The sequence below is a fragment of the Cryptomeria japonica genome, chromosome 9, assembly GCF_030272615.1.
Source record: "Cryptomeria japonica chromosome 9, Sugi_1.0, whole genome shotgun sequence".
NCBI classification, from domain to species: Eukaryota; Viridiplantae; Streptophyta; class Pinopsida; order Cupressales; family Cupressaceae; genus Cryptomeria; species Cryptomeria japonica.
Window position 1 is genome coordinate 3887443 of NC_081413.1, and position 72089 is coordinate 3959531.

Sequence of the window (72089 nt, forward strand, 5' to 3'; positions counted from 1 at the left end):
ATGTATGTGTGTGTGTGTGATGTTGGGAGATATCGATCTTGGATTTGTCACGCATTACATTAATTAATGAATTAATTACCTTTTCTTGTAAATTACCATTGATTGGTGATAGATAGCCAAAATCTAGCTGCACAAATCATTTAGGCTGAAAAAATCTTCACAATAAAAAAATGGCTCCAAAATCAACTATTTACCAAAGATATAACAATTTTTTCATCTCCTTCAAACAAGAAGAAAACTCTCATGTGACAATCAAATGAATGTCAAATTTCAGGTCAAATTTCTTTTGACAATCAAATCGACATACAATCCAAATTCAATCATTTTATTGAAATCTCAGCTTGGCTAACCTTCAGCATAATTACATGGCAACAGAACCACTTAGCCCACAAGCACTTTTAAGCATTTGTTAGTTGGAGGGAGGACAATAAATGTAGTCAATCACTTACCCTGTTGTCACTTTCCTAAATGGAAAGTCTTTTAGTGCATGTATACACTACACTTGTCTCACAATTATTATCAATTTGGAATAAAAACACTGACCCAATTTAGACCTACCTAGTCATTTATAATTAGAGGTGGATCCTATTACTGACATGTGCTTGAAGGTGTCTATATTTTCTATGGGTCTCCTTGCCTTGTTATTATTACCAACATAAATGCAAGAAAGATCACTAAAGTAACTACTCAAAGAAATTGGTCATCAAATAGATGACTCAATTATAAAGGGATCAAAATCCAACAATAAATAAACTTGTTAAATATCATTGCAGGAGTTCCAACTACTCAACAAAATAATTGGTATCATGAAGATTGGGTTGATCCTAAAATGATAATAATTGTAAGACAAGGACAGCTCATAAGGCATTACATGCACTCAAAAATTTAATAATTAGGAAACGGTCTAGAGAGTGAAAAGCCCAAAGCACTGAATTTTTTTATTATAATCACTACTTGTCACTCATACTGATAAATGCTCAAAAGAGTTTGTCTTTTGTAGGTTCCCTTGCCTTAAAATTATTGCCAACTTAAATCAATAAGAGTTCATTAAAATAGCTACTTACAAAAGTTGGTCATATAAGAAATGACTCAAATTGTCATAATCCCACATTTTTGTAATAAAACATTTCCACCCTCCATTATTATTGTAACCTAATTGGAGATGACTCCTTGTTTTATTTTAATATAATGATCATATTTTAATTATTAATGTTAACTGTTAAATGAGCTTTATCATAATATATTGATACATAATATAGTATAATATTATATTTATCATATAATGCATTATTCAATAAACATAAAATATAATATTGATATGCAATATAAATCATCAAAAAAATACTTTATAATTGTTACTATGGAATAATACCCTATCACCATACGATATTATTAGAACTAATATGAAATCTATCACATACAATATAAAGTATTTATACTAACAAATATTATGATTAACGCATACCTTAAAGGGCGTATTACTTTTAGTAGACTCATTGTATGAAATGCGGTGACTATTAACTAAGGCGCCAAGAGGTAGTGCGGCTGGAATAGGGAGCGGTGACTCCAACAGTCACCACCGCTCACCTTCTCCCGCAGCGGCCACATCCCCTGGATGTATCCGCTCCAACACTCCCCCCGCCGGTATTAAAGTGCAAGCCATGAGGAGGGAAGGGACACGAAGGGTACGAAGGGAGCATCAAGGAAAAAATAGCAAAGGACGCAAGTAAGAACACTTACCCACTGTTGTTTATTTTGCAATAGGGTTTACGTAAATCAAAGGAAACTTATGCATAGAGATACATATAGTTAGACATTAAATCAATGCATGGGTACATAAACATATAGATGTTAATTCAATACGTTTGCATATGTGGTTAAAATACAATTGTATATAAATTGAGATCAATACAATAGAAATTAATATGATTACATTAATAACAATATATATATATATAAGGGTATACAAAGTGTATGAATGAACCTCCATATACGCAATTAGCTAATCAATGAATTACAACTACAAGAAATTTAGAATATATGGCATTGTTCAAATTAAGGACTAGTAGAGACATTACCAAGATGATGAATAAGGCAGTTGCATATCCAAACCCAGTGAGATAGATGAGGAATAGAGCAACAGGGATAGTAGGAACTAGGCCTCTGTCAAGTAGGCCACCCACTGCGGATGACTTGAGGTCTGCCGTCAGTTGGGCCAAGGGGGAGTGTATCGCTCTTGGGCCTAACAAGCGCTACGGGTATCCCATTGCATCTGGCCCTCTTGATGTCATTAGGAACTAAATATGAAATTGACTGGTTGATCACCAAATAACCTTAAAGAATTGGCTAAAATATACTCTAGATCAATCATTCATATCACAAACAAATGTTGAATCGCATTTTTTTTAATGTTTTATAGATTACGGATTTTTGGGACATTACAATTGGTATCAGAGCCTGATTCTGCCATCTCGTTAAGGGTTGTTAATGCAAAATTATCAAAGGAGAACCAGGGGAAATAGTAACCACATGGGTGAGCCATTGGAAAATGAACTTAAAACATTCATGGAAAACAATGATAGAAAAACTCAAGCTTTGATAGAGAAAAATGAAAAAACAAGCCAGGCTTTGCTGCAAGCCTTACAAGATATGAATACCACCATGAATAATCTTAGGAATCATTCCAATGGTAGAGAAGAAAACTCAAATCATTCTAAAAACACTCATAATACATCTTCTAGCTCAAGGATCCAAAAACCCAATTTCCTACCTAGAGAGGGAAACGATATGGAAGAAACAATCACTTCCATGAATAACACAGAAGAAATGGCTGTAGCCTACGCTAGATTAGAGCCAGCAGTAAGAGAGCTTGTATCTTTTAGGGAGTTTTGTGAAGCAAAGAGAAATGAAACCCCTAAGAGGAAACCAACCAGCAGGGATCTAAAACATAAAGTTAATAAACTATCACTACCTAACTTTGATGGCTCAGGGAAAATATCAACTCAAGCATGGATCCAAAAACTTAATACATATTTAAATCTCAACCCCATGACAGAAGATGATGCAGTCCAATTTGCCATTTTACACCTAGAAGGTTTAGCCCATGAATGGTGGTATCATGGCACCCTCACACAAGGTGATGATGGTATAACAACATACGATGAGTTCACTCAAAAGTTCATTAAGAGATTTGAGAGGAAACATCCACAGAAAGATTTCAAAGAATTAACTCTTTTAAGACAAAGGGGGACAGTGGAAGAATACATTACTGAATTTCAAAAAATTTCTGTAAGAGTCTCAGGAGTGGATGAGGACAGGCTCACCTATCTTTTCATGGAGGGACTTAAAGACTCCATTAAAGGATTGATGAGAGCATTGAAACCCCCTACCCTGGATGATGCTATAGATAAAGCTTTGGGCTTAGAAGACACTTCAACTTGGGAGAAACCATCCAAAACATTCACTAAAAATACACATACAAAAGAATGGCCTAGAAAGGGAAACACCTCAAAAGAAAAAGAAGAACTTAAGAGAAAGAACTTATGTTACCATTGTCATGAGAAGTGGGAACGTGGCCACATTTGCAAAGAGGGTAATGAAAGAGATATGCTTAGAAAAAAAAATCTGTGTTTTAAATGCAAAGAAAAGTGGCAACCGGGTCACATATGTGGGAGGAAGAGACAAGCACACAACTTGGAAGCCTTATCTAGCGATGAAGAAGAAGAACCCAATGAGCCCCCAAGCAAAAAGAAAAAACTTGCCGAAGACGTGCAAGTATCATTAGCAGCAATTTCCGTCACCTCAAAACACCATCCCTTTAGAATCAAAGGTGTGATCAAAGGGCAAAGAGTAATTGCACTACTAGATAGCGGAGCTACCCACAACTTTATTGATAAAAGTTTGGTTAAGAGATTGAAATTGGCAACACAAGAGTTTAAAGGGTTCCAAGTGGCCCTTGCCGATGGATCCACTTCCTCATGTAACAAAAAAATACTTCAATTAAACATAACATTAGGGAAACATCCCACCAAAGAAGATTTCTATGTGGTCGATTTAGGGGATTCAGATGTAATCCTAGGAATCCCTTGGATACATTCCTTGGGAAGATTCTACCTCGATCACCCCAAATTGGAATTATGTTTCACTCAAAATGGGCAGGAAGTACTAATCAAAGGGTTGCATGATGGCACAACCAGAATGGTAACATCCAAAAGAATGGAAAGGATTTTTAGACGTAGTCAAGGAGAGTAGGTTGCCCAATGCATGGTATTAGACAAGAATTCAACCCAAGGGGAAGCCATTCATATTGATATTAAGCCCATTATTAGAAAGCATAAAAAGGTGTTTGAAGACATTCCAAAGGGACTACCACCCAAAAGAGGTTTTGAACACACTATTGAACTTGAAGAAGGTTCAAAACCAGTAATTTCCACCCTGTACTGCCATCCAAGGGGCTATAAGGAAGAAATTGAGAAAGCTATCAAAGAGCTTCTAGAAATGGGGCACATTCAACCTAGCTCCAGCCCTTTCACCTCCTCCGTGGTATTGGTAAAAAAGAAAGATGAAACCATGAGGATGTACATTGATTATAGGGCACTCAATAAGAAGACTATTAAAAACCGATACCCCATCCCTAGGGTGGATGAACTTATAGATGAATTACATGGAGTAGTATACTTCTCAAAAATAGATTTAAGGTCAGGGTACCATCAAATAAGATTGAGGAAGGAAGATGTTCCCAAAATAGCTTTCCGATGCCATTATGGCCACTTTGAGTTCTTGGTCCTTCCATTTGGCCTTACAAATGCCCCAGCCACTTTCCAGCCATGCATGAACCACATTTTCAAGGAATAGTTAAGGAAGTTCCTATTGGTATTTTTTGATGATATATTGATTTACAACAAGACTTGGGAAGCACACTTGAATCATATAGATGAAATATTGGGCCTACTTGAACAACACTCTCTTTTTCCCAAAATGTCAAAATGTGAATTTGGGATGGAAGAAATTTTGTACCTCGGTCATAAGATCAGTACCCATGGAGTTAAGGTAGATGAAGAAAAGATTGAAGCCATCAAAAACTAGCCAAAACCCCGAACCCTCACTCATCTTAGAGGTTTCCTAGGTCTATGCAGTTATTATAGAAGATTTGTTAAAGGATTTTCGAAGTTAACTTCTCCCTTAACCGATTTAACTAAGAAAGGAGCATTTTCATGGTTAGATGAAGCCCAATCAGCATTTGAAAAACTTAAAGAGGTGATGAGTTCTTGCCCCGTCTTAGCAATACCAGAATTTTCAGCACCTTTTGAGCTTTATTGTGATGCCTCAGGAGAAGGCATTGGGGCTGTGTTAATGTAAAGGAAGCATCCCATAGATTTTGAAAGAAGGAAACTTAGAGAAATAGAAAGGACCTATTCAATTTACGACAAGGAAATGCTAGCGATTATGCATGCATTAGAGAAACTTAGACAATACCTGATTTGTGGGAAGTTTACAGTTAAGACTGATCATAACAGCTTGAAGTTCTTTCTCAATCAAAAAGATTTGAATGATAGACAACAGAAATGGGTGAGTAAACTTGAGGCATACAACTTCGACATAGAATATATGAAAAGAAAGTATAATGTTGTAGCAGATTCCCTCTCAAGAAGGCCCTACTTGGGGTTTTTATCAACCCTATCTACAGATTGGAAGGCAACTCTAAGTACTGAATATGCCAAAGACAAATTCTCTAGCAACATTCTAGATGGGAAAGAAACAGATGAAAATTACCGAGTAATTGATAACCTCATCCTCTACAAAAACAGAATCTATATCCCATCAGAATCAAACATGAAAGTAGACATTATGAAGACTTATCATGACCTTCCTTTAGCAGGTCATCAAGGATATTATAAGACCTACAAGCAGATCAGAGAAAGATTCTCATGGAAGGGGTTGAAGGAAGATGTACTGAGACACACTCAAGAGTCCATGGTGTGTTAGAGAAATAAAGAAGAACACACTTTTCCTTCAGGATTACTTCAACCACTACCCATCCCAAATCAAAAATGGGAGAGTATATCGATGGACTTCATAACAGGACTTCCAAAGGTACAGAATAAAGACTGCATTTTTGTAGTAGTGGACAGATTAACGAAACATGCACATTTCATGGCCATTCCTTCAAGTTTCGGAGCCTCGCAAGTAGCCGACGTCTTCTTTAAGGAAGTCTTCAAGCTACATGGCTTACCCAAGAATATTGTGAGTGACAAAGACAGACAATTTCTTAGCATATTTTGGCAAGAACTATTCAAATTAGCAGGGACAAAGTTAACACCAAGTACCAGTTATCATCCACAGACCGACAGGCAAACTGAAATTGTCAATAAATGGATAGAAGGTTATCTAAGAAATTATGTTTCTGGACAGCAGAATGCTTGGATAAAATGGCTTCATCTTGGAGAGTATTGTTACAACACAACCCATCATATGTCAATTAGGATGAGTCCCTTCAAAGCTCTCTACGAGTATGAAGCAACATCCTTTGGGGATCTCATCCGCTCAGAATGTCATGTACCCAGTGCAAAAGATTTCCTCCAGCAAAACACGGATATCATGAATGCCCTTAAAGATAATCTTCACCAAGCACAGAATCAGCAGAAACTGTATGCGGACAAAAAAAGAATTGAAAGATCTTTTGAAGTAGGAGACTTGGTATTTTTAAGACTTCAACCTTATAAGCAGTCATCCATTAAAATCAGTTAGGTTGAGAAATTGAAACCGCGATTCTATGGTCCTTATAAAATTTTGAGAAGGACAGGTGAAGTGGCCTATGAATTGGATCTACCTGATCATAGTAAAATACACAATGTATTTCATGTATCCCGGCTTAAAAAATTTTTGGGCCTGCACACTTCCCTTTGTACCGAGCTACCTCCAATTGATAATGAAGGAAAGTTGATTTTGGAACCTGAGCTTATCCTTGACAAGCGAGAAAGAGAATTAAGAAGGAGAACTATAATAGAGTACTTAGTCAAGTGGAAGAACCTTCCTAGGGAAGATACCACATGGGAGGGGAATGAGACCATTAATCATCTTAATCCCAGATTGCTTGAGGACAAGCAATTTTGAGTGGGGAGGACTGTCATAATCCCACATTTTTGTAATAAAACATTTCCACCCTCCATTATTATTGTAACCTAATCGGAGATGACTCCTTGTTTTATTTTAATATAATGATCATATTTTAATTATTAATGTTAACTGTTAAATGAGCTTTATCATAATATATTGATACATAATATAATATAATATTATATTTATCATATAATGCATTACTCAATAAACATAAAATATAATATTGATATACAATATAAATCATCAAAAAAATACTTTATAATTGTTACTATGGAATAATACCCTATCACTATACGATATTATTAGAACTAATATGAAATCTATCACATACAATATAAAGTATTTATACTAACAAATATTATGATTAACGCATACCTTAAAGGGCGTATTACTTTCAGTAGATGCATTGTATGAAATGCGGTGACTATTAACTAAGGTGCCAAGAGGTAGTGTGGCTAGAACAGAGAGCAGTGACTCCAACAGTCACCACCGCTCACCTCCTCCTGCAACGGCCACGTCCCCTGGATGTATCTGCTCCAACACTCCCCCCGCCAGTATTAAAGTGCAAGCCGTGAGGAGGGAAGGGACATGAAGGGTACGAAGGGAGCATCAAGGAAAAAGCAGCAAAGGACACAGGTAAGAACACTTACCCACTGTTGTTTATTCTGCAATAGGGTTTACGTAAATCAAGGGAAACTTATGCGTAGAGATACATATAGTTAGACATTAAATCAATGCATGGGTACATAAACATATAGATGTTAATTCAATACGTTTGCATATGTGGTTAAAATACAATTGTATATAAATTGAGATCAATACAATAGAAATTAATATGATTACATTAATAACAATATATATATATATAAGGGTATACAAAGTGTATGAATGAACCTCCATATACGCAATTAGCTAATCAATGAATTACAACTACAAGAAATTCAGAATAAATGGCATTGTTCAAATTAAGGACTAGTAGAGACATTACCAAGATGATGAATAAGGCAATTGCATATCCAAACCCAGTGAGATAGATGAGGAATAGAGCAACAAGGATAGTAGGAACTAGGCCTCTATCAGGTAGGCCACCCACTACGAATGACTTGAGGTCTGTCATCAGTTGGGCCAAGGGGGAGTGTACTGCTCTTGTGCCTGACAAGCTCTACGGGCATCCCATTGCATCTGGCCCTCTTGATCTCATTAGGAACTAAATATGAAATTGACTGGTTGATCACCAAATAACCTTAAAGAATTGGCTAAACTATACTCTAGATCAATCATTCATATCACAAACAAATGTTGAATCGCATTTTTTTTTATGTTTTATAGATTGCGGATTTTTGGGACATTACACAAATATACACAGATCAAAATCCCACTACAACCAAACATCTAATAAAAAGAAACCATTTATCTATTATCTTTTATCTAATCTATCGATCTGGCTATCTGTGGAGGTGGAAACACCAAAGTGGCGGTTTGACTGAGGTAGACCCCTATACAACCGCAACATTTTTTCACGTCTTTGTGTGTAGGTGACAAACAGGTTATGTGCAGCTGCAGAGAGTAGTTGTGTGTCTTTCATTAAATTTTGTGTTCTTTGGTTGTATGGACAATAGTGCGCCGCATTGGTGTCTGCACAATGGGTAAGTGCACAAAGATGGTGGGCAAAAAGGGGTATAAGTGGACACTTTTTTTCTGAAATCAGGTGAATGTGAACTTGGAGGCAAAACTTGAAAGTCATCCACTCAAGATATGAAGATAATAAAAGAACAAATATTGTAGTACTTTGAATCTAGTTTCCAAACTACTTAACTTTTTCAAAATTGGATAAGATTAAGGGGGTCAAATCCTTCATGCACGAAAAACAGACCCTGATTTTTTCTAAATAACATAACATAGTGTCTGATGTGTGCATCAAAAAAGTCATAGTTAGATTTAGTATTTTGAAAAATCCTTTGGTAGAAAGATAGTTAAGAGTGAGCACTAGAAGATGTGTATTTTTTTGTAATTTTTTGTTGAGTATTTTTTTTTAATGATTTTTCCAATCGAGCACATCCTGAAAATTAGGTACCTGTTCGTGCGCGAAGCATAAGTTGCACTAAACAAATCAAAAAATATAATTCTTTTTTTGTTAGATTGTAAAGAATCAAGTGCACCACAATAATATATAAAGTTTTTTAAATTTGGATAAATATATCAAAAGTTTAAAAAAAAATGGTGCACCTATGTCTGTGAGAACTATGGAGACACTGGTAAAAGAAATTCAATAACAATATGTTATTGTTGTTCAAATTGAAAAAAAAATATGCTTAGAAAGCTGAGAAGATGGGTGAAAATATGGTGGAAATTTTAGAGATACCCACTTGATGAAGTGTAAACCTAATGATGACAAAGTCAATAAACCAAGTTGATAAAATAAAACATGTCAAAAATGAGAGAAATGGAGGGAAATCAAACTTCCAAACCGTAGCTTTGTCATCCAGGCCTATTTCCAAGCCTAAACAGTCAAAAGTGTGTACGGGGTACTTATGGTGTAAGAAGCGCATATGCGCTCTTTTTACTATAAACAATGCTTACGAAGTACTTATGATGTAAGAAGCATGTACGCGCTCTTTTTACTATAAACAACATGTACGTGCTATTGTATAATATGATATTGTATATATAATATGTGTATATACATATAATATATAATATTTATATATATACATATATAATATATATATGTATATATATACATATATAATCTATTAAGTATATATATACACATATAAGTTTATTGTCTCCCCCTCTCAAATGCATACAAGGTGCCCCTCTCTCTCTCCCTCTCTCCCCTTCTCCCTTCCTCCATACCCCATCCCTCTTTATGTTCTTCTCTCCCTCCCTCCCTCCATACACCACTACAACTGTGTCTGCACTTCTATAGAAGTAAGTGAATTTATTTCTTGTCTGCAACTTCCTCTTTGATTTTTATCATGTATTCTCTCCTAAGAAAATTGACTGATGGATTTGTGTGTATATTGAATAGGAGGAATAGGGTTTGAAATTGAACCACGGGTGCATTACTGTGACAAACAAGGAAACCTGCAGCAATATTCTTCTCAAATGTGTTTTTAATGAACATAGCAGATGTGGAAAATAGCATCAACAAAGCAACATGATGAGTCAGAGTACCTACAAGATGTTTTTCAGAAGGTAACAACCAGTAGGAAGAGAAAGAGGGAGAGTAACATAGATGATGTCCTGGAGAATTATAGTAGTGGGTATGTGAGAGTTCCCATGTTATTACACAATGCCTGTCACCTAAAGAAATGAAAGTTTGTTGTATGCATGGAAGTGGTAGTATATGATGATCATCACTTGTCAAATGGCTTGGAACGGTACATACCCATGAAAGAAATCAAGTGTGTAATTCCTATAGCCACAATCGAGATCAATCCTATAACCTTGTAAATTTAATAGCATCATATGTTTTAGAGCTTAGGCAATACTCTTAGGGTTAGGTCAAGCTCTTACACTTTCTTTTTAGCGAAGCCTCATTGTTTGTTCTCTTGGAGTCTCTCTTATGCTGACAATGGTCTAACCTAGCTATATCAAAACTAAACTACTGATGTTCTATTGTATGATGTTCTATTCATAACTTTAAATTTAATATATCATTTTATTAGCCCACCATATGACCCCTTAGGTGTCATGAGAGGTTGTATTGTTTCCTAAGAGATCATATGGTATCCTGTGACCCCTTAGGACACCATATGACCCCTTAAGACACCATACGACCCATAACAACACCATATGGTGTCCTAAGGGGTCATAGGATGCCATATGACCCCTCGGGACACCAATAACCCATAACAACACCATATGGTGTTCTAAAGGGTCATATGGTGTTCTATGACCCCTTAGGACACTATTTGGTGGCGTTATAGGTCCTATGGTGTGCTAAGGGATAATATAGTGTCATATGACCCCTTAGGACACCCTATGACCCCTTAGATGTTGTTAGGGGTCATATTGTATTCTAAGGGTCATATTGTGTCCTGGATTCGATCTCTCTTCCTCTCCCTCCCCCCTCTCTCTCTCTCTCTCCCTTCCTCCATACCCCATCCCTCTCTCTCTCACTCTCTCCCCTTCTCCCTTCCTCCATACCCCATCCCTCTCTCTCTCGCTCTCTCCCCTTCTCCCTTCCTCCATACCCCAACCCTCTTTCTCTTCTTCTCTCCCTCCCTCTTTCTCTTCTTCTATAATTCCTATATTCACAATTGAGATCAATCCCATAACCTTGGAAATTTAATAGCATCATATGTTTTAGAACTTAGGCAGTACTCTTAGGGTTAGGTCAAGCTCTTACACTTGCTTTTTAGCGAAGCCTCATTGTTTGTTTACTTGGAGTCTCTCTTATACTAAAAATGGCCTAACTTAACTATATAAAAACTAAACTACTGATGTTCTATTATATGATGTTCTATTCATAACTTTAAATTTAATATATCATTTAATTAGCCCACCATATGACCCCTTAAGTGTCATTAGAGGTTGTATTATTTCCTAAGAGGTCATATGGTGTCCTGTGACCCCTTAGGACACTATATGACCCCTTAAGACACCATACGACACATAACAACACCATATGGTGTTCTAAGGGGTCATATGGTGTTCTATGACCCCTTAGGACACTATTTGGTGTCGTTATAGGTCCTATGGTGTGCTATTTGGTGTCGTTATAGGTCCCTCCCCCCTCTTCTCTCCCTCCCTCCCCCCTCTTCTCTCCCTCTCACCCTCCCTCTACCTCTATCCCTCTCTCTACCTTCCCTCCCCCTCTCTCTCTCCCTCTCCCTCCTTCCCTCTCTATCTCTCTTCATCTCCCTCCTCCCCTCCTTTCTCTCTCCCTCTCCCTCCTTCCCTCTCTCTCTCCCTCCCACTCTCTCTCTCCCTCCCTCCCTCCCTCTCCCTCCTTCCCTCCTCCTCTCTCTCTCTCTCTCTCTCTCTCTCTCTCTCTCTCTCTCTCTCTCTCTCTCTCTCTCTCTCTCTCTCCCTCCCTCTTCCTCCCCTCCTTCCCTCCTTCTCTCTCCCTCCCCCCTACTCTCCTTCTCCCTTCCTCCATACCCCTTCTTCTCTCCCACCCTCCCCCCTCTTCTCTCCCTCTCTCCCTCCCTCTACCTCTCTCCCTCTCTCTACCTTCCCTCTCCCCTCTCTCTCTCCCCCTCTCTCCCTCTCCCTCCTTCCCCCTCTCTCTCTCTCTCTTCCTCTCCCTCCTCCCCTCCTTTCTCTCTCCCTCTCCCTCCTCCCCTCCTCCTCCCCCTCCCCTCCCCCCTCTCCTCTCCATCCCTCCCCCCTCTCCTCTCCCTCTCTCCCTCCTTCCCTTCCACCCCCCCTCCTCTCTCCCTCCCCCCTACTCTCCCCCCTCCCCCTCTCTCTCTCTCCCTCCCTCCCTTTTCATTCACATTTTTTCTACTACCAATAGCGCGTATAGGGTACTGAACCTATTAGTTCACTGCTTTGCCATAACTTTTTTAAGGCATAGGAGCGCATATGCGGTACTTATTACTTGTAAGCACGTACAGGGTACTAAGCCCATTATTTGCTACCCTGCGATGAAATTTTTTAGGCTTAGGAGTGCGTACGTGTTGCTTATTAGTACAAAATGGGAAAAAATATATTGTTGGGCTTGCCAACATTTTATGGACTAATAGCATGTACGCAGTTATTAATGTAGCGCATACACAATACATAGACATAGTTTTAGTTGCCCAAGAGCCTCAATGGCCTCAAAAGAAGTTTTTGAGGTCGTTGAAGGCCCCACTAGAACTGTGTCTGCACTTCTATCACTATTTTATACATAGAAGTAAGTGAATTTTTTGTTTTTGCATGATTTCAAATAATTGAATTGTTGTTCTTATTAGTTTTGTCAATAGTATTATGATTGTTTAATAGTTTGATTCCAAAAACCAGTGATAAGATGCATATTTATGGTTATTTGTTTGTTTATGAACTTTTGTTTACATATATATGTAATATGATTCTATTTAGAACAACCGATATCAACCATGGGAAAGAACAAGTGAGGAACGATGGAACAAGGAGAGGTTGAAAAGGAAAGACAAAGGCAGTGTCTGAAGAAATCATGTGACATAAGAACGATGGGAGAAGAAGGTATGTCATCCTCAACATCTCAATTCAATTTACCAAATGAACATAATGCACCTAATGCAATTGGAGAAGAGATATTTGATTTACCGTATGAACCTAATGCAATTGAAGAAGATACCACATTGAATAATCAATTAAATGATGAACATACACCTTCTCTATTTGATGAATTGAATGTACATAATGCACTAATGTTAACACCTCCTAGAATCATTCATAGGAAACCAAAGTATCTAATTGACATTGATGAGAATATATTGAAGCCAATGCCCAATAAAATGAATGAACGAACTTGTAGGAAAATGGTTAAAAGAATATGGCAAAACTATTTTGAAAACTTAAATCAAACCACAAGATGTCAATTAATTGTTCAAATGATTAAAAAATTGAATTTTAGAGAGACAATGAAAATTCTAGGCCTAAGATCATCTGAAAGTAATAGTGAAATAACTATTGTGAGAAATTTATTTGATGCATATCAAGCTATTGGTTCAAAATCATGTACTAAAGATTCTAATGCTACTCAACGTGTCATTACATCAACCATAATGAGCAAGAAAATAAAAAAAGATTGTTTGATAAGCAAAATAAGTAAGTCATTAAACGTTAGTAGAACAACATTAAGTAAAGCATTAAAGACGCGGGAAAAAATAGAGGAACCTAACAATAATTCTCTTTGGGCATTCTTGGGTATACTACCATGCAAAGACATGGTTGTTGTTGATGCACTAAGAACATTAATTGAAATTTTTTGGCATGACAACATAAGAGTTTCGCCCAACCAAAGAGATGTTGTTAGAAGGCGAATTGGGTCTAAAAATCGTGAGCCACATGCCAAACACTATTTGGATATGACTCAAACTAAATTTTATGAAAGATTCCTTCAAAAGTTTCCTCAAATAAGAATTTCTTAAAGATTTTTTGAAATGACAAAACCTTTTTATATTAAGATTAATCATGTACGCACCACATGTTGTTGTAGGATGCATATTGAATTTTCCATGCACTAAGATATTTTTTCATCATATTTGTTCTACTTTGCACACTAACAATGTTTTGCAAGAATGCAATATATAGGCACCTCCTAAGTCGGTAAGAGAATTTATTTCAAGTGTGCTATGTAATAGACAAGATGGTTGCATTTATTATAAGATTCCTTATTTGGAAGGTTCTTGTGCTATATATGGTGGTTTGCAATGTTTACCAAGATGCGTACATTTGGAGAGCACACATGAAATTGGTACATAACTAGTTTCTTTCAGAAAATACAAGACAGTCACATATGGAGTTAAAGATGGAAAAGATTTGAAGAGATGTGAGCTAGTGAAAAATGATATATGTGTAGCTGAATTTATGAAAATGATTCAAGAGAAACTAGTTTATGAGTGCATAATGCATACACATAGAGCTCGATGGTTAGATGAGCAATTCAAGTTATGTAAGGACACATTTCCTCTTGGCACCATTGTCTCTATCATTGATTTCACTGAAAATTATACACTACAACCTCAAAATGAAGTGCAATCTATGTATTATCACTCTACACAAGTTTCTATTTTTGTACACATAGAATTCATGCATACAGATGATAGAACAAAGGAGGATAGAAAGGTTGTAAGAGAGTGTCACTTCTACATAAGTGAAGATCGTACTCGTTCATCGGAGTTTGTACAAGGATGCTTTAAAGTTTTTTATGATAGTTTAAGGGAAAGGTAGACATGGTAAGGGAGAGCACGATGGTGCAGTAACATGTGTGAAAAGAGCCCTAGCTAGAGAATAATTGAAGTACAAAGGTGGTGCCGAGTTGATAGATGCAGAAACAATTGTGTGATGGTGTAAGTCTACGATGGGTCTAGGTAATCCAAGTACATCAATGGTTCATAGATATTTTTGGTTGATCACTGAATCTAACATTGAAAACTATCTAGATTGTTGTACAGTTGCAGGATCGAGTGACATGCACTCATTTATGAGTTCAAATTCAAGTTCACTGGTAATTTATATGAGATAGATGGTATGTTTTTTCTCTTCATGCATGTATTGTTTGTGGGAATAATGTGAATCACCAGAGTGGGTTGACAAATGGTCTTGTAGACTGTTGGTTCCCATTGATTCATATCAAATTCCCAAAGTACTACAATTGAGCTAGATGGAGACATCAGTGGATTTTGATCATGTATCCGACCTAGTGAATTCAAGTGATTTTTTGAGTTAATTTTTTTACAAGTATTCTTTTTGGTTCATTTTGTTGTACATCATACTTAATTTTTGGTATTAATTAACACTTTATAAAATGCAAGTCATGTGTATGCAGTTGTTGCAGAAGAGAACAATGAAGAAGGAACATATTACTATTTGTGTCATTGTGTTGAGCCAAAAAGAAAATTGACAACCACAATCATTGATAGAGAGGGTATTGAGTACCCAATAGGGTCTGTTGTCATGATAGGAACATGGCATCGGAGATACCTTATCAAGAATTTTGATGTTTTGTTGTTCAAGGACTTTGAAACACACAGATATATTCTTCATTTCTCTAACCTTGTTGTTGCAACAAATATTCATTTGATGAAGTATCATTGTAGACCTCATAACAAGATTTTATGGAAAGTTCATGAATCTGATCACGAGGCAATACTTGACACAATACGGGTTAGAGTCGATCCTGAAGGATCACTTGATTGATTCTATAGTTCAAAATAGAATGATTTTGAGAATTTTGTATAAATCATCGATGAATTGTTCTATATTCATTTTTTGTATAAATAAATGCCCATGAGCTGATTTTTACATGTTTAGGGGCATAATTTTGTATATTTAAATGGCAATGAGCTGATTTGTACATATGTACATGCCAAATTTTGTATATTAAAATGGCGATGAGCTGAATTGCACATATTGTAATGCCAAATTTTGTATAAAATCCCATGAGATGATTTGTAAGACATTATTTTGTATAATCAAATAGCCAAGAGCTGATTTGACCATATTTAGAGGCAATTTTTTTAATAATATGTGACAATGTTTTGTGACTATGTTTTGAGTATATGTGATGTGTCCTTGGTCAATCATGAGAATTCTTGATTCTTGTACAATCATGGAGAGTTATTTGAGTCATTATCGGGTCATAGGGGTCATAGATTGAGGCTAGATACAATTTGAGCAAAAATTGTCATTGTTATCAAAAAAATTGTCAAAAACGTTGTCAAGCAACTTCTACATTGCGTCGATAGGGTATGACTCTCGATGTTCCGATGCTTTGGGATGCACAACAAGGGCATGGCTAGCGTAAAACTTCCCACCCAGATGCACTCATGATGTCAGTTTGTGCACACGATGAACTGAATCAATTCTAGCCAATCCTGCAACTTTGCAATGCATGCAACTGATGAGTTTTGCAGCAGGCAAAAAAATACTACCAATTGAAAATGGCTCTGATTCATCAAAAATGAGATAGGCCATTGTAGAGGAGCCTCACATGACCCCATGGGTTGAAACAAATTGACCATGTGTGTCCTGGATTGGAAGAAACAATCCGTCAAATTTTGACAATTTTTGGACTCATGACACTTGAGAGATCGCCCCGGTACAGTATGACTCTTGAAGTTACGATGCTTTGGGATGCATGATAGGGAAATTCCTAGCATAAAAATTCCCACTCAGACATGCTCGTGACATCGGTTTGTGCACACGACAAACCGAATCAATTCTAGCCAATCTTGCAACTTTGCATTGCATGCAACTAACGATTTTTGCAGCAGGCAAAAAAATGTTACCAATTGAAAATGGCTCCAAGTCGTCAAAAACTGAGATAGGCCATTGTAGAGGAGCTTCACACAACCCCATGGGTTCAAATGGATCAACCATATGTGTCCTGGATTTGAAGAAACAATCCGTCAAATTTTGACAATTTTTTGGACTCAAGGCACTTAAGAGATCGCACCGGTATGGTATGACTCTCGATGTTCTGGTGCTTTGGGATGCATGATAGGGGCATGCCTAGTGCAAACCTACCCACCCAGATGTGCTTGCAATGTTAGTTTGTGCACATGATGAACTAAATCAATTCTAGCCAATCTTGCAACTTTGCATTGTATGTAAGTGACATTTTTTGCAGTAGGCAAAAAAATGCTACCAATTGAAAATGGCTCCGAGCCATCAAAAAATGAGATAGGCCATTATAGAGGAGCCTCACATGACCCCACAGGTTCAAATGGATATACCATATGTGTCTTGGATTTGAAGAAATAACCTATCAATTTTTGACAATTTTTTGGACTCAGGGCACTTGAGAGATCACATTGGTATGGTATGACTCTCGGCGTTCTAATTCTTTGGGATGCATGACAGGGGCATGCCTAGCATAAACCTACCCACTCAGATGCACTTGTAATGTCGGTTTATGCACATGATGAACAAAATTTGACAATTGCAAGCATGAGGGTGCTCTCGCACCAAACACATATTGTTGTTTATATTCATATTGTCGATTTTTGTTGTTTATATTCATATTGTTGATTACATATGCAAATATTCATTTAAATTTATAAAAGGGAAGCCACCAAATATAGCGAATACACAATAATGAACTGAATACAAGGATTTTTATAGGGTTAATTCAACATTTTAGAAATTTTATCAAATCATATTCCATGATTGCAATGTTTTATATCATATATTTTTGTTGTTCATATTCATATTGTTGATTACATAGGCAAATGATCAATTAAATGTATAAAAGGACAACCACAAAATACAAAGAATACAAAATAATGAACTCAGTACACATTTATTGGATCGAATGTCGACATTTATATATATAAAAGAAAGGCATGTCTGCCAAGTCAATACAAGTATTACAGAAATGTGGCATATGCCATGTCCAAATCAATATACAATAAAAATGTAGAATATATCTACATGTATTGGTCATTCTATGATGAAAACTAACACTATATGATCCTAAACTTGTGGTGGATCATCAAAATCAAGCCTCTTCGATGCAGTACGCGGATTTGTAGATGGCTGCAAAACACAATTCAAAAGCCAAGTTAGAATTATTTTGTAGAAAATATTTCACAATTAACAACATAACTATGCATTTAACTATAATTCCTTTGCAATTGAAATGTAGATTACTTCATTGGCTGATTTAGGAGCTAATGTCTTTGCTCTCCTCTCCTTGTCACTCTTAGGAGTTTTCTTGATGACATACTTAAATGGATCCACGTTATGGCCGTACCGCGAAGGGGTCTATTGTAGATTAAATGTACAATTAATACAATGTACTAACATAAATATATCAAAAACACTTAAAAGCTATAATATAGAGAACAATGGCATACTTGTGCCTGAGATGCTTCTCCAATGGACTGAGGATGGCTCCCCATCGATGGAGAAATTATCGCTATTACCTATACAAAAAATGTTCAAAGATTAAATACAATTAATATAATGATAATTATTGTAGGTTAAAAACAATTAATTTTACATATCAAACAAAAGTGTACCAGATCTTGAGATGCTTCTCTAGTGCACGGAGGAGGGTTCGCCATTGATGAAATAGGTATGGATATTTCCTATATGAAAAAATTATAAGATTATAATATATCACAAGTTCACATGTACACGTGCATATAATCATGAAATCAAGAAAATAAAGTAGAGATACATACCTCCGCCCTCTCTTGATCCACGGGTGAATCAGGTGCATTCAACAAATCCACATAGCTCAATGGCCATCATACATGTAAAATAGACAAAAAACACTAATCAATCTACAAACCCCAACTAATACTTGATTTCAACATTTTCAAACAATTGTACAACTAAAAATGTGCTCAATTACCTTCTTCCCATGTTTTGGTGTCTTCGAAGAATTCTTTTTCTTAGGACGAGTCCTAGACATAGAGGGGGTACCCTAAAAAAACAAAATTAACATGAGATATTAGTACAGATAATAAATTAGACATAATTTTTAAAATCTAAAATGAAATGACTTGCATATTCCATCAAAACAAAACATAAAAAGGGTTGTACAAAATATGATACCGTATAGCCTTGTAGGCCAAAATTGATTGCTGAGAGCATGATGTCATCAATCTCGGACATTTGGTCCCCTGTCAACACCTACAAACCAAAAATTGGACCAAGCATTAAATATAGTTAGTATATCTTGTGCTTTTTTGAATTCAAAGTGTACTATTCTATTTTAACATGTTACAAAATTTATACCTCAGGCATCGAAGTTGCAGCTATAGTAACTAGGGGAGGAGTATGGGATACCACTGCTGCATCTTGAAATGCATATTATTTGTCTCAATTTAAATTGATGTAAAAATGAAAATTCATTTATGTAATTACAAATTTAAAGTGAGTGATAAATAAAATGCTATGAATTCAAATCAACACACCTATGTCTGTCGCTCATGGGCAAACACCATGTCCATCAACTCGTCTGTCAGCATGAAATCCTCAGTCATGCAGGCCTGACATCTACTCCCGTAAATCATGCATAGATGAGATGAGGATCCATCTACATCGACTGCATCATCTATCCCCGAGCAATTGACACGCACATGTTGGATGGGCTCTCTGTCACCACTTAATGGCTCATCATCCAATACAATAGGGTATGCTAATGACATCCCCTACTAGATGATGGCACCAGTCAACATTGTGGCCACCTGAAGAGTCTAAAGCTCCATCGACTCTTTTAGCTCTATTGGGACAACCTAATGCACCTTGGGTTTGGGTGCTAGGGGGCTATGACTCTAAGGGTAATTTCCTACGAGCTTGTTGGTAAATAGATTTGTCTCTCACAATTAATTTAACTTTTATACTCTTTAGCCCAAGAAACAAAAGACAAATTTCACCATACAGTTGGAAAATCATCATATTGATTAACCTCTGAATTAAGGTACAACTCCTTTTAATAGATATTCAATCAGCTCCAAATTACACACAACCAATATTATAATTTTCACCAGAAAGTACAAAAAGGTAATTGCATTCACCAATCAATACCAAATGAACACAAGCATTGATTCATATATAATTCTTTGTGTAAAGCCAACATACTTCACATGTACGCTAAAACAAAATGAAAACCTTAAAAGATGAATCTCACTGATATTTTCTGCATATATAGAAAGCTATGATAGATTCTTTCTTGAAATAGATTCTCACAGAAAATTTCAAATACCAAACACACAGATTTGAAGCCAAAGATAAATTGTCATTTGATTTTCATTCATAAATAATCATCAACTTCCAACACATACATTAAGTATTCAGCCAAAATTAAAGAAATAGTTTTTCAAAAACTTAGCGACCCATGTAAAGTCATTACAAAGCTTATAAATAGGTCACCAAACCAATAGTTTAACCAAAGTTAAAATTAACTCGAAATGAGTTAATGAGAAACTATCCTAACTGCATACTGAAAATAAAAAGAAAGCTAGACACGCTAGCATAAAACTGCCAGCAGTGCTAGTCATGCTATCGATTCTGTTTCGGTCGGATTGCTCGGGTTGCTATTATGGGTAGACGCCATAACCGCTTTCACTGTAATCCACTCACGATGAACCCTTGAGAATTCTTGGATTACTGCTACATGTGGCAGGCTGATATGAATTACCCTTTGCTTCCAGAGTTCCATCTTTCTTTTCACCAGCTGTACTTTATCTCTGTCAAAGTCCAAGTGATCTAGACATACTGAAAGCATTGACTCAACTTTAGCAATCTTCGTAAAATCTTCCACGGCTAAGGACCTTTCTACTTTTATCTATTTAATGTGACTGCTAAATTGATTGATCATTTTTGTTGTATCTTCCAAAGTCTGGCCATCCTCTTTAAGCAACTAAACATCCACACAATGTAGATCTTTTTGCATGGTTGTTCTTAGGGTTGTTAATTCACTCCACAGACTGGTAGACTCACTATGACCTTGCTCAATGATTTGGTTACGCCACTCTATGCTTTCTTTACATATGAACATTATATCTTCATCTAATCCTAACACTTTTCTTTCAACAAGAAAATTCATCAAAACATAGCACTGAATATCGCACATTTGCTTTGAAATCCTGCCCATTTAGTATTTTCTTTCTGCCATGCAATTAAGCCAACAACCAATTCCTTGGTAACATCATTGGCATCTTTGAAAATTTGAACTAAATTCGATATATAATTAGTTCCTTGATGTGTAATTGATGTAAGCCACTCGGAGAAAATCTTTGCGATCATCTTGCTCTTTTGAACCTCATCCAAGAACTTTTGATTATTAGGGGATTTTGAATTAAAGGGAATAAAGCTTTGGGACAATGGAAATGAACTATTCTGCAGAGCGTGGATGTATTGAGCCATTTGAATTAAACTCTGTTTCAACTCTACTTTATCCTTTTCATCCTTCCAACTACGGGAGATAATCCTTTTGGTTGAAGTCTCTAAATGCTTCACATCAACCACTCTGGTTCCTACCCCCAAATCAACTTGCTCAATAGTATAATCAGCCTCTGAAGTAGTGGCAACATGCTTATCAGATGTAGGCCTAGCAATATCTGCAGTCCAATGTTTTGTGCCCTCATCAAAACTGATCATGGTTTCCACTTTTAGCCACTTAGGCTTTGTGGCTCTTCCTAGACATTTACTCATGACATCTTCCATTGACACAAAAATAGGCACAACATTCCTTTTCTTGGTAATTGAATCACTCAACCATTTAGGAGCCACAATTAGATCCTTGGATTGAATGGGTGAAGACCCTCCTGAAGTCAGTAGCATAGCATTATATGTATTAGACAGAACATCAAGGACCTGTGAATCCTAGACATTAGCATCAGCACTAGTCAAGACCTTGTCAGTATCAGAAATAGGTGTTGTCATATTTCCTTGTACTTCCTCAGCGTCCAAATCAAGAATGAGATGAGTGGTAGGTGCCTAAAAATTCTTCTTGGATCTTGATTTGGTACCTCAGCCACCAATGGAATGTGCAGCTTCAGAGTCAAGTTTTTCCTCTTTAATCTTAGCTTGCTTCCTTCCTGCAACAGAAATAGGAATATTAGTTAAAACAGTAGTTTTTCTTACAATCTCCCTTTTTCCACCCTTATTTCTTGAACTGGTTGCCTTTCTCAGATGAAATCTCCAGTTCCTTACCCAATTCTCTATTCTATGAATTATATTGAAGATGCATGCCTATACATTATCCTCCATCCTTGTACTCCAATCAACCTCTGGAAGAGGTCCATTGTGTACCCACTTCATAAATTCTGGATCCAATACATCTTCTTTGTCAATAGTCACACCAGAGGTATCCATTTACAACTTCATGTCGAGAATCTGCTTCAGAGCTAACCTGGACCAATTTATTTTTCTCACTTCAAATTCATCTAAGCAGTCTTCCCTGTAATCTTCCAACTATGGCACATGTTGACCAGGCATTGTCTTTTTCACATAATGAGCAATAAAACCTTTGCTGTCAAAATTATTTCTCTTCATGAAAGTTTTCAAATGAAACCTTTTAAATTCCATTTCAAGATTCAGTGCATCAGAAATAGACTTGCAACTATAATGGCCTCAATCAATAGGAAAAAATCCACTTGTGCCACAATCTTCACCATAGTCTTTTACAACATAGGTTAATTGCCTAGAAACTTCAATCAAAACATAGCAGTCTGAAACATATCTAGGTAACCTAAAGAGTTAACCTTTAAATCCTCCAACCCTTATATAAGTGAAGTGATTAAATTGAGTAAAGAAGCTACTGATGTCATGGAAATGGGGACAAGGAAACAACAAAGTTCAGTGTTAATAAGTTAGTTTCAACCATAAAACCAAAACAAAGAACTAAAAACCATTCCAAACATATCAAAAAAGATTTCAAAATGCATGAAAAACATTTAACAAAACAAAAGAAAGGAGAAGAGCCTCCCTAAGATGCTTCAAAGATGCTTTTTGATTCTCCTCCCTTGTTTCTCCCCTCTCCAAGTCCCAAATGAGTGTATCTCTTAGCTTTTAGCACTAGCCATGGATGCCATATGGAGATTCAAGATGATTGAATATGATAAACAAATGCTATGCAAGTGTAGATAGTGATGCTATGAAAAAGCTCTATGCTAATACCAGTATAACAACAATACTCTAATGCTTCCTTCTTTGCTTGAGGAGAAGGGTTCTATTTATAGAAGAAATGGGGAAATGAAGGGTTAAGATTGAGCAATCTTAACAAGGGTTAGGATTGAAAGATATTCAATCCATGTGAGACTTTCAACCCAATCCCATGTTGACAAGTGTCACCATGAGGAGGCTTGAGAGGAGAGATAAGGAGCATTAAATGCTTGAGGGGACATGATGGTTACCCTAGGGGGCTGGGTTAGGGTTAGGTTAATGGATATTCCTTTTATCCAAGGGATAAATGAATGTGCAAGGGTTAAATGGTTACCTTAGTCAAAGAAATAAATGCTTTGAAGAGACCCATGAGTCAAAAGGATGGTTAAGTTAGAGGAAAGTCTCTAACCAAAGGTAAAAGGTGAGTTAACCATAAATGGTTATGTAAGAGCCTTTAATGGTTTGGAAGATTTTAGAGGTTAACCACTTGAATACATAAAGCCTTTAATGGTTATTGAAGACTTTGGAGGTTTTTGAGAAGTGACTTCCTTTTATTTAGGAATGTGACAATGATTAGGATAGGGTTAGGCTAATTAGAAGGAGTTAGAAGAATCTAGAAGGGATTTAGGCATGCAAGTGGATTTTGTAGGAGAATGCAAGTGGGAGGAATTTTGGGATTTTCAATTAAAATAAAATCATTTATTTCAATTAAATGGTGCAATTTGCATTTGGATAGATATTTAAATAAATATTAATTTATTTAAATGTGAATATGATTTTTGGATTTTATTTAAATAAATTTTAATTTATTTACATGAGAAAAAGGAAGATAAAGCATTAAATGCTTGAAGACTTTGAGGGAAACCATTAAAGGCTTAAGAAGACTCTAGAAAGAAGCCATTAAGTTTGAAGACTTTAAGGGAAACCATTAAAGGCTTAAGAAGACTTTAGAAGGAAGCCATTGAGTTTGAAGACTTTAAGGGAAACCATTAAAGGCTTGTGAAGACTCTAGAAGGAAGCCATTAAGTTTGAAGACTTTAAGGGAAACCATTAAAGGTTTCAAGTGGGTGAGGATAAATAGGATTTTAAATAAATAATTTATTTATTTAAAATAGTTGTGCAACTTGCATTTGTAGGAAAATGCAAGTGGGTGGAGGATAAAGGTGATTTAAATAAATGTTAATTTATTTAAATGTGAGAGATGGGATTTTGGGGTTAATTTATTTAAATGTGAGAGAAGATTTAATTAAACAAATATGATTTATTTATTTATTTAATGGTCTGAATTTGGTTAAGTGAATTAAATCAAATAAATTGAATAATTTATTTAATTAATAGGAGAAGAGGGTTAAGATGAATTAATTTAATTAATTATTGATTGATGGTCAAATAATCAAATAAATACTAAATATTCATTTAATTAAGTGGACAGATTTATGTGTCTATAGCTACCATAGATGCTAATTAGTTCAACAACTTCAACCAACATTCTCCTATCCAAATTACTTTGTAACTCAAAAGTTAACCTCCCAGCAAATATATCATTCCAGCAAAGTTAATTGTCAACATGTCCTTTTTGGGTCAAATGGGGGTGATATTCGTAGATTTTTATACCCTAGACCCATTTTGTATGAAACATTCTAGGCCACTCCCTCACATAGGCTAACATGTAGAACATATACAGAGACATGTAAAAATTAGAGCTCCCAGGGTAATTGTTCAATCCCTCATGCAACCTTTTTTCAATTACAGTGCTCCAGTCAATGAACCGGTTTTTGTCGAGAGTGACTTGGATGAAGAAATACATCTAGTCCGCCCAAAAAAAGGAGTGTGAATTTCCCCTAATTCTACTCAACATTATTACCAAATCTCTGATTCCAGGAATAAAATGCTCTCGGGTTAATGGCCTTGGCAGCTGTGAACCACCCTTTTGAAACCTCAAAAGCCAATTTCATGCAATAATGGTTTTGTAATACTGCTTCTTCTCAGAATAAAACCCATAAGACTTTCCAATAGTCCAATCCTCATAGGGTTCTTGATGTGGGATACCCATGACCGCCATTACTGTCTCTCTATCAATAGACAACAAAACCTCACCATTATTTCTCCTAATGCACTTGTCAACTTTGTCATAGTGATTCGTGCACTCTAAAACCAACTCAAGACAAGGGGTAGTTGTGGGAAATGTCGCCACTTCTAATAAACCACTTTGTGCAATATCTTTCAACATGGAATCAGCAACTGGGTTCCTCACTCTTTCTAAGAAAACATCTAAATCTAATTGAACTAGAGCCATATCAGCTAGCTCTGGTAAGGAACTCACAAGGGAAGAAGAGTTCACTAATTTAGGTAAAGTCATCCTCATGCTTAACCCATAATCTTTTCCCAATCAACTCAGACAAAGTAGAAAATAGGTAAAACAGAAACAAGCAGCTAAGCAATATACCTAGATCTTTTAAAAATTGTAGCAATTAGGAAAGTCGTTGAACACACCTTCCTCTGTCATCTACAAAACCCCTGTCATAGTCTATTTTTCTTTCACTCCAAATACTCTCCTTAAAACTTATTCACAAATGACAATCTCAATAAGACAACTACTCAATTTAAACTAGCTGATAAAATCTTACCCATGATCTCCATAAGTTACTATCATTACTCTTCACTCATCCAACATCACTCTGAAATGATCGCAAATGAGCATGAATTTAATAACAAGTCACTTCATATCTAAAAACATGGATTCCCACGCCATACTTGCTATAAATGACAATTTTTGAATCATTAAGAAAGAATATTCCCTTTTTCTGCCATCGTCAGCCGTATCTTAAAATTCGTGCTGCCACCTCATGAAAAGTCATATGATTTCCAAGAAATCTAATATTAAACTTTTGGGTTCAAGTTCAAGGTTCAACCAATGCTAAACATAGATAAACACTGAAAAAGACTTATAAAGTCGCATGAGGAAATAAACTTTAACATGACGCCCACTCAACTTTGAACCTTGGACCCAAAAGGTTCAAGTTCAGCATAGTGAAACTTAAATAAAGAAAACTGTGAAGACTAAATTGCACAGGAAATTCAAGAAACGCAACCTAACCAAAGGACCAGTTAGGGACATAACTCCATAAGGTGATATTAAAAATGGAAATTTTTATGTACCGCCAACATTGGCTCTACATGGGGACTGGAACTGTAAAGTACCAAGGAATGAATCCCAGAATCTCTAGTTTCGCAAATGACTTAAGGCCCGACTCACCGCAAAACTCACACACCTAAGCTAAACACAACAAAAATGTATGCACAAACTGGCAGGGGACTTGTGCTTACAATTGATACAATTTTAAGTCCTGTCTATTATAGGACAAGGGTAGTTCAAAACCATCCTGATAAGCAAGTTTAAAAGAATTGGGACCTTTTACCTCATGAATTACATAAGGTCCTTTCCACAGTGACTTGAATTTTCCATGGGCACCTTTCGGCTCCCTCCTTTTATCCCATAATAACACCAGATCACCTTTCATGAACTTCCTGGGTCTTGCCTTCTGATAAAAAATATTTTTCACCCTCATCTGATATTTTGTAATCCTGTCGACCAAATTTTCCCTTTCTTCCTCGATCTTAGTTAAATACATAATTCTCTTCTCAAAAGAGCTTTGAAAGAATGCGTCTTCTACTACAATATGCAATTTAGAAGCCGCTAATTCTAAAGGAAGAGAGATTTGGGCACCAACGCCATATACCAACTCAAAAGGAGACATCCCTATGGCTCACTTAGGTGAGGTTTGATCTGCCCACAATGCTAAATGCAACTTCTTATGCCAATCTCTGAAACTTTTGCTAACCAATTTCCTCATGATGTTAATCAAGTTTTTGTTACTTGATTTTGCTTGGTCGTTACCCTATGGATAATAATCAAAAGTATGCACCAAATAAATTCCATGGTCATAGCAAAATAAAACTAATTCAGATGAAGAGAAATTCGATGCATTATCTATGACTATTTTCTGAGGAACCCCAAATCTGACAAGAATATTGTCCTTAAGGAATGCACACACAACCTCTGAAGTGGTCTTTTTCATAGGGATAGCTTCCACCCACTTAGTGAAATAATCCATTGCTGTTAATATGTGAGTGTGTCCTGCACTAGAGGTTGGGTTCAAAGGACCAATGAAATCTAATCCCCATTGTTTAAAGGGTTCCTCAATCACTACAGGTCTTAATGGCAAGGCAACCAACTAGGGTTTAGCTGTAAACAATTTGCACTTTTGACACTTTGCCACCCAAGCATACGCATCTCTAAACATTCCTGGCCAATAGTAACAGTTCCTCAAGATTTTATATGTAGTAATCGTAGAAGAGAAATGACCATCGCACACCTCATCAAGAAAATTTTTTAGTAAAGCTTCTTGATGTGGCTTATCTACACACCAGAGAAAGGTGCCATCCAAACCCTTCTTGTACAATATATCATCAAAGATAACGTACTTTGTATCTTTTAGCTTCAAATTTCATTTCTCCCTAGGAGAAAGATGATCTGGATAGTCTCCATAAGTGAGATAATAGGCAACATCGATGAACTAGGAATCCTGATGACTAACAAATAAATTTAAGGGAAGATTCTCCTCCTCTTCAAACTTGCTTTCTGCCATTAGTTTACAAAGGCCTTGTCCTTTGACCATCTTAGTGGGCTTAATGTCTAAATTGAACTCTTGAATCTTAGAGACCCAAGATGCTCTATTATTGATACCAACATCCTATTGGGCTAAAATACTTTTCACTATAGAGTTCAGAATAAAGACAATTGCATGTGAATGAAGTATGTAGTACTTGAAGTGTTTTATGACTTTCACTACTGCATAAGCTTGCTTTTCTATTTGCAAGTATTTTAACTCATGCTTCTTCAGAGGCACACTCATGAAGGAGATTGGAACTTCCTCATTATCTTCACTTTTCTACACTAAAATTCCAAACATAGTATGCTCTGATGCATAACAATAAATAATAAAATCTTTACTAAAATCTAGATTAACCAGAGTAGGTGCATGCGCAATTTCTCTTTTTATTTCTTCAAAAGCCCTTTTACCTTCCTCATTCCACTTAAAAACTACTTTCTCACTCATCATATTTACAATATATTTAGTAGTCTTGACAAAATCGGGAATAAAACATCTTAGAAAGTTCACTTGTCCAAAGAAGGACCTCACTCCATTTCTATTGGAAGGAAGGTTGAGTTGTTGTATTGCTTTTACCCTCTCTGGATCCACCTTTACTCCCTCCTTCGAAATAATATGTCCAACAAGTTTTCCTTCTGTAACACCAAAAACAAACTTTTTAGGATTTAATGACACTCCATGCTCTCTGCATCTCATCAGAACCTTCTTCAAATCTTGCAGATGATATTTTCTCTTCCTAGAGAACACAGTCAAATCATCTAAATATATTACAATTATCTTATCCCTCAAATTCCCAAAGGAAAGATCCATCGCCCTCTAAAATGTTGCCCTTGTATTAATCAATCCGAAAGGCATCCTATTATATGCAAAGGTGCCCCAAGGAGTTATAAAGGCTATCTTGTGTTGATCTTGCTTCTAGACATTGATTTGGTTATACCCAAAGAAGCCATCCAACATGGACATCATCTCTAATCTTGAAACAGTTTGTAAAATATGATCCATTGCTGGCAGAGGATAATTATCCTTTAGGATTGCTTGGTTCAAGTTTTTGAAATCAACATAGATTCGTATTTCACCATTTTTCTTTCAAATAAGGACAATATTAGCAATCTAGATAGAATTATGTATAAGATAAATAATTCGGGCATTCAACATCTTGTCTACCTTGTGAAAGATTGCTTGTACTACCTTTGGATTAAAGTTCCTCAACTTCTGCCGAAAAGGATTGACACCAGGTTTCAAAGGAATGTGATGTTGGAAATTACCATCTCTGAAATTCTTTAAATCATTGTAGCTCCATGCAAAAACATCTTTGAACTCAAACAACAGGCTGATGAACCTCCTTTTCTCCTCTTCAGAACAACATTTTCCCAAATTAACAAATTTAGGATCCTCGTCAATACCAATATTTATTCACTCATACTCGCCAGAGTTTTGAATTATAAGAGTCTCTTTCTCCCCTTGCTTAATATACCCATCCTTTCTATCAAAAAGATGTTCAAGAGAAACCAAACCTTTTGGGATTTTATTTCCTTTCAACTGTAACACCCCATCATGCAGTTCCTCTGATGAATTGGGAGAAAAATCTTTGCAACTTGCTTTTGATCCTTCATAAAACAAGGATGTGAAAATCTCATCACACGTAAAAAATTCTGAATTTACTTATCATTTTTGAACACCTGCCAGGATTTTGAATTGTCAGGCACGCTTGGTCTATAAACAAATTCTATCCTATAGGTATCAGTTGTGAAATCAGGATAAGGCACTGATAAAGCTACAGATACTGCCAAAGAATCAGCCTTCGAGTTGAACTCCCTTGGTACTGCTTCGATTGAGAAAGTATCGAATGCTTCAATCTCGTCCCAAACATAGTTTCTGTAATGTCTCAGTCTCTCATTTTTAATAGTGAATAAACCTCTCACTTGCTTTACAATAAGTTAAACATCACCTTTAACTTTCAACATTTTGGTTTGCAATTTCTTTGCTTCAGCAAGACCTAATAATAGAGCTTCATATTCAACCATATTATTAGTGTTTTGAAACTCCAATTTGAAAGCATAAGGAATAACTTTACCTTCAGGAGGTATTAATACTACCCCAGCCCCTGAACCAGGAGATGAGCAACTCCCATTGAATTCCATAGACCAGAGTTCATCAGACATACTCAGATTTATGGTCTTATCCACACCTTGAAACTCGGTTGATATCATATAATTTCCAAAGCCACAATCTTGATACAAAATTTGAGCTTTCGGATCATCTGGAGGAAAGACTGTGTATTTGGCTTTTGTTTGAGGATGCATGACAACTCTTTGTTTTCCAACTGTGATCATTGCCTGAGACCAATCCATTCTAATTTCCCCACCCATGTCTTTACAAAAGGTACGACTCAATAACATGCCATAACTGGTAGGGATGTCAGCCACTAGAATTGTCAACTTGATTCTCTTGTCAAGATATGCTACTAAAGCCACTTGTGCATCCTTAATTTTCCCTAACAAAGGAACCTGTTTAGAATCCATGGAATAAAATTTGCTAAAGGTTTTTGTTAAGGTTAAACCTAAAGCTTTTGCTACTGCTGAGGGAATGACATTGTCTGATGCTCCAGAGTCTATTATACAATTACTCAATTTATACCCATTGATAAACAAGGACACATAGAAAGGTTCATACTTATCTTCAAGACTAGGTTCAACCAATTCAGCTTGTTGAGGAACAATATTTGATGAAACTTTAGGGATTACTAAAGTAGGGCTAACATTTTCCTATGCTAAATAATTACAAGTCACGGGCATTTGGGTTTCATTTGCTAAAGCTTGAGTAACATTTCCCTTGACAAATTCAACTAGTCTATCTAACTCCTTAGGGTTCAACTTCAGATACTGAGCCGGAGTAATTTGAATACAAGATGATTTGCAAAATTCAATGATATCAAAGGAACTATTAGATGAATCAGAACTTGAAGAAGCAAATTCTTGAACAACTTTTGAAACACTTCCAGGATGAGTCAGAATTTCCTTACCCTTTGCAGTGCTATGAACAGGTGTTACAACATCTCGAGGTTTCAAATTTTGTTGAGTTCTAGTAAGAATTGCATATGAGGAACCCTCCACAGTCACCAATATTTTTCCTCTCCTTTATGAGTTAGAGACATATTCCATATAATGAATTTCAGAGTCGCCAGGCATACTTTGGGAACCTCCTTCATCAGCTTCTAAGATTGTTTCTCCTTTACTGATCATTTGAGAAAAATGAACCATCTCTGGGCATGAAGAACCATCATGTTCATCAGTTAAATGAAACACACATGTGTTTGTCTTAGGAGGTGGTGCTTCAATAGCAAGTATTTGTTGCGTAGGAGGTAATTGTAATTATCTTCCTCTGTTTCCTCCTTGTTGATTGGGATATTTTCTAGGAATGTCCTGGTAGGGTTGAGAATATGAAGTAGTGGCTTTGGGAAACTGTCTTTTAAGGGTAATCACATCATTCATTAACCGATGGATGACAGTATCAGAAGAAGTTGAAGGTTGAGCACTAGGTGTCTATACTTCCCTTTTCCATTTACTTGTAGTGATTAAATCATCTTCTAATTCAACTGCAAGGGTTTTAGAAGCATTTAAATTTGCAACTCTTTGCCTACGGATCAGGAAACCTATTTCAGAAGGCATAGAATTAATAAACACTTAAGATTATCTTCTGAGGGCTTTTGATTAGCTAGAATCTTGTGCAAGATCTTATTGAATTTTGCTACAAAGTCCCGCATACATTCATAAATTTATTTTTTCAATTGGGCTAGTTGAGCCAAGAGGGAATGTTCATCCTCAGCCACCTTAAATCTTGCCTCAAATCTTGTTTTTCAGATCTTGCCAGGTTGTTATCACACTATTTGGTAAGTGATAAAACCAATCGACTGCTACCCCGGTTAGTGTCTAGACAAACAATCTGATGACAACGTCCTCATGTTGAACCGCTATTAAACCACAAGCCACACTGAAGGCATTTAGGTGCTCATCAATGGTGATCGTTCCATCCCCACTAAATTTTGGCAAATGATCCCTAGGACCTTTTGGTAAGGGGTTAAGATTCAAACCTAAGTTCAATGGGCCTACAACAGCCCCCCAAGGATTATTTGCTGCCATTGGAAGTATGATATTGAGGGGATTCGGGTTGAATATATTTGGTAAGGCAACACCATGCAGGGTCAAAGCTTGACAAACTGAGGACACAGGTGATGATGGTGATGGGGAAGGAGGTCTACTTCTTGCCCTTCTTTGAGGTGAGAAAGTGGGTTGAAAATTAAGTCTCTGTAACTCTTGAAAGACAGGATCAAAAACCCCTTCCCGTCTTTGGGACATAGTATATCTCCTTGACTCCTATCTTGCAACTAGGCAACCAGTCTTATAATTCAACTCCCCAGTAGAGTTGCCAAAAAATATGTTGGTAAACAGATTTGTCTCTCACAATTTTTCTAACTTTTATACTCTTTAGCCCAAGAAACGAAAGACAAATTTCACCATATAGTTGGAAAATCATCATATTGATTAACCTCTGAATTAAGGTACAACTCCCTTTAATAGATATTCGATCAGCTCCAAATTACACACAACCAATATTATACTTTTCACCAGAAAGTAAAAAAAGGTAATTGCATTCACCAGTCAATACCAAATGAACACAAGCATTTAATCATATATAATTCTTTGTGTAAAGCCAACAGACTTCACATGTATGCTAAACCAAAATGAAAACCTTAAAAGATGAATCTCACTGATATTTTTTGCATATATAGAAAGCTATGATAGATTCTTTCTTGAAATAGATTCTCACAGAAACCAAATTTCAAACACAAAACACACAGATTTGAAGCCAAAGATAAACTGTCATTTGATTTTTATTCATAAATGATCATCAACTTCCAACACATACATTAAGTATTCAGCCAAAATTAAAGAGATAGTTTTTCAAAAACTTAGCAGCATGCATAAAGTCATTACAAAGCTTATAAATAGGTCACCAAACCAATAGTTTAACCAAAGGTAAAATTAACTCGAAATGAGTTAATGAGAAACTGTCCTAACCACATACTGCAAATAAATAGAAAGCTAGAAATGCTGGCATACAACTGCCAGCAGTGCTATTCATGATGCCAATTTTGTTTTGATCAGATTGCCTGGGTTGCTATTCTGGGCGGACACCATAACTGCTTTCTCTATACTCCACTCACGATGAACCCTTGAGAATTCTTGGATTACCACTACATGTGGCATGCTGATATGAATTACCCTTTGCTTCCAGAGTTCCTTCTTTCTTTTCACCAACTGCACTTTATCTTTGTGAGAGTCCAAGTGATCTAGACATTCTAAAAGCATCAACTCAACTTTAGCAATCTTCGTAAAATCTTCCACAACTAAGGACCTTTCTACTTTTATCTGTTTAATGTGACTGCTGAAGTGATTGACCATTTTTGCTGTATCTTCCAAAGTCTAGCCATCCCCTTTAAGCAACTGAACATCCACACAGCGCAGATCTTTTTGCATGGTTGTTCTCAGGGTTGTTAGTTCAATCCATAGACTGGCAGACTCGCTATGACCTTGCTTAATGATTTGGTTACACCACTCTATGCTTTATTTACATATGAATATTATATCTTCATCTAATCCTGACACTTTTCTTTCAGCAACAAAATTCATCAAACCATAGCACTGAATATCGCGCATTTGCTTTGAAGTCACCGCCCATTTAGTCTTTTCTTTCTGCCATGCAATTAAGTCAGCATCCAATTACTTGGTAACATCATTGGCATCTTTGAAAATTTGAACTAAATCTGATATATAATTAGTTCCTTGATGTGCAATTGATGTAATCCACTCGAAGAAAATCTCTACGATCATCTTGTTCCTTTGAACCTCATCCAAGAACTTCTGATTATCAGGGGATTTTGAATTAAAGTGAACAAAGCTTTGGGACAATGACAACGGACTATTCTACAGAGCATGGATGCATTGAGCCATTTTTATTAAACTCTGTTTCAACTCTGCTTTATCCTTTTCATCCTTCCATTTGTGGGAGATAATCCTTTTGGTTGAAGTCTCTAAATGCTTCACATCAACCGCTCTGGTTTTTACCCCCAGATCAACTCACTCAATAATATAATCGGCCTCTGAAGTAGTGGCAGCATCCTTATCAGATGTAGGCCTATCAATATCTACAGTCCAATATTTTGTGCCCTCATCAAAACCGATCATGGTTTCCACTTTTAGCTGCTTAGGCTTCGTGGCTCTTCCTAGACATTTACTCACGACATCTTCCATTGACATAGAAATAGGCACAACATTCCTTTTCTTGGTAATTGAATCACTCAACTATTTAGGAGCCACATTTAGATCCTTGGATTTCATGGGCGAAGACCCTCTTGAAGTCGGCAGCATAGCATTATTTGTATTAGACAAAATATCAAGCACCTATGAATCCTGGACATTAGCATTAGCATCGGTCAAGACCTTGTTAGTATTAGAAAAAGGTGTTGTCATATTTCCTTGTACTTCCTCAACATCCAAATCAAGAATGAGATGAGTGGTAGGTGGCTGAAAATTCTTCTTGCATCTTGATCTGGTAACTCGGCCACCAATGGAATGTGCAGCTTCAGAGTCAAGTTTTTCCTCTTTAATCTTAGCTTGCTTCTTTCCTGCAATGGAAATAGGAATATTAGTTAAAACAGTAGTTTTTCTTACAATCTCCCTTTTTCCACCCTTATTTCTTGAACTGGTTGCCTTTCTTGGATGAAATCTATAGTTCCTTAGCCAATTCTCCATTCTATGAATTATACCGAAGGTGCATGCCTATACATTATCCTCCATCCTTCTAGTCCAGTCAACCTCTGGAAGAGGTTCATTGTGTACCTGCTTCATGAATTCTTGATCCAATACATCTTCGTTAACAACATTCACACCAGAGGTATCCATTTGCAACTTCATGTTGAGAATCTACTTCAGAGTAATCTTCCAACTATGGCACATGTTGACCAAGCATTGTCTTTTTCACATAATGAGCAATAAAACCTTTGTTGTCAAAATTATTTCTATTCACGAAAGTTTTCAAATGAAACCTTTTAAATTCCAATTCAAGATTCAGTGCATCAAAAACAAACTTGCAACTATAATGGCCTAAACCAATAAGAAAAATTCCACTTATGCCAGAATCTTCACCATAGTCTTTTACAATATAGGCTAATTGCCTGGAAACTTCAATCAAAACACAATAGTCTAAAACATATCTAGGTAACCTAAAGGGTTAACCTTTAAAGCCTCCAACCCTTATATAAGTGAAGTGATTAAATTGAGTAAAGAAGCTACCATAGATGCTAATTAGTTCAACAACTTCAACCGACATTCTCCTATGCAAATTGCTTTGTAACTCAAAAGTTAACCTCCCAACAAATATATCATTGCAACGAATTTAATTGTCAACATGTCCTTTTTTGGGTCAAATGGGGGTGATATTTGTAGATTTTTATACCCTGAACCCATTTTGTATGAAACACTCAAGGCCACTCCCTCACGCAGGCTAACATGTAGAACAAATATGAAGACATATAAAAATTTGATCTCCCAAGGTAATTGCTCAATCCCTCATGCAACCTTTCTACAATTACAGTGCTTGAGTCAATGAACTGGTTTTTGCTGAGAACAACTTGAATGAAGAAATACATCTAGTCCTCCCAAAAAAAGGAGTGTGAATTTCCCCTAATTCTGCTCAACATTATTACCAAATCCCTGATTCTAGAAATCAAATGCTCTCAGGTTAATGGCCTTGGTAGTCGTGAACAACTCTTTTGAAACCTCAGAAGCCAATTTCGTGCAATAATGGTTCTATAATACTGCTTCTTCTCGGAATAAACCCCATAAGACTTTCCAATAGTCCAATCCTCATAGGGTTCCCGATGTGGGATACCCATGGCTGCCATTACTGTCTCTCTATCAATAGACAACAAAACCTCACCATTATTTCTCCTAATGCACCTATCAACTTTGTCATAGTGATTCATGCACTCTAAAACCAACTCAGGACAAGAGGCAGCTGTGGGAAATACTGCCACTTCCAATAAACCACTTTGTGCAATATCTTTCAGCATGGAATCAGCAGCTGGGTTCCTCACTCTTTCTAAGAAAATATCTAAATCTAATTGAACTAGAGCCATATCAGCTAGCTTTGGTAAGGAACTCACAAGGGAAGAAGAGTTCACTAATTTAGGCAAAGTCGGCCTCATGCTTAACCCGTAATCTTTTCCCAATCAACTCAGATAAAACAAAAAATAGGTAAAACAAAAATAAGAAGCTAAACAATATACCCAGATCTTTTAAAAATTGTAGCAATTAGGAAAGTCATTGAACATACCTTCCTCTGTCATCTACAAAACCCCTGTCATAGTCTATTTTTCTTTCGCTCCAAAAACTCTCCTTAAAACTTATTCACAAATGACAATCTTGACAAGACAACTGCTTAATTTAAACTAGCCAAGAAAATCTTACCCATGATCTCCATAAGTTACCATCATTACTCTTCACTCATGTGACATCACTCTGAAATGATTGCAAATGAGCTTGCATTTAATAACAAGTCACTTCATATCTGAAAACATGGATTCCCTTGCCATACTTGCTATAAATGACAACTTTTGAATCATTAAGAAAAAATATTCCCTTTTTTTGCCGTCGTCAACCGTATCTTAAAATCCGCACCGCCACCTCATGAAAAGTCATATGATTTCCAAGAAATCAAATATTGAACTTTGAACCTTGAACCCAAAAGGTTCAAGTTCAAGGTTCAACCAATGCTAAACACAGACAAACACTAAAAAAGAGCTATAAAGCCGCGCGGGGAAATAAACTTTAACATGATTCCCATTGAACTTTGAACCTTGAACCCAAAAGGTTGAAGTTCAAGGTTCACGTTCAACACAATGAAACTTAAATAATGAAAACTGTGAAGACTAAATTGCACAAGAAATTCAAGAAATGCAACCTGACCAAAGGACCAGTTAGGGACATAACTCCATAAGGCGACATTAAAAATGAAAATTTTTATGCACCACCAATAGGGCTCTAGGTCTATCTTGGGTAGAGTCACCACCTCTACCATGGAACTCTCTCATGTCAAAATAGTTTGGGTGCACATTGAGCACAAACTCACAATATACTTTTCTCAAAAAATATAATGGCACCTCATAATTATTACAAGGTGGATCATCAAAGACCATCCACCACCTCTGCCAAAAAATATTCTTCATCTGCACATTGGTACACCAATGTATGGGAAACCTCTTTGCATTTAGAGGTAATGACCAGTTTTGGGATCAACGAAAAGGGCACATATTTGTTGTTTACTAATATTTTTGTTTTTTACTCCCTCGTATGATAGCCCATCGACATAGAATTGACGACACCTATCCCTAAAGCTTCCCCATTTGGTAATTTGTGTGGAAACAACTATGGCACCACTAGCTAATGTTTCTAGGCTAGTGGCAAGGGATTGATGATGGTCAAGTTTGGATTTTTTCAATTTAACAATTAGTCTATTGATTTTAGACGTATTTTGTCCTAACTGATTAATTAATTGCTCCCATGTTTCGGGTGTGCACTCAAAAGGAGGAATTGGGGGTGTATCTTGTGGGTTTTCAGGAGGTGCATTTGGTTGTTCTTGTGGATTTTTAGGAGGTGCATTTTGTTGTTCTTGTTGTGGATTAGAAGAATTTGGTTTTTGAAACAAAAAATGAAAAAACCTAATCAAAATTAATGAAATTAAATTCAAAATGTAAAACAAATTGAACAAATGGGAAAGAAAGACAAAAATAAACAAAAAAAAACCTTGATCCATAGTGTGGAGGAGAAATATAGCACCCTGTTTGTAGTTTAGGAGAGAAAATGAAGAAAAAACAAAGTAAAAATGCGCTATTCATGAGAAAATAAGACCTAGTTTTTTTTTAAAACTTTTTTTGACAGGCATCACGTACGTGATTCTCTTGGGATTATTAGCACATACGCGCTCATTTTCCTATAAGTAGCACGTACACGCTCATTTTCCTAGAGGTAGTGCATACGCACTCATTTTCCTAAAAGAAACGTGTACGCGCTACCTTCACTAGGCTTGGGAACAACAAACCTAAGCGCGTACATGGTGAATTCAAATTTTAGAACTGCATACGCGTTTCTTGTTTTTCCATTTTTTTTGGGTGGTGTCCACTTTTCTGACCACCATCTTTGTGCACATACCCCACCGTGCTATCGCTCGAGACCTGAGACCTTCCTAGTTTGTGGGTATAACCTACTTTTAATTTTGTATTACACTATTAGTTCATATTTCTACATTACATCGTCTCTGGGCTTCAATCATTTAATTGTTCCTCTATTAGTATAGTTTTTATTCTATTGTTATCCCCCGACTCACCCTTAGTGCTAGTATAAGTGAGGTAGTGGTGAATTGATTTGTTCTCTAGGATTTATCATCTTAGAGGTGACAAATCCCCTCCCATACATTTTTGGTGGACCCAATGTGAATGCCTAATGTTGAATCTTGTTCTTAGATTTTCATGTGTTTGACAAGGCATTCTCTAAGGATAATTTTGATATGCTGGATGAAGTTTTAGATGACTTCTTAGAAGCACCTCTTTCCAAAATATATGTAAAAGAAGTGTCATCCTCCACAAGATCCTCATTAGAAGATGATAAGTCCGTGAATGTTATTGGTGTTTTCGCAGCCCCTCAAAGGCTTAAGAGACTGTGACCGCAACAAGTCCTCCAAAGAAAGCTAAAACAATTAATGGAAAACCTTTTAAAGTAGAAACTTCTGATTTATACACAAGGTTTATGCAATCTAAATAGTCATCTTACAACACCATTGCTCATACATATAATACTCGGAGGAATATGAAAACTCTTGATCAACCATAAGTTTCTTTACCACCCTCTCAACCTAGTCTTCCTCAAGCACCTTTATCAGTAGATAAGCGAACTAGTGATTATGATCTTATCCAGCAACTTAAGGTTACTCCCGCTCAGATCTCACTATGGGATTTTCTTCAGACTACTCTGATGTATCAAGGTATGATACATGAAGCTTTGCAAAATATTTAATTGCCCTCTTCTGCAAGACCAACATATGTGAATGCATTGATGGATCATATTCATGTAGATTCATCGAATATTACTTTCTATCCTCATGAACTTTCGCCTCCAAAAGTGAGAAATTTGGAAGATCCTCTAATGACAACTGTTCATGCAAATGATGTTGGTATTAGATGAATGCTCATAGATACAGGCTCGACACTCAATGTCTATAGCTTGGATTTGTTACCAAAAATCAAGGTGGATCCAAACACCTTGGCAGCTTCTTCCCTTTTTATATGAGGATTCGATAACAGTAGTAAAACCACTATGGGAATGATCATATTGTCCTTAAAGGTTGGACTTGTCACTATTCCAACCCTTTTACATGTGATGCTAGGTCCTTTGTCTTACAATATTCTTCTGGGTAGACCATGACTTCACGTCTTGGGGTTTGTATCCTCTACTCTTCATGGGTCTGTAAAGTTTGTAGCTAATAACTAAGTTGTCACAATCAAGGCTAACCCTAAAGCTATGCACCTTTGTCAAATAGAAACAGTTGGTCAAGCTTCAGTTGCACCTTCTTTTCAAAATTATATACCTACCTTATCCTCTTTGGTGAAGACGTCTATTTTTGTTTCATCCCCTAAAAAGGAAGATTAGAAGAGTGAAGAAGTCTCGAAGGATGAAGTTCCTAAAAAGCAAGATTTCATGAAGGAAAGACTGCCTAGGGAGCAAGATTCTCTAAATGAAGACTCCCTGAAAGTAGATCTCCTTGAGGTACAAGCCTTGGAGTCTACTCCTAAAAAATCACCTTCTCCATCCAAAGTGAATGCATGCTTGGGTGACGATTGGGGTTCCCTAGATTTCACTGATTCTCATGTCGATGAATATAAGGTGGATCCTGTCCACCTAAATTTTCCTAAGATTCCATTCACTTTGGCTACAAAAAATGATTATATGTGTCTATAAAGTCGGGTGACGCTTATCATGTTGACCATGTTTTCTATACAAAGCCTCCTTCCTTTAAGGAGTTGCATGATAATTATGGTCCTAGATATAAACTTGTATCACAAGCTAGTTATGATTGTGGACCTAATAAACAAGGTATTCGAATTCCTCTAGAAGTCGAACCTCATCACCACAACAATGGACTAGGATATCACCATACAGTTTGAAGGACGAAACCATGGTTGACTATTAGTATGGTTCTTGCTAATCCTTTTCCTCTTAAACTTATTCATCCAAAACTTATTGAAAACAATAGACTATCTGATGAAGTCCCCTTGGAGCTTTTTTCTTCAGACGAATCCTTAAAGGAATTTCTAGGTGTCTATAATGAATTACCCTCTTATCACCATAAACATCAATTCCCTTATTGTTTAAATACCCAAGTGTATTTTGGGGAGTCCATTGGATAGAGGACACCTTTATCTTATAATGAGGAGCATATACCTATGTCTCATCCAGAAGACCGTAGTTTTCTCCTTAACAGAGAAACTATTGATGTCATTATGAGTGATAAAACTCCCAGTAAGGTCATCAAGATCGGGAAGTGTTTATCCTTCGAAGAATTCAAAGAATATTTTGATCTTCTACATCGGTTCCCTAACATCTTTTCTTGGTCTTATGAAGAAATTCCTGGCATTGAAGAATCAATTGTGGTACATAATATTGTACTTATTCCTAATGCTAAGTCTATGAAATAAAAGATTCGTATGATGAATCCCAAGGTAGCTTTATTAGTCAAGAATAAGATAGAAAAGCTCTTAAAGGTTTCTTTTATCCATCCTATTGACTATTTGCATTGGATCTCGAATATTGTTCTAGTTAGAAAATCTGATGGTCAAGTCCGCATTTGAATTGACTTTTAGGATTTGAATAAAGCTTCTCTCAAAGATGTTTTTCCACTCTTGAACATTGAAACGATTGTGGATTCAACTGCAGGTTATTCTTTTCCCTCCTTCATGGATGGTTTCTCAAGGTACAATCAGATTCGTATTAACCTAGAAGATCAATATAAAATTGCCTTCATGACTCCTTGGGGAGCCTTTTTCTATGTTGTCATGTCGTTTGGGTTGAAAAATGCAGGAGAAACCTACCAAAAAGCCATGACCTTGATATTCCATGATTTCATCATTAAAATCTTGGAAGATTATGTCGATGATATCTTGGTAAAATCTCTTGTTCATCCAGAACATATTGCAAACCTTTAGTTTTGTCTTTAAAAGACTTTGATTATATAAGATGAGACTAAATCCCCTTAAATGTGTCTTTGATGTGGATGTTGGGGAACTTTTAGGATTCATTGTCTCTCATTGAGGAATCAAGATAGATACTAATAAAATTGACACAATTGTAAACATGCCTCCACCTACAAACATCTCCCAGCTTTGTAATTTTCAAGGGAAGATTCAGGCCATTCGCAGGTGATAAGTTGAGACTTTGTCATGTTTTTATCATCAGAACTCTCAAGTTTTTGGCATCTTTTGGTTTGCATAATAGTAGTGATGTGTTGTAAATTGACTATATGTACTTCATGTGTTAAACTTGAACTTATGAAATCGTGTTTGAATTTTGCCGATCAATTCCTATAGCCATGTGATTTGTTCTTGTTGCTATGCGGATTATTTAGGGTAATATCATATGTGAATTAATAAATGTGTTAGTTAAATAAAATGCGTATGTATGTCCTTGTATGTTGTTTTTTTTGTAGTGTAGGTATTAAATGATGTCACGCTGGATATTCTCCTTTCGCGTCTGAAGAAGGAAAGATCACACAAGAGATAACTGAAGATCAAAATAAAGAGGAGCTGAGCAAGCACAAGGTACGACATAGGTGGAGCAGCCAAGAAACACTACTAAAGTCTAACTTTAGTGGACATTGAATTTGCAAAACACTGCCACGGCATGCAAAGACTGTGGTTTGGTTCAGATCCATGTTTCCTACAACCAAGCTCTAGTAATTTTTTTTTCAGTCAATCATCCGCCTCTTCTGCTGGGCATGATTTGAGTTGTCTATTGTAGTTGATCCTCTCTTTTATAATAAGCTCTTCCTTTTTCTTAGAGGTTAGATGGAATAGAAAGGAATTGAGCATAGGATTTTTGATAAGCATTCTTGTGTTTCTTTTCAAAATATGTAATCACTTTCAGGAAGCAATGAATAAAAATTATGTTGTTATGATCTGTTAAAGGTAGTTTTCAAGAAGCTGGATATCACTCATCCAAGGGGGCCCACTTGGTGAGTGATCCTGTGTGTGCTCATTAAAATTAGTTTTTCTTTAGTTGCAGTAAAAGTTCTTGCTTTGACTGTTCCTGCAGCCACTGGCAATAGATCCATTGATTGTTCCTACAGCCAAACTAGAATAGAGTAATTTCTATTATTCATGATCTTTCCAACATTGTTTTTATGAATACTATGTAGAATTTTTTCATGTAGCCTTTCCATAATTTCCATTCTTGCCTTTCCTTTTCACATAATGTTAGTTGCTACAGTAACGCAGAATAGCCATTGAAGGAACTTAGTGCATATATAGTGCAGACCCATTTCAAGTATTACATCCTTGGGTTGATAACTAAATGAGCACTAGCCATGAAAATAGTAACTTTACTAGATGAACGTCCAAACTTCGGGTTGAGACTTCAATTAGAGTTATTTTTATTATTGTTGGAGTAGACATTTTTGGCACCATTGCTGAGGATGGTGTCAAACTAAGAACCTCTTATGGTTATTATTCTTTTCAGTTTTCAGTTAATTTTTTTTGGGTATACCTGATTGTTTGAAAAATTTCATGAATCTACATGCATAGAAGGAGAAGAGACCCCAAAGGTAGATTTCTGCCCACTCATTCTAATCATGCAGAAGATAATCTTCCAAATATAAATCCTTTTGCTAAACTTTACCAAGCCCCACATAATTTGAACCACCCTAAATCTAAATTTACGGAAGGTAGTCTTCAGTTCCTCTTTAGTCTTCAAGAAGAAGAATTTCCTATAGTAACAACCCCCACAAGTCCAATGCAAGGGAACCCACCTCCTAGTGGCAATAATCCTCCTCCACCACCAGGTCCAACATTTGAGTTTCCCATATCTGATCAACATGATAATGCTAATCTCAAGAACATTCCAGTATCTTCACTCCCTAAATTCTATGGATTGGCGACAGAGGATCCAGGCACATTTTTGTTTGAGTTTGATGTTCTCTGTAGGAGTTTTGACTATAATACAGATGCCCATAGACTCAAAATTTTTCCTACCACTTTGAAGGAGTCAACCTTGAGATGGTTTATAAGCTTGGGTAGTAGCACAATCAATACATGGGATGAGATGAAATGGTTGCTTCTTGCAAAATACAAAGATTATTGTAGAGGTATTGATTGTCATGGGGATGATATCTTTAGAACGACACAAATTGAAGATGAGAGTCTCGAAGATTATTTGGAAAGGTTCCTATTTAGTGTCAAAAAGTCCAAGCATAGTACTCTCAATGAAGATTCCCTCAAGTTGATATTTTTGAGAGGAATCAGTGATGAATGCACTAATTCTTTGGATCTTATGGGAGGAGGTGACATTACACAGTCCACTTGGGTTGAAATAGGACAAATTTGCAAGAAATATACTAGATCTTCTTCTAAGAAGAACAGGCATTTTAAACCAAGACCACCATCATCAGCATTTGGAACTGGAGTTTCTAGATTGGAACTTAGTCATTTATTAAAGGACTTTAAGGAGCACATTATAAACAATATGGCTACCCAGTTGGATACACTTGCAACTAAGGAGAAGCATGAAGAAGCTGATGCATTTCTTGCAGAATTCTATCCTCATTGTAAACAACGAAAGAAGGATTGCAGATGTAAAATGGTTGCAAATGTGGAGGTACCTGACTTCAAGCTAATTCAAGGTGAGGACGAGCAAGTCTTCTATGTTGCTCAAAGAAGACTAAATTTCCAAAGACAAGGTATGCCTCCAGATCCACTTTCTTTTTCTGGTTATAGTGGAAATTCTTATGCACCAAATAACCAATGGCAATCACCATATCCTCAAAATTTTGGTAATTATCAAAATTGGTATGGTTCTCAAGGCCAAGGGCAACATTCTGGTAATCAAATGCTACAGTGGCAGCAACCACAAGGGAACTGGTACCCACCTCAGGGCCAAGGAAACTAGTTTCAAGGGAACTGACAACCTACTTCCCAATGGAGGGGAAACCAACAATGGAATGCCCAATCTTTTGGTTATCAGCCACCTATCCAACAACCATAGCCTCCTGCGCTAATGCCTCTATTGGAAAATGCACACTCCAATATGAAATTGTAGCTGATTGAAGGTATTGTCATTGATGGAAACCTTACAATCATATGGCACCGACACTGACAGAATCTACACCAACACACAGAACACTGACACCGAAAAGGAAGAATACCGACACCCTAGCCAACAAGAATTTTGTGTATATATATTTTGTAATTAATTGTAAAATGACTCATTTATGTATGAGATCATTGTCGATCATTTAGTGTGTGAAATAGGTGAATAATAGCAGAACTATTATGCGAATTATTGGATAAGGGTTTATGTATGTAGCAGAGATTAAATCGGTACTGAATCTAGCATAGTAGATGCTGATTTGAAGCAGTACAAGACATTGGATTTGTATAATCCATTTTTCTAAGTCAGTGTGACTTCTTTTTGTAATTGAGCAGTGAGCTCTAGGCACTTGGCCTTCCTGCATGTGCAGACCCCTATTGTAAGCAGTAATATTCCCTTATTAGCCAGTAAGTGAATATTGTGGGTCACAAATCCCACTGAGTTTTTTCCCACACTGGGTTTCCTCATTAAAATATTGTGTTATAGTGTTCTTTCATGTTGTGGTTGTTATTCTTATTTGCTGCATTATTTATGGTTTACCGATACATAGTTTTGATATGTTATTCATGTTATAAGTTAAGAAAATTCTCTAATCAGTCAGATACTGATTCACCCCCCTTCTCAGTATCTTTGGAAATCCTAAAAATTGGTATCAGAGTCTGGTCCTCTATTTTCAAAAGCCGAACAACTTGAGGAAGATCTTGACACTGATAGAGATGGAAAATTTGAGAAAGCAATTGGAAACAGCTCTTTCTGACTATGATGTAGAAAAAGTAAAGAATATCAAACTTGAGGATGATCTAAAGTCTACACAAGATATCATTCGAGGACTTCAATAAAATTACACTATAGCAAGAAATAAAAGAAGAGAACTTTGTGAAGAGATGCAGAATGATGAAGATGAAAGGGAAACTCTTAATGATTTGGTAAACAATCTAAGACAAGAAAACACTACAATGAAGAATGAGATGCAAGATATGACTATGAGATTTTGTAAAGAAAATGAAAATCAGAAGAAGAATGAAGAAGAATTGGTTAGAAGACTGAATGATGCTGGAAATGAAAATACAAGACTCAGTCATGAGAATGATATGTTGAAGACAGATTTGATGCATACACAATATGAGAGAACTGAACTCATAAGATAGAAAGGAATCTTGGAGAATGAACTGACAACTGCAAACCAACACAAAGAGAAATTCAAGAAAAGTTCAAAAGAACTTGTTGACATGCTGAAGAATCAGAAACCTAATGGTGATACAAATGGCCTTGGTTTTGAAATTGGTGAAAGCTCCAGTACTGTAAACAATCATGATCATATTAAACTGGTAAGACAACCTAATTCTTAAAAATTCAATGGGAAATGCTTTAACTGTAACAAGTATGGTCATAGAGATAATCAGTGTAGATCTAAAAATTATTAGAACACTAATACACCCACCAGTCAATGCTCTAAATGCAACAAAGTTGGTCATAATTCAGAAAAATGCAGAATGAATGTAAGATGTTATGTTTGTGAAAGATTTGGACACCTATCTAATCAATGCAGAACACAAATCAGCATAGGATATGTGAAAGCTATTCAGAAAAACAATGTGACTTGTTATGCCTGTAATAAAATTGGACATATTGCAAAATTTTGTAGAAGCAAGACTTCATCATCAAATAAAAAAGGTCCTAGCTTGAAAGGTAAAGAAAAGGTTGAAGAGGTAAAGCAAGAATTCTCAAAACAATGGATCAGAAAGTTAGATCAGAATGTTGATGGGAATACTCCTCCATCAATAGAACAAAGTATCACTCCATCAGCAAGAGACTCTTCATCTAACTGAAGGAAAAGCCTTTAGGGGTTTAGCAACAAATTGACAAACATGATATTATACCCTTGCTTGATGGTAAGAAGTTGAATTACTTCTATACTGGTAGATGAGTTAAGTTGTGACTTAAACCAGCAAGCATTAAATACGGTAGTTGGAGAAAATAACATTATAAAGCAAGTGTTTTGGCTCCTTTTTCATTCATCGAGCTTTTAAACCTTTGAGAGCGCGAAACTTTCCAAGTGAAGACATCCCTAGCAAAAAAGTGAAGCAGTTCATCAAAGAATTCATCCCTTAGGAAAATTGAGGTATTTATAACTATGGCTTCATCATCCACTCTTGAATTTATTGTAAACCCTATTGTGATTGAGGTTATTAAGTGCCCTAGACCCATATTCAAACCGGTTCCCAAAATTGCGAAGAAAGATGATAGCATAGGTGCATTTTCTCAAATTCCTAAGGGAGTAGTATATGCTGAAGACCCTAGGATATACATACATTGTCATATAGAGGAATTAGGTGATGATGAGATCAGAAACATGTATAGGACTATGATTTGTGATGTAGATGGTAATGTCAATCCAGAACACAAGATAATAGAAACCCTAGGCTTTGTGGATATTCTTAGCATTCTTGATTTTCCCAAAGATGTAATAAGAATAGTTCTAAGCAGAGTCCATGCCGAATTCTTTTGGTTGGATTCCATCCATAAGATCACCAAAGAAGTAGTAAAAGTAGTAACAGGGTTACCTTCCACCGGTAGCAGGCCTAATAGAATAAAGAAGGTCCCAAATGACACAGTGATGAAACTAACTGGTGCAACTTTTGATAAAAGGTCTCTAAGGGTAAATGATGTAAAGGACATCAATGTCAAATTTGTTAGCATGATTTTAGGCTACAAGGCTACACATGCAAATAGGTTGAACTCAGTTTCTAGCCTATGTATCAAAAGTGCATATGACATGGTAAATGATAATGCTAGAATAGATGTGTGTGAATGGCTCAAAGATGAATTGATAGACAATCTAAAGAAGATTAAAGGAGATAAGAAAGGAACCTTTAGATTTGGAAACTTGCTTGTTTGCTTAATACTGTACATTACTAAGCAAGTACCTAGTATTGGTAGAAGAGATTTTGGCTTTCATATACCGGTAGGAAAGCAACTATTGGATTTATTAATCAACATGGGAGAAGACAAAGAGAAAAACATAAATGAAGATTTTCAAGCATTGAAGGGTCAAATGAAAACAATAATAAGACTATCATAGGCAATTGTAGATAAATATTAGAAGGAAATATGCTTTGTAATCAAGAAAGATGAAATCTGGATGGAGGCAGTTATCCTTAGAACTATCTAGGTAACTAAAATGGGTCATGAAATAGATGATAATATCATAGAAACTTATGCGAAACCCCTCCTTGAAGCACTAAAGGAACCCACTGAGGAAGTCTTTGGAAATGCAAAAACAATTGAAAGTGGAATTCAGTCAAGAAAAAGAGTTAAGAAGGTTGAAGAAACAGTAAGGAAAGGAACTTGACAAGCAAAAGCAATTAAGGAAGATATTTTGAAACAAACTGGTATAAAAGAAAGTGAGTTGGAAGGACTTCAACTAGAAGCTCATCTTTCACTGGTTGGAACTTCCTCTGAGAGTGATATACTGGCTGTATTTAACAGGGTAGAAAGGAAAAGAAAACCTTCACCGACACCCAAGAAAACTAGACAAAAGCAACAGGCAATTAGGCCTCCTATCAAGAAAATGACTCCAAAGAAGAAGAAGATGAAACAAGATATTGTTCAGCTAGATAAACTTCTTAGTGAAATAACAGAGGATGGTAAGTTGAAAAACATTAGAAAACTGCATAACACACTCTCCGCAGATGACAAAGAAAGCATAGAAAACAGTGTAATTTTACACTTGGATATTTACAAGAAATTTTTGTTAGAAATTGTTGATGAGATACCAAATGATTTGTATAGAGGATTAGAAGCCAGAAGGGCAACCATTGTTGAGCTGGATAAGAAAATAAAAATTGAAAAATTACTTGCAGTGCATCCAATTAACTCACCTGATGAAATAGACAAATTAATCAGTGAAGCTAATCGGACAGTGTTTTCAACTGCTCATCGGCATGTAACACTAATGGCAAGTAGAATGAATGAAGTCTCTAAGGAAACAACAGATGCATGGGATATATTCTTTGTAGAAAAAGAGAAACATGAAGAACTCAGAAGACCCAGGACCATCAAAGTATATCAAAAGGACATGGATAAGGGAAAAGGTAAGGTAGGTGGACCTCCAAGCCTTAAAATAACTGATAATGTACTCCCACCTCTTCCTGATACTCCACCGGCACATACTACTGACATTCAACCGACCACTAAGAGTATGGAGCCTCCACTAGAGGATATAAATCCCAAGTTTAAGATTTTGTATACTATGAATATAGACACTCAAGAAGTGAATATTGTGGTAGACAAAGAAACCACTGTGGACAAAAAGAAAAATGTGACTACTGAGTCACTGACTGTAGATGCTGAGGTTGAGGTAAATGATACTGTAAATATAAACATAGAAAAACCCACTCAAACAGAGAAACAGACAGAGGACACCACTGGTAAACCATTAGAAGAACTGGAAGATAAAACTAAAAAGTAATTAGGAGAACAGACAATGGATAGTACAGAGGTACAAACCAAGAAACTAGAAGTACATATAGAGATTACATCAGAGAAATCGGTTGTTGAAAGCTTAGAGAAACCCTCTGAGACATAGATGGAGAAACTAGAATAGAAACAGGTTGAGACACAGGTTCAGACCGAAATAGTGCCACCGGGAAAAACTGATAAGCCTAAACCTTTGCAAGTAGAAATAGAAACATAGACTGACCTACCAGAGGTCGAAGCAAGCAAGGCTATCACAACAACAGGCAGCAGGGAAATTGTGAACACAGTTGGGTAGACATCAGGTACTTCAATATGGGGATTCCGACCTGCAAATGTGATAGAGGTCTTACTGGACTCCATAAAGAAGATCACTAAGTGCAATGCACAAGCCTATAAGGCTATTGATGACACAATTCCCATTCTTAAATTAATAGCACCCAAGTACATTGTAGATAACAAAGATTCTTTAGGTCAACTAGACACATTGTCTAAATTCATCACCGACAACATTTTGACAGTTGATCAAATAAATGAGGACACATTCAAAGAAAGGATGATTAAGGAGAAAGAGAAATTATTTGAGGAAATAGTGAAAAAGAACAAGGAGAGAATGGACACCCTATTACCGGAACTAGGAGAGATAATTTTGGATTTCAAGAAACTGTATAGAGATACTTGTAAAACAAATATTTTGACAGAAGACCTAGACAAGGAAATTAGCAAAGCACAAGATGAGATTAACAATATTGTTGACAATCTGATAGGCACATCAGACACATTTTTGGACATAGAAAAGAAAATTGCAGATCTTGAAGATAAAATTGAGAAGTTCGAAAAAGATAAAGAGAGAATAAAGGATAAGGCAAAGAGCATAAAATGTAAACTTGGTCCTAAACTATATTACCTCATTTCTTTGAGAAAATAAATTTATGAGGCTCTGGTTCACAGACTCAAGACACCGGAAGAGAAAATGCACATACTTACCGGTACAGTTCAGAGAACACAAGAGGCATTACAGGCTAGCAAAATATTCACTGACAGTTTAAATTTAGTTTTGGCAGATATTCTCCATATTGTAACCCATCGGTTACAAGAATCTAGGTAGGAAACACACTCCACTGACAGTGAATGACAACCTTTGTCATTGATGTCAAAGGGGGAGTAGTGTGATGAGAAAAATGATCATAAAATGACATCATCATCTCAAGGGGAGCAACACACTTTTTGGGCACACAGTTTTGGTAAGACAATTTTGGCAAACCATTTTTGGATTTTTTCATGAGTGTTGCCATCAATGCCAAAGGGCGAGATTGTTGGAAAATGCACACTCCAGTGAGAAATTGTAGGTGATTGAAAGTATTGTCATTGATGGAAACCTTACAATCATATGGCACCAACACCGGCAGACTCTACACTGATACACAAAACACTGACACCAAAAAGGAAGAATACTGGCACCCTGGCTGACATGAATTTTGTGTATATATATTTTGTAATTAATTGTAAAATCTTTTTGTAAGCCAACTTGGTGGATTGTAAAATGACTCATTTATGTATGATATCATTGTAGATCATTTAGTGTGTGAAATAAGCAAATAATAGCAAACCTATTATGTGAATTATTGGATAAGGGTTTATGTATGTAGCAGAGCTTAAACCGGTATTGAATCTGGCATAGCGGATGCTGCTCTGAAGCAATACAAGACATTGGATTTGTATAATCCATTTTTGTAAGTCAGTGTGACTTCTTTTTATAATTGAGCAGTGAGCTCTAGGCCCTTGGCCTTCCTGCATGTGCAAGCTCCTATTGTAAGCAGTAATATTCCCTTATTGGCCAGTAAGAGAATATTGTGGGTCACAAATCCCACCGAGGTTTTTCCCACACCGGGTTTCCTCGTTAAAATATTGTGTTATGGTGTGCTTTTCATGTTGTGGTTGTTATTCTTATTTGTTGCATTATTTCTGTTTACTGGTACACAGTTTTGATATGTTATTCATGTTATAAGTTAAGAAAATTCTCTAACCGGTCAGATACTGATTCACCCCCCACTCTCAGTATCTTTGGGAATCCTAGCAACCTCCTCCTGAAGCCACTAATGTACCACCTAAACCAACACAGTTGCCTACTCAGTCATTGCCAAATCCTAATATTAAGTCTCAGCAACAACCACAAGATTATTCAGCAGATGTTAATCAATACCTAGCCTATTCCTTATCTCTAAATGACATTCACCTTCGATCTGGGACAACTCTACCTAATCCCTCTCATCCAGTTATCACTGAAGTACAAAAGGAGCAAGAAATCTCTAATCCAATAGATACAATCCCTCATAACCAAATATTGCCACCATTCCCCCACGGGTTGCAAGAAAAGGAAGTTCCCACAGAACAACAATAAAGCTTTGATATTATTGATCAATTGAAGCATATTTGTGTTAAAATTCCATTGTTGCAAGCAATAAAAGATGTTCCCATATATGTTAAGGCACTGAGAGAAGCATGTCTAAAAAATCCTGGCAGGAAGAAAAAGGATCCACAAACAGTGCATGTTATGGGTCAACTGGTAGATATCATGTTAGGCAAAATTGTCATTCCAAAGTATTCTGATCTAGGTAGTCCTATTGTGAGTATAGTCATTAATGGCAGTCAAATAAAAAATATTTTGATTGATTTAGGGGCAGCCATTAATGTAATGACAAAGGAAGTAATGAAGCAGCTTGAGATCAATAGTTTAAGGCCTACACCCACAGTTCTATAACTTGTTGATATCTCTATAGTGAGACTTGATGGTATCATAGAGGATGTTGTAGTTATTTTGGATTCCTAGGAATATCCTGCAGACTTTATGATTTTATCTCCAAAAGAAACATTGGGAGGATATTTGATCATTTTGGGTAGACCTTGGCTTGCCACTGCCAATGCATATATTGGATGTAGATCAGGGGATATGACTATTTCAGATGGGAGTTCTACAAAAACATTAGCCTTGTATTCTCCAGCACAACCCCAACTTGAGCAACAACAAGCCGTTTGGCCTATTTTGGGGGAAGAATCTAAGGAAATTGACTCTATTAATCACCTTATGATGATCAATCGAGGGCCACTCATGCAATTATATGATGAGGAATCAATTCTTTATAAAATCTTGATTAATGAATTAATAGAAGAGCAAACATTGCAGGAATTGGTTCCGAATATTGCAAGTTTGGACTTTCCTTCAGCCACTAATATATTGCATACTCTGTTGCCATAGGAATTATCTTCTTCTCATTTTTTTGATATGAACTAGATTGATCTTACAATTAAGATAGAATTGGAGTTGAATAAATGTTTGAATATTAATAGAGATCTATCAGAAACTCAAAAAGAGGCCCTTGTGGACTTGCTAAAACTTCATAAAAATGTTTTTGCATGGGATTACAAGGATATGCATGGGATAGATCCAGCAGTTTGCACCCACTATATTTATATAAAGGAAGAGTGTTGCCCACTCAAAAAGCCTCAAAGAAGAATCAATCCTACCTTGAAGGAGATAGTTAAAGAAGAATTGTAGAAGTTGTTAAAAGTCAGGTTTATCTATCCTATCTCTGATAGCCAATGGGTATCACCTCTGGTCATACTCCCTAAGAAAGGAGGAAAATGGAGGGTATGTGTTGATTATAGAGCCTTGAACTTGGAAACAAGAAAAGATCATCTGAAGAAAGTTTTGCAATGATGTGAAGACTACAATTTGTCCTTAAATAGTGAGAAATGTTTCATCACGATGCAAGAAGGAATAGTCCTTGGTCATCATATCTCTATAGAAGGCATCTAGGTGGATCCATAAAAAATTAAGGTCATTCAGCATATCAATGACCCTGTAAAACAAAAAGATGTAAGAAGTTTTCTTGGTCATGCTGGATACTACAGACAGTTTATCAACGATTTTAGTAAAATTGCAAGTCCCTTATATTCACTGCTTACCAAAGATATAAAATTTAAATGGACCCCAGCATGCAATGAAGCTTTCTCAAATCTTAAGCATGCTTTGACTCAAGCACCCATTCTTAAAGGCCCAAATTGGTCTCTACCATTTCAAATCCATATAGATGCATCTGATTATGCAATAGGAGCAGTTTTAGGACAGAAAATTGACAAATTGGAATATGCAATATATGATATTAGCAAGAACTTGCAAGGACCTGAGTTGAATTACAAAGTCACTAAAAAGGAAATGCTAGTTGTTATATATGCACTTAACAAATTTAGACACTATATTATGAGATATCCCATATTTGCACATACAAATCATACTGCAATCAGATATATCATGAATAAGCCATCAATTACTGGTAGATTAGCTCGTTGGTTATTGTTGATGCAGGAATTTGATATCACAGTTGTTGATAAACCAGGGAAGTCTAATGTGGTTGTAGATTATCTTTCAAGACTTCAATTACAAGAAGATTCTATAGTCATAGATGATGCTTTTCTAGATGAACATTTATTTCTCATTAAAGCTCACACTCCTTGGTATGCTAATATTGCCAACTATTTAGTTGTTGCTAAGATGCCAATTTATTTCTCTCCTAAGGAAAGAAGGTTGCTAGTTGAAAAAAGTTTTAACTTCTCATGGATTGTTGATTGTCTATTTTATACTGGACCTGACCAAGTCATGAGAAGATGAAACGTATGACATCCTGCATGCATGTCATGATGAGCCATGTGGAGGTCATTTTGCTGCCAAAAGAACAACATTGAAAATACTCAATACAGGATACTATTGGCCCACATTAAATAAGGATGCAACACAATACACATGGAAATGTGATAGATTTTAGTGAATGGGAAGACCTACAAAATCTAATGAGATGCCACTATATCCACAAATATTAGTTGCACCATTTGATAAGTGGGGATTAGATTTTGTTGGCCCAATTGATCCACCTTCTAATGATGGATCTTATATTTTGGTATGTACAGACTATGTAACAAAATGGGTAGAAGCTCATGCCATGACACATGCCAGAGATAATAAGGTAGTTGAGTTTCTTTATGAAGAGATATTTACAAGATATGGAGTACCAAGGGAAATTGTCCCAGACCAAGGACCTCAATTTACTTCAACATTGATAACAACTTTGGTCAATGAATACAATATAAGGCATAGAAAATTTACTCCATATCATCCACAAGCTAATGGACAAGTAGAAGTTACAAATAGAGAGCTTGAGGCTATTCTTACAAAAATAGTATTTGTTCATAAGAAAGACTGGTCTCATCGGCTTTCAGAAGCAATTTGGGCATACATAACAACTTGGAAAACACCAATTGGTTTTACACCTTTTGAGATGGTTTATAGCAAAACAACAATGATGCCTATTGAATTTGAGCATAAAACCCTAAGGATAGCTTTGCAATTAAATATGACATTATCTGAAGCACAGAAAGAATGCATTCAACAATTAAATGCTCTAGATGAATGGAGGAAGATAGTTGTTCAACAGATAGAATTGATTCAAAACCAAAGAGCAAAATGACATGATACATATATCAAGGAAAAGAAATTCAAAGCTAGTGACTAGGCACTACTATATGATTCTAGATATAAAGATGCTATGGGAAAACTTCAAACCAGGTGGTTAGGTCCGTATGAGATAGAAGAAGTTTTCTAGAATGGAGTTGTTTGTTTGTCCATAATTGATCCCGTTTGATTCAAACTCTTAGTAAATGGTCACCGATTGCATCTATATCATAAGCCGACCACTAAATAGGAGTTCCTGCAGCAACTGACAAGGTTCCTACAGCAACTCATCGACTTCTTGTTGCAGTTGAGCAAGGTAATAAAGGTAAAGTTCCCGCAACCTCTACAATGAACATGTTTGCCGCTTCATAATAAAATATTTCCATATCTTATGGGAATATTCTTCTCCATAAATAAAATTCCATCCACGTCATTCCATCCCATGTTCTTACCTGTCATTTCACTTCATTTCACTGTCATTTTTCGTATAGCTATAGGTACATGTATATTGTGTTTTGTTTTAATTATGCATTTATTAGTTCATTATGATTATATCCTTTTAAAATCTCCTCCACTCTCCAAAATCTCATCAGCTTGTGTGGACACGTGCTAGGTTAAGTTGGGGGGGGGGGGGGGGGGGTGGTTTATGATTCGATTTCCAAAGTGATTGATTATCCATCCTTTTTGGTACTCCAAATTGATTTCTTTCCATCATTGTTTATTATGCTATTATTGCTAGGTTAAGTTGGGGGGGGGGGGGTGGTTTATGATTCAATTTCCAAAGTGATTGATTATCCATCCTTTTTGGTACTCCAAATTGATTTCTTTCCATCATTGTTTATTATGCTATTATTTCACGCAAGGGAATAATAAATTTTGCTGCTAGAATTGAGATATGTATGGGAATTTCAATTTAGCAAGTCTGTCAGATATTCTGGTCTTCTGTTTCTCAACTGCAGAGTAAGAGATGGGTGGTGATCCAATTCGCCATGAGCCAAAGGTTCATGAAGTGTTGCTAGAGGATGCTCTTTGTGAGCATTATTTTAGACACCACGGCTGGCTGGATTACTTCTTGAAAATCGAGGATTATAATGAAGAAATTGCTGTAGAATTTATGCATTCCTTTAATGAAGGAGAAGCTATAGTTAAAGGCTTGAGGGTTATTGCTACGAAGTAGCGAATAGCAGAAGTAATGGGGTTTCCGTAGGAAGGCGAATTATTTCCAGAATCAAAAGATGCAAGGAGTGCCAGGGCAGAGTTCACAATTCCTATGGATGGACCCCTAATGATGGACAAACAAGAAACTAGAAGGGTTTCCCTGCTAGTAGAGTGGCCTCAGGTAGCTTTGTATGTTATGAAATACATTACATGTGAGGGGCGATACTCAAATCTGCATTCACCTCATTTTAAATTAATTTGTCATCTACGACATGGCCGGCGAATGAATGTTCCTAATTTCTTATACCACCTCCTTTCTACAAGCGCTAAGGAGACACGGAAAAATAGAAATCACTTTGTTAGCCATCATGGATTGGTTAAGTTGCTTGTACAAGGGTCCCTGAGAGACGTTTCACAAATGGAATGGGGCGTATTTGAGGATATACTGCAGTTTAGGGTTGAAGATGACCCTGTTGCAGAGAACCCGCTAGTTGAAGAAGAAAATGTTGTAGAACGCTCTTCCCCTGTATTTGTTGCAGAAGAGGATTTTCTTGTTGTTGAAGGAGCCACAGTTATTATGGAGGAAGAGATAGTGGAGGAAAATGTGGAATAACGCTCTACTTCACTTCAAAGAAATTTACCAATTCCTCAAAGAAAAGGGAAGGAGTTGGAAAGGGATGAAACAGATGAAGAACCCATGGCCTAGCCGCAAGTAACTCAGATTCCTCCTACAGCCAAGAGGCGTAGGACAAAAAGAAAAACTCCTACAATAGCTGAAGCAACTCCTGCAACCATTCCAAAGGTTTATGTGAGGAGAACACGTAGTAAGACACATAAGGCTCATCCTGTAGGTGACCCTGCAAAGGTAATTATAGTAGAAACTTCAGAAGAAGGAAGCCTTGTAGATATTGAAATACAAGAAGAAGGAAGCCCTGCAGATGATGAAATCCAATTAGAAGTTAATAAGGATAGACTAGCAAATCTTGCTTCTATGGTGCAACAACTTGAAGAGACTATTGGAGATATTTCACAACAGTCTGAAGAAATTGTTGAAAATATTCCTGAGCAGTTTGAAGAAATTGTTGGAGACATTCTACAGCAGCCTGGGGAAAATATTGGAGAGATACCAACATAGATTGAGGAGTTTATCGAGGAAATCCCACAGCCTAAGGTAGCACCTATTAGACCTCCTTCATCCCTAAGTAGTTTATCTATTCCTTTAACATTTTATAGACAATGGGAAATAGAGAGGGCTAGGTTGCAAGGGATTATTGATAAACAACAAAAAGAAATTGAAAAGAGAGATAACAAAATTGAGGAATTAGAGGCTAAGGTGGAAACAATTTCTGGTATGCTTCCTGAGTTGATGCAGTGTAGGTCACCTCCAAGGTTTTATGCAGTGCACTTGAAGGAGCGGTATTTGAACTTCAAACTGAACCGCATTATTAGGGACCTTAGCCCCTCCTTAGAAACACCTGAAGAATTATTTTATGCCTATAAACCTCTCCACTAACTGTGAAGAATTTGCTATGTGAATTATATTTACATAACTATGTTGTACCCTCAGACAGTGAGTGGAACCCCTTATTGTATATTGGAGATATCCATATCAAAGCTTTAATGTCATGGATCCTAAATGAAATCATCATGGGGGCACAAGCCAAAGAATATGAAAAACTAGAGTTTAATTGTCCATTGCCATTAAGGAGAGAATCAAAAGCACCAAGAGTTCTTTATTATGATTGGCAGAAATTACTGGTGAGAGATGATGTTAGAAAATTAGTGCTTCCAATGAGAGAAGAAATCTATCAGGCATATGAGCATTTGGTTCAGATTGACATGACAACTGCAATACAAGGGTTAACTCAGCGCTGGAACAATTTACCAGAACAATTAAAGCAAGGAGAACCTTATTCACTACATAATTTTTACGCAGCCATGAAAAGGGCCCCTAGATATATATAGTTAGGCAGGGAGAAAGCCAACAACTGGCTACCATTGATCTTTCAGCCCCCAATCCTCATGTGGCCTCTTTTGGCATGTCAGCCTATAGAACAAAATTATGATACACTCACAGAAGAGTCAACCAGATGGTCCAGGCTGGAAAAAATGAAAGGATTTTATTGGAACTTGGCTTTAGGGGGGACAGGTCAGGGCACCATTGGTGATTTGAGAGTTACTACAAGAGTCAGAAATTTTCCTTTTGTTGTAGGATCAACAAGCTCTTAAAGTTGGGGGACATGATAAGTTGAGACTTTGTCATGTTTTTATCATCAGAAATCTCAAGTTTTTGACATCTTTTGGTTTGCATAATAGAAGTGATGTGTTGTAAATTGACTATATGTATTCCATGTGTTAAACCTAAACTTATGAAATCATGTTTGAATTTTGCCGGTCAATTCCTGCAGCCATGCCATTTATTCCTATAGCCATGTGATTTGTTCCTGTTGCTATGCAGATTATTTAGGGTAATATCATATGTAAATTAATAAATGTATTAAATAAATAAAATGCATATGTATGTCCTTGTATGTTCTTTTTGTTGTAGTGGAGGTAATAAATGATGTTGCGGTGGATATTCTCCTTTTGCGCCTGAAGAAGGAAAGATCACGCAAGAGATAACTAAAGATCAAACTGAAGAGGAGCTGAGCAAGCACAAGGTACGACATAGGCAGAGCAGCCAAGAAACACTACTAAAGTTTAACTTTAGTAGACATTGAATTTACAAAACACTACCACGACATGCAAAGACTGTGGTTTGGTTCAGATCCACATTTCCTATAGCCAAGTTCTAGTTATCTTCTTTTTCAGTCAATCATCTGCCTCTTCTTCTAGGCGTGATTTGAGTTGTCTATTGTAGTTGATCCTATCTTTATAATAAGCTCTTCCTTTTTCTTAGAGGTTAGACGAAATAGAAAGGAATTGAGAAAAGGATTTTTTATAAGCATTCTTGTGTTTCTTTTCAAAATATGTAATCACTTTCAGGAAGTAATGAATAAAAATTATGTTGTTATGATCTATTAAAGGTAGTTTTCAGGAAGCTGGATATCACTCATCCAAGGGGGTCCACTTGGTGAGGGATCTTGTGTGTGCTCATTAAAATTAGTTTTTCTTTAGTTACAGTAGAAGTTCTTGCTTTGAGTGTTCCTGTAGCCACTGGAAACAGATCCATTGACTATTCCTACAACCAAACTAGAACAGAGTAATTTTTGTTATTCATGATCTTTCCAACATTGTTTTTATGAATACTATGTAGAAGTTTTTCCTGTAGCCTTTCCATAATTTCCATTTGAAAGGAAATAAAAGAGCAAGGAAAGGAAAATTAATCCAAGAAAGTTTATGATGAAGTAATTGTTACCAAGAGAAAAGCAAAAACCTTGGAGCATCACCCAAATGTGAAGAAGGAGGCACAAGAACTTTTGAAAGGGGAAAAGCAAAGAAAAACCCCTTGTGATATTATGAATGAGGCAATGCCTAAAAATGAGAGAGAGAGAGCAAGAAGCTCTTTACAATATTGTCATTAAGAAGAAATGAGAGAGGAGGCATCTCTTAAATAGAGATGAGGAGAGGAGTTACAAAGTAACTCCCAAATCTATGAATGCCACCATTCATAAAATGTGTGTGCCATGTGTCCACATCCTCTTATGGAGGAAATCTAATATTCCTTAATAAAGGAAAATAAAAGAAATGACTTGTCCTCACACATGTACTAGAGGACAAATTACATGTAGGAATTCCAAAAGAATATCCTAAACTAAATACAAATAAACCTAAGCTAAGTAAAGATTAAATATTCTAACACCCCCCCTTAAGCTTTACTTGGGGAGCTTACATCAAACCCTTCAATGGGTTGTAATCCAAGATTTTTACAATGAAATTGGAATTTTTCTTTACAAAGTGGCTTGGTCAAAATATCTGCAACTTGATCTTCCCCCTTGCAATAGAGGAGTGAAACTTGTTTGTCTTCAATTTGTTCTCTAATAAAGTGGTGTTGGAGAGCAATGTGTTTTGTCCTTGCATGGAAAACTGGATTTTTAGCCAAGGCAATGGCACTTTGGTTGTCACAATACAATTGAGTTGGTTCGTGTTGAGGTAGACCCAAATCTTCAAGTAGTCTTCTAAGCCACAAGACTTCTTTGGAAGCATTAGTGCATCCTTTGTACTCAGCTTCATTGGATCCAAGAGAGGTAGATTGTTGCTTTTTACTATTCCAAGAAATTGCTCCTGAACCAACAAAAAAACAATAACCACAAGTAGATTTCCCAGCATTGGGATCTCCACCTAGATCGGAATCAATAAAACCTTTTAAAGTAAAGTCGGAATTTGCATCATAAAACAAACCTACATTAATAGTTCCTTTAATATATCTTAAAATTCTTTTAGCAACTTTAAAGTGAGTTTGTTGAGGTTTAGACATGAATCTAGAAACCAAACCAACACTATAAGCAATATCTGGCCTAGTAAGAGTTAAATAATTTAAACTTCCAACTAATTGTCTATACAAAGTAGGATCAACAAGAGGGGTTTGCATATCAAGCATTAACTTAGTGCCTAATTCAATAGGAATTGAAACATGATGAGCATCATTCATTTTAAACTTATCTATGAGATCTTGAGCATATTTACTTTGAGATAAGAAAATTCCTTTAGAGGTTTGCCAAATTTGCATTCCTAAGAAATAATGTAAAAGACCTTGTTGGATTTTGCCAAGATCAAGAAGTCATTGAAATGTACAAGATAGAGACATAATATGGGACAAGAATAAACTGTATTCTCATCAATAGAAAATGATCAATCATTGTTACATACAATGTAGATGAGCCTGCTTATATAGGCAAGGCTAGGGATATGTATGAGCACACAAACATGACATGTGGCTCAATAAGAAACAAGGGTAGGTAGGAAATAGGTGTGGGTAGGTAGGAGAAATAATATAATATTCCACATGAGGTGGATCACCCACCGAAGGTGGAATTATCACTCAACAATAAGTGGATATGATAGTGTAATAACAAGATCAACACCAAAAGAGGTGGAATTTCTCCTACACACACTATCCCAATGTGGCACAAACACCCAAGTGTCTCATATCCAAACTACTATGAAATGCATTATCCTAAGTAAACTTAAGTAAGTGTAATAATATCCATGATGAATAATTATTTACACCAACACCCCCCCTTAAGTGCAACTTAGGGGAATGCACTTAAGTCTACAATGCAACTAAGCAATGCAAGATGGGTCCCGGCTATGAGGCCATGTTAGGTACCCATGCACAAAGGCAAATGCATGCAAACCAATGCAATGAAATCTCTCACAAAGTGGGGAAAGAGAGAAAAACCCAATGGGAAAAAACCCTCCCCCAAAAGAGAGATGAAAGCTATACAAGAGAACTCTCAAAGAAGTATGTGAGGAACAAAACCCCATGTGAGGAAAAAGTCCCCCCCATATGAGAGAAGAAGAGAAGTCAAACTGTGATCATCCCTCAATGAAGAATCTGCACCAATGATAGAAGCTCGATGTATGAAGAAACTGCTCCACGAACATCGAACAACATTCCTCCCCTTAGGAAGAAACAAAACCAAAGGTGTATCCATGAAGTCTCCCCAATCATGAAGGGAAGATGTATGAAGAAAACTCATGATGAAAGGAATCTCTGAAAACTGCTCAAGTGTCCCCATGTCGATGCTGAAAGATACCCCCTCCAAAGATGGTAAACTATGCCATACTGCTGAAAAAGGAACTCCAACATCTAGTGGAGATGGATGTAGAACAATATCCAAAGACTCATGTGTCTCCTCAAAGAATAAAGAGACCTCCTCCAACTGCTGTACATAAGTATCCACAATCATGTCAACCTCGAAAGAATGATCATGTAGAGAATGAACAAGAGGGTCAGAGTGTGCCCTCGCAACAATCGAAGAAGGATCATCTTCATCAAAGAGAAGATGTATGTCATCAATGATGTCTCCCAAATCTGCAATGTAGGATTCCACAAACAAACCTGCAATATTTGTCATGTAATCATCCCATGAATCTGAAGCTGGGAGACAATGTATATCCTGCTGCACTGAATCACATGAAGGCAAAACTGTCGCACTATCTGAATCATCAGGTACAATAGGTGATGTGATATCAATATGAGGAGATGAAATAGAAGACTCAAGAACTGGGTTACATGTGAGAATCCCCATGTTCAAGTGTCCAAAGTTCTCCTCAAAATCTGAATCATCACAATAAGTGTGATCATTATGTGTAGAATCATCAAATGTGAAATCATCATCATCAACAAAATCTGAAAAGGAGTATAACCGAGATGCATGATCAACCACCCCAGTTGCAATGATAGCTCTAGTCTCCATGTCTCTAATAAAAACTGAGTCAGGTGTGAACTCCACAACTCTCTTAGTTGGGCCATGTGTGATTTGATAGATAGAAAGGAGATTGTTTGTCAAGTGGGGTACACACAACACATCATTGAAGGAGTTATCCCCAATGTCAATAGATCCTTTCCCAATCACATCCATGTATGTATGATTGCCCATCAAAATATGTGGCATGGTGCAAGGCTCAAATGTAGAGAACATAGATTGTGAAGATGTCATATGATGAGAAGCCCCTGAATCTAGAAGCCATCTCTCTGAAGTATGATTTGTTGTAGCACATAGAGCTTTTCCTTTTCTTGTTCCAAAAGAGTGAGTTTTTCCACTTGTAGAAGCCATGAATGCTTGCCCTTTTCCTTTTGAATGTGAGGAAGTGGAAGTTGATGAATCATCCTTCTTGTAGACTTTAGGCAAATCAATGTTATGCTTTTTGATGATATGTGTGAGCTCATCAATCTTCTTAGTATGGCAACGATGTTCCTCATGACCAATCTTTTTACAATAAGCACAAGTAGGTCTCTCTCTCTTTGGTGAATTATCTTTCTTGGAAGAAGATGAATCTCCTTGTTGTGGAGAAGATGATGCTTTGTCTTTAGGCTTTGATTGCCATTTCTTCTTGTTTGAGTTGTCCTTTCCTTGATTTCCTTTGTTTCCTTGATTTGCTACTAATGCTTGAGACTTAGAAGAAGCCTTAAGAATGCCCATGCTTATCAACTTAGTTTGTTCCATCATCAACATTTCATTGAAAGCATCAAATGTAGGCATTTTCTAGCTTGAACCCATTGTCATTCTATGAGTTTGGAAACTAGAAACAAATGTTGCATATTCTTGTGGAAGCTTGCCTATCAAGTTGAATATCAATTGAGTATCCTTTTTATCAATGCCACAATCTTTGAGTTGTGCCCTCAACTCATTTGCCTTAGTGACATAATCTTGTATAGTATCAAAGTTCTTGGGATCTAACATGGTGAGATCACTATCAATTTGATATCCCCTAATCTCATCAACTTGACCATACAAGTCTTGAAACTTTTGCCAAGCATCCTTGATTAGAGTACATTTCTCAATATGAAAAATGAGATCCTTTGATACATACTTTCTTAAGGTACCAATTGCCATGATATTTTTAGTGAGCCAATCTAAGTGACCAACTGGATCAGCCTTAGGATCAGCTGGAGCAACAATAGTTCCATCAATGTAATGAGTGAGTCCTTTTTCCATAAGTTTACTCCATGCATCAATTTTCCAAGTAGCATAGTTATGTGGAGTTAAGAGAGGAAACTTAGAAGAACCCATAGCAGCAAAAAGGAAAGAACACAAGAGCAAAAAAGCACAAGAGACACCCCCCAAATTCAATCAATCAAAGTACCCCCCCAAAAGTGATGATTTTGGCACTTTATACTTAGTGCGATTACAATGAGCCACTTGCAAAACAAGGCAAAGTGGGCTTATGATGCAAATTTTACAACTTCTCAAATGAGATACAAGAGACTTCAATCAATAGTGCAATGAATCTAACTGAGATTCAAGCAAATATACAAGTACCAAAAGAGCCAAAAATGGCCTAGATCTGAAAGTACAATTTCTACTTACAATGACATCAATCTGATAGCATCATGTGAAAGTAGATGAAAAAATACGCACTTTCAAAAAAAACGCACCTAAAAAGGAGGTCGGATGACCCCAAACGAAGCCTCTGAAGTTGCAAAAACTGGGATTACTCAGGGACAGTCACCAAAAACTGCATTTTCTGAACAATCCGTGCATCAAAATCAAAAAATTCTTTCACCACTGCGGAGAGCACAAAATTCTAGCCCATTTCAAAAAAAAATTGCACCCGAAAAGGAGCAAAAATGAGCAAGTTATGGCCATTTGAAGTTGAACTGCAAAATCAAAAATGCGAATGAGAGGGGGTCAAAAAATTTTCAAACCCTACTGATGTGGTGCTGACGTCATCAAAACACTATGTTAAATTTGACGGCCGTATGACCGTTGCCAAAACTTCGCTGCCTGGCTGACTGTGCGTCCGTACCGTACGGACAGATGACGTGTTGTGCTGGCTGTACAGTCCGTACTGTACGGAATATGATGTGGCAGGCAATGTGGCTGCTGATGTGGCCGTACAGAAGACACATGGTAGTACGGAAAGGGCTGATTGTATGTACGGTCTAGTTGCGTGGAGCGCTGACTCGGCGTACGGAGGAAGGTGGCGTTGATTGTGTCTGCGTGGCTGTGTTGACGTGGCGCTGAGTTGGCAGTCGGAGGCGGAGTGGTGGAGCGGCGCCGCGCGGGAGGAGATAACGCGGCGGTGCCCGAAGGCTCGGAGCAGCGCTGGCGGAGGAGCCGAGGGGAGCTGCCGTAGAGGAGGCCGGACGGGAGGAGCAGGGATGCGGAGGTGGCGTCGGCGGGAACACGGCGCTGCAGACGGGAGCTCGGGCGGATCTACGGTGGGCGCTGGCAGGCACGGGAGGAGGGACTGTGCAACCTGCAAAAAAGGTACAATCTGTACGGAGGGTACGGCGAGTGCAGGGGGGGGGTCTGCGGACCCCCCAAAAAGATGTTTTTTTTTTTTGTGATTTCTTTTCAATTTTTTTCGATTTTTCAATTTTTTTGATTTTTGATTTTTTTGATTTTTCAATTTTTTTTTTTCAGACAATTTTTTCGAAAAATAATATTTTCAGAGAAATTTTTTTCTGAAAATAATATAAAAAAATTTAAAAATCCGTACGATATAGGCAAAAATGGAGAAAAAAAATTTCTCACCAAAATAGGCCAACTTTATAACCAAAATTCATGGAAACGGCCTTCCGGACGCAATGGAGAGGTCGGATCTGGTCTAGGACGCCTCCAAATGATGATGCTCCTCAGATCTGCCTCTTAACGTCGCAATAATGCCTCTTCAAGACGAATCAACGAGACTCCAATAGCTCTGATACCATGTTGGATTTTGCCAAGATCAAGAAGTCATTGAAATGTACAAGATAGAGACATAATATGGGACAAGAATAAATTGTATTCTCATCAATAGAAAATGATCAATCATTGTTACATACAATGTAGATGAGCCTGCTTATATAGGCAAGGCTAGGGATATGTATGAGCACACAAACATGACATGTGGCTCAATAAGAAACAAGGGTAGGTAGGAAATAGGTGTGGGTAGGTAGGAGAAATAATATAATATTCCACATGAGGTGGATCACCCACCGAAGGTGGAATTATCACTCCACAATAAGTGGATATGATAGTGTAATAACAAGATCAACACCAAAAGAGGTGGAATTTCTCCTACACACACTATCCCAATGTGGCACAAACACCCAAGTGTCTCATATCCAAACTACTATGAAATGCATTATCCTAAGTAAACTTAAGTAAGTGTAATAATATCCATGATGAATAATTATTTACACCAACAGACCTAAATCAGTCATTTGAAATTTTTGATTAAGTTGAAACTTAATATCAGAAATCAAAGTATTGGAACTTGAAGTAAGAATAAAATCATCCACATACAAGATAATAACTATAATATCATCTTCACTATGTTTAATATACAAGTTAGGATCATTTTTACTTCTAATAAAGCCTTGAGAAAGAAAGAATTCATTAATCTTTGAATACCACTCCCTAGGAGATTGCTTTAATCCATAAATTGATTTCTTTAATTTACAAACTAAGTGTACATTACCTTCTTTAATAAAACCAGGAGGTTGAGACATATAAATTTCCTCATGTAAATCACCATTAAGAAAAGCACTTTTAACATCCATTTGGTGAATAGGCCAATTCATTCTAGAAGCTAAAGCAAGCACAAGTTTAATTGTAGGCATTTTAGCAACAGGAGCAAAAGTTTCAGTATAATCTAAGCCTTCAATTTGAGAAAAACCTCTAGCAACTAATCTAGCTTTAAATTTACTAACTTGATTATTAGCATTCAATTTGGTTTTATAAAGCCACTTGCAAGAAACAAGATTTTTACCATGAGGCAAGGGAACTAAATCCCAAGTTTGGTTAGAAGTTAAAGTATCATATTCTTCCTTCATTGCTTTTTGCCAATGCGGTTGATTTTTAGCTTGATCAAATGTTTTAGGATCATTAGAATTCATAATAGTAGTCATTAAAGCATAATTACAATAATTAACTCTCCTAGCTTGAAGTTTATCCATTCTAGCTAAGTATTCATCACTATCTTGAATTAAAGATTTAAACCATTTAGGTCTTCTTTTAGAAGTAATGGATTCATCACTAGAAGAAGAGTCATGAGGAGTAGAGTTATTATTATCATCATCACTATCACTAGAAGGAATAGAAAGAGATGCATTAGGAGTAGGGTTAAGAGAAGGAGGTTGGTCCTCCACAAGCACAACTTTGGTTTGACCAAGTTCATCATCCTTCACTTTAGAACAATCATGAATGCCCTTTTCTGCAATACAAACATCTCTTGCAACTTTTACCTTGTTAGTAATAGGATTGTAAACTCTATAACCTTTAGTATTTTCATCATAACCAACAAAAATAAAAGGAGAAGATTTAGCATCTAATTTTTTTCTTTTCTCCTTAGGTTTGTGAACATAAGCTATGGAACCAAAAATTCTTAAATTCTGCAAATTAGGCTTTCTACCAGACCAAGCTTCTTCAGGAGTTTTATCCTTTAAGGCTTTGGTAGGTGTTCTATTAATTAAATAAGTTGCACAAGCCATAGCTTCAGCCCAAAACTTGCAATCCATATTTTTAGCATGCAATAAACATCTAGCCATTTCAACAATTGTCCTATGCTTCCATTCTGCCACACCATTTTGTTGTGGTGTATAAGGAATGGTAAGCTCATGTTTAATTCCAAAAGATTTTAAATAAGCATTAAATGCATTATTGACATATTCTCTTCCATTGTCAGTACGAAGAATCTTAATTTTAGAACCAGATTGCCTTTCTACAAACATATGAAATTCAGTAAACACATCAAGCACTTGATCCTTACTATGAAGGAAATATATCTATGTTCTCCTTGAAAAATCATCAACAAAGGTAAGTGCATACCTTGAACCTTGGATGGAGGGATTCTCCATGGGACCCAAGAGATCACTATGAACGAGGTGCAATTTAGTGTATGCCCTCCAAGATTGACCATGAGGAAAGGGTTCCCTATGCATCTTACCACTCATGCAACCATTGCAAACAATTTGAGAAGGAGCAATACTAGGCAATACATCAACCATATTTGCTTTTTGCATCAATGAAATATAATCAGAATTGAGATGGCCAAGTCTTTCATGCCATATAGTAAAATCAATAGTAGTAAGCAAAGAATACTTTGGAGGAGCAAATTCATAGAACTTGAATAAGTTATCACTATCCATTTTAGTAGTAGCAATAACATGATTAGTGTTTGGATCAATGATATAACATATGCCCCTATAAAAGTTAATCCTATAATCTTGACAAAGTTTAGGAACTGAAATCAAATTTGATTTTAATTCAGGAACATAAAGAACATCATGTAATTTCCCATTAGGAACATTCACATCACCAATAGCTTCAACTTTACAACTATGATTATTAGCTAATTGAACATGAATATTAGAAGTATCGGGATGCAAAGATTCAAAACATTCTTTATGAGAAGTAACATGTTGAGATGCACCAGAATCAATAATCCACTCAAGTGGTTGAGAAACATTATAAGTACATGTAAATGCATGACGAGATGAATTACCATTATTATTACCTTTCTTATAATGAGGTTTATGTTGATTATTTTGATTATTTTGATTCATGGGCTTTTTACCATTTTGTTTCTTAAAACAATTATTAGTAATATGTCCATCTTTCCCACAATATGTGCAATGGGGTCTTGTTTGAGAATTATTCCTTTGATTATTATACGTATTATTATGATTATTATTATGAGAATTGTTATGATAGGATTTAGAATGAGATTGATAATTAGAAGATTTGTGATTATTATTATGATTATTATTATGATTATGATTATGTTTATTATTATTGGATCTAAAAGTATTATTATGATTTTGATTTTTAGACATAAAAGCATGTTCACTACTTTTAAGAGTACCAAATTGAATTAATTTAGCTTCCTCTTGACGCAATAAATTACGAAAAATATCATATGTTAATTGAGTAGCTAAGCTAGGAATAGCAAGTTGAGCATGAATATTCGTAATAAATTGTTGAAATTGACAAGGAAGACATTTTTTAAGAATAAGATGAATTAAACGTAAATCAGCAAGAGTAACTCCTAAACTAGTTAATTGACTATTAACAGAATCAAACTTTAATAAGAATTCATCCATAGTTTTAAAATCCGTATACCTTAGATCTTCAAGTTGATCTTGAAGTTGAATTTTTTGGGATTCATTTGAGCTATCATAAGTTGTTTTAAAAATTTCCCAAGCTTCATGCGCTTTTGTACAATTTCCAATTAAAACATACAAATCAGGAACCATTGAAATACCAATTAAACCAAGTGCTTCCTCATTTTGAGCCTTCCATCTATCTAGGTCGGCTTGAGGAGCAGTTGTAGCGGGCTCAAAAGTTTTATCAGTCGCAACATCCAAAAGGTGTTTGAAACGAAAAATAAACGAGATATGTGTTTTCCAAGAATGATAATTGGAACTATTTAATTTAATTTCTGGAATTAATGTAGACATGATAGTAAAATAATGATTCGAAATTAAAAATGCCCCTTATATTAAAAAAAATAACCACTTGAATAAAAAAAAATTAACCTCCTTAATTAAAATAACCAATTTTGATTTAAAAATATTATAGATCGAAAAGTATGGTTTTTTTTAAATCATTAATAATAAATTTTAACTATTTTAAAAACTTTAATTTTATTTAAACAACTTTATATTAAAAAACTTTAAATATTAATAATAAAACAATTTTATATTAAAAACTTTTTATAAAAAATATATATATATTAACACTTAAAACAAAATATAAACTTTTGAAAACTTTTTATATATTTTTATATATATTAAAACTTTATTTTAAACTTTATAAAGAAACGTTTAAGAGAGAAAGCAGATTAAAAACAAAGAAAGCAGTTGGAAAACAAAGAGGAATAAGAAATGGCTTGAACCAAGTCACTACAACCAAATTATACCAGAACGTAGTAGAAGACAAACAAAATGTGGCTGGAGAATGTTAAAAAATGAATGTGTTGTGCTGGCCGAGTTGGTCTAAGGCACTAGATTTAGGTTCTGGTCTGAAAGGAAGAGACGTTATGACAGAAGAATGGTCAGGTAGGTAACACCAACCTATTATTATTTTTTAACTCGTCTAGTTTCCCTTTGGCTCTAAGCATTTAACCAGTGGTTAGTAAATTTGCTTTGGGTGTACGTCTTATACCAGACAGATATCAGGGCAGAGTTACAGAGACAAAGATAGTTTGCTGAGGAGCTCGGTAAAATAGCTGGGAAAGACAAAATCGTGGGGAAAGCTACTTATGTTGAGCTCTACGGGATGGAGAGGTACCTTTAAGGTTCTCCTGCGTATTGTGGCATTGGTTGATTAAGCTCCTCCTGTGTATGTTCGAAATTGTCTGATTGAGCCTGCGTAATGTGGTAGATAGTGAGCTTCATAGCTTCGAGCTAGGAGTGCCTTTTTTTTATCGCTTCTTGGGTGGGAACGTCTGAGTTCTTTGAGATTCTCTCGGCGTTATTTTATTTGTTTCTGAATTTAATTGGATAGGTGTGGTTGAACTTGTGCAGAGACTGATAGATTCAATGTTCTGAAGGTGATACCTGCGGGCAGTAGCAGTGGGACAGCAAAGAAAGGGTTTGCTGCAATCTGATTATACCTATATTAAGACTATGGCATATACTATGATTTTGTTAAGTAGCTCTAAGAAAGGCCTTATGACAATCTTTTGCGGAGAGGAATATTTGATTCTAGTTTGTTCAATATTTTTTCTTGTTTAATGTAATTCCTAACATTGTCGAGTGTAGGGAAGAAAATGTAAGATTTATTATGTAAAGTAAACCAGGCTGAAATAAGCACAAACAAAGATTGAAATAGATCAATAGATATTAAAAAAAGTTAGTATTCTGTGAATGAGGTTAGAAAATGAGAAAATTTGATAACAAAATCTTGCAAGGAAGCTTAAATTTCTTTTTTTTTTTTTAATCAAAAAAGCTTGCAAGTAAACAAAATGTGAGAACCTGCCATATGAATCAGACAAACAACTTTATGATGAAACTGTTTTGGCGGCAAGCCTTCCAAAACAAATGAATATGAAATCTAAAGTATGCAGGAAAAGAAGTTAGCACCGGAGTTTTGGCGGCAAGCCTTCCAAAACTTTAAAAAATAATTAAATTTAAACTAGAAAAAAGGAACTTTGGCGGCAAGCCTTCCAAAGCCCTTTTTTAATTAAAAAAAACTAGAATAGAAGATTAAACCTCCAGGCAAACTTGTTAACAAGTTTGGAAAAAAAATTAAAAATCTGAAACCAAAACCTGCACAATAGAAAATATTAGAAAAAGAACTTCTTCTCCTCTCAAGAATGCCTCCAACAAGGTGAACTCCACAGAATGGTAACCTTCATCAATGTCAACTTAAAACAAGGATTAGAAACTTGCTCTGATACCATGAAAGGAAATAAAAGAGCAAGGAAAGGAAAATTAATCCAAGAAAGTTTATGATGAAGTAATTGTTACCAAGAGAAAAGCAAAAACCTTGGAGCATCACCCAAATGTGAAGAAGGAGGCACAAGAACTTTTGAAAGGGGAAAAGCAAAGAAAAACCCCTTGTGATATTATGAATGAGGCAATGCCTAAAAATGAGAGAGAGAGAGAGAGCAAGAAGCTCTTTACAATATTGTCATTAAGAAGAAATGAGAGAGGAGGCATCTCTTAAATAGAGATGAGGAGAGGAGTTACAAAGTAACTCCCAAATCTATGAATGCCACCATTCATAAAATGTGTGCGCCATGTGTCCACATCCTCTTATGGAGGAAATCTAATATTCCTTAATAAAGGAAAATAAAAGAAATGACTTGTCCTCACACATGTACTAGAGGACAAATTACATGTAGGAATTCCAAAAGAATATCCTAAACTAAATACAAATAAACCTAAGCTAAGTAAAGATTAAATATTCTAACACCATTCTTGCCTTTCCTTTTCGCATAATGTTAGTTGTTGTAGTAATGCAGAATAGCCATTGAAGGAACTTAGTGCATATATAGTGCAGACCCATTTCAAGTATTACGTCCCTGGGTTGATAACTAAATGAGCACTAGCCATGAAAATAGTAACTTTACTAGATGAAAGTCCAAACTTCAAGTTGAGACTTCAATTAGAGTTATTATTATTATTGTTGGAGTAGACAGCAGGTTCGTGGTGCAATTGGGTGATTGCACCCTTCCTTTCACACAATTGTTGAAGAAAGATGTTTATTTCAAATGGAATGAGGAATGTTAAGAAGCTTTTGACTCTATTAAGAATTACTTGGCCAATCCTTCTATCGTAATGCTAGCTATGTCTAATAGACTCTTCTTTTTTATACATCACTACCTCATCTCACAATCTAGCAGCTTTATTAGCTCAACGTGATGACAAAGGCCAAGAGAGAGAAATCTATTACATTAGTTGTACTTTGATAGAATATGAGACTTGATATTCTATTGTAGAAAGACAATGTCTATCTCTCATCTTTGGAATGTGAAAGTTAAGGCATTACATCCTTCATGCAAAAATATGAGCTATTGATAAAAATGGGTGATGCTGCTCTCTAAGTTGGGTGATAAAAACTTAGATCTTTCAAGAAGGTTGGCTAAATGGATGATGTTGCTCTCTAAGTTTAGCCTAAAGCTCATAACTCAGAAGTCAATTAAAGGGCCAGTCATCATTGATCAGTTGGTTGACACCCCATCTAAAAAAAAGTTTCCTACCTTAGATCTTTTCCCGGATGAAGATGTAATAACCATGGGTCATAAACCTATATGGGATGAGTATTTTGATGGATAGAGATGTTAGACTGGTTCAGGAGTGGGTGTGGTCTTGACCTTTCCCAAAGG